The sequence below is a fragment of the Pinus tabuliformis genome, chromosome 2_1 (genome assembly GCF_031772625.1).
Source record: "Pinus tabuliformis cultivar Carrire ecotype Pingquan chromosome 2_1, CPIR1, whole genome shotgun sequence".
Lineage (NCBI taxonomy): Eukaryota > Viridiplantae > Streptophyta > Pinopsida > Pinales > Pinaceae > Pinus > Pinus tabuliformis.
Window position 1 is genome coordinate 435,051,086 of NC_142299.1, and position 72,089 is coordinate 435,123,174.

Here is a 72,089-nt window from a genome sequence, read left to right on the forward strand (position 1 = left end):
GCTTTGAATATTGTTGGGTATTTTTAAATGGAGAAAATACCAAAACCAATCACATTACACACCACAGAGACAATGCTCTGTTTCTTCTGTCCAAGATCTTTTGAAAGGGATCCTTTCAAAAACAGAATAACTCATAAGACAACATTACACAGTCACAAAGCATTTCTATTAATTAAAAACAAACATTCTGTTACATATTTCTTCCTCTGTGCAAAGAGGGAATCTCAAAAAAAACTCTGCTGCTCTCACAGATTTTCCACTGCTGTGGAGATTACATAAACAGTCCTCTGTTCTTCAATGAAAAAAAGCAAAACATTACAGCCCCTGTTTCTTTTGGAAATCTCGCACTGTTGTGCACCAAAAAAAATTACACGCACTGCTATGCGCACCCACTATACATACCACACACACAAAAAAAAACTTACACCAAACTTCTACGGCACACTCATCTTACATAACACATATATGAAAACATATATAAAAAAATATAACGTATGCATGCCCATAACTATATTAAAGGGCCTCACCTAAATCTACATAAAACATATATAAAAAATATATGGGACGTATGCCCATCACCAAAATTAAAGCCTCCACCTAAAAACTACGTAAAACATTAAAGACACTGAATTCCCTTCTCGACGGTCAATGTAAAAGTCTTTCACTCCACGCAAAAACTTGATTTGACACGGGCGGAGGGAAACTTCGGAAATCGACGGCTGAGATCGGGCGCCCTGATCACTTGGCTGATCCAATGAGGTTCGCACACCAACCTCGGGAAAACAAAACGGACTTTAACATCCGGGGAAAGTGGTTTCATTGTTCATACTGGGGACGCGTGGCGGAGTGGGATTGCGACGGCTCCCTTCATACGGAAACAACCATTTGCAAATGGCGGTGCGGGGAAGACCGGGCGGTTTTCCAAAACTGCCACGCTATTTTAAAATTACAAATTCACTCCCCTTTAATTTTAACAGCCGCGCGTTCGGTCATTCCCAAACACTTTCTCAAAAATTCGAAACTCTTCTGAACCAGTGGCTTTGTCAAAATGTCTGCAACCTGTTCCTGGGTCTTGCAATGTTCTAGGACGATTTCGCCATTGTTCACTAATTCTCTGATGTAGTGAAACCTTGTATCGATGTGTTTCATTCTCTTATGAAACACTGAATTCTTTGACAAAGCAATAGCTGAGCTATTGTCACAAAAAACCACTGTCGCTTTTGCCTGCTCTTGGCCTAAGCTTCTCAACATCCTTCTCATCCAAACTGCCTGACATGCTGCTGCTGTCGCTGCCACATATTCCGCCTCTGCTGTAGACAATGCTACTATGGACTGCTTCTTAGAAGCCCATGAAATGGCTCCTGAACCCATATTAAAAACATAACCGGAAGTGCTCTTCCGATCATCTACACTTCCAGCCCAATCGCTATCTGTGTACCCAACCAAATCTGAATTTTCTGAGACACTATATAATATGCCAAACATTTTGGTGCCTTTGACATACCTCAAAATTCTCTTTGCTGCCTGCCAATGTGCCTCCTTTGGCCTCTCCATGAATCTGGAAATTAAACTAATAGCATACATTAAATCAGGCCTAGTTGCTGTTAAATACATAAGGCTGCCCACAATGCTTTTATACAAGCTAGGATCAAAATCCTTGCTGCTGTCCTCTCTGCCGAGTTTTAATCCCATCACTGTGGGAGTGATTTCTGCCTTGCATTCTTCCATCTTAAATCTGCCCAAAACTTGATTTACATATCTTGCTTGAGATATAAAAATTCCTTTTTCATTTTGATCTACTTCTATGCCTAAGAAGTATCTCAACAAACCCATGTCAGTCATTTCAAATTCATCCTTCATGACTGATTTAAAATTCTCAATAAGATAAATATCATTTCCAGTGAAAATAACATCATCTACATACAAGACAACAATTAAAATTTTACCATCCTTTTCCTTGATGTAGACTGTGGGTTCTCCTTCACATTTGTCAAATTCATTAACCAATAGATATGAATCTATTCTGCTGTACCATGCTCTTGGCGCTTGCTTCAGCCCATAAAGAGCTTTCTTCAACTTGCACACTTTGTGCTCTTCACCTTTCTTCTCATATCTGAGAGGCTGTTCCACATAGACCTCTTCCATTAACACTCCATTTAGGAATGCTGATTTCACATCCATTTGGTAGACTTTCCATTTGTTTTGTGCTGCTATGGACAGCACTGCTCTCACGGTTTCCATTCTTGCAACCGGGGCGAAAGTCTCCTCATAATCTCTTCCATACTGCTGCTTGTAGCCTTTGACAACCAGCCTTGCTTTATGCCTTTCAATCTTGCCTTCAGCATTGCTCTTGGTCTTATAGACCCATTTCACACCAATGACTTCTTTGCCTTTTGGTAACTCAACCAAATCCCATGTTTTGTTTCTCTTTATGGCATTGATCTCCTCATCCATAGCTTCTATCCATTTCCTATCTTTGATTGCTTCCTCGAAATGAATAGGATCATCAACATGACAATACAAGGCAAATAAGGAATTCATTCCTTCATCATAAATGTCACTTAGATTTCTAAATTTCTTACCTCTTTCACTTGGTGTGCAAGTGCTTGAAGATGCACTTGAATTTCCTCCTTGTGGTGTGCTTGGAGAAGCACTTTCATTTATCCTCAATGGTGTACCTTACTGTTCTTGTGTTGGTGCTGCTGTTTGGGGATTCATTTCAGCCACCTCCTCTTCATCTTCATCATGAGGCAAACAACTTTTAATGTTCACTGTTTTCTCTATGCTTCCATCCCAAGCTTCTTCCTCAATGAATTGAACATATCTGCTAACAAAGAACTTCTTGGTAGATGGGATGTACAGCCTGTAGGCTTTGGATTCATCACTGTATCCAATGAAGATGCATTTCTCCCCTTTGTTGTCCAACTTCCTCCTTAGCTGATCTGGTATGTGTGGATAGGCCACACACCCAAAAACTCTCATGTGGGTGACTCCTTGCTTTCTCCCACTCCATGCCTCTTCTGGCACTTTGTTCATGACTGCTTTTGTAGGACACCTGTTCAGTATATAAACTGCACTATGTACAGCTTCAGCCCAATACTCATTTGGCAAATGCTTTGCCTTCAACATGCTCCTTGCCATCTCCATGATGGTTCTGTTCTTCCTTTCAGCAACTCCATTTTGCTGTGGGGTGTACCGAGTTGTAAACTGTTTATGAATTCCATTTTCTCTACAAAACTTTAGAATTCATTGGAGATATACTCACCTCCTCTATCAGTTCTCAATACTTTTATGTGCAGCCCGCTTTGGTTCTCCACAAGTGCTTTGAAGTTTTGGAATTTTTCAAAGACTTCACTTTTGTTCTTGAGGAAATATATCCAAGTCTTTCTTGTAAAATCATCAATGAATGTCAAGAAATATAGGCTGCCAGCTAATGATGGAGCTTGCATTGGTCCACACAAATCTGAGTGGATAATCTCTAAGGGTGTCTTTGCCCTTATGCTTTTCCCTGATGGAAAACTTTCTCTATGTTGTTTGCCCAATATACAACCTTCACAAAGGCTGTTCGACTTCTCTATTAATGGTAATCCCTTTACCATTCCTTTTCTACTCAATAAGTTTAGGCCTCCAAAATTTAGATGCCCGAATCTCAAGTGCCATAACCAGTTCTCATCCTTTGGCACGCTTTGGAAGGCCTCTTGGGTGACTGCTGCCATTTCCCTTTTGTTCTTCATGTCTGCCCTGATCCGGAGAGGGAACATCCTGTTCCTTGTCATCTTCACTTCAACAATGCATCTTTTGCTGGGTGGTATGTCCATGATGGTGCACACATCATTTACAAAGTAAACATTGTAACCCTTTTGGACAAGCTGTCCAACACTCAAGAGATTACATCTCATTCCGGGGACATAGTAGACATCTGCTATGGTTTTCCTTTCTCCTTGCTTTGTAAATATTTTTACCTCCCCTTTTCCCATAACAGACACTTTACTATCAGTTCCTAGTGTGACCTCTGATTTCAAATTCTGATTTAAGGCTGAAAAGAGGGCTATATTCCCTGTCATATGGTTGCTGCAACTTGAGTCTAAAAACCATATGTCCTCACTATGTGTTTCAGCCATGTTACAAGCTAACAGGGCATTTTCTTAACTGTTGTTTTCTCTTGTAACATTTGCATTTTGTCTGTTGTTCATATCATGCTCTTTCTTTCTACAATCACTAGCATAATGTCCATAATTTTTGCAATAATAGCATTGAACATTAGATTTATCATACCTTTGTCCTTGAGCCTGATACTGATCTCTTTGTTGGCTGCTTCCTTGACCTTGGTTCTGATTTGGATTGTTGCCTCTTCCTTGAGCATTTGCTGGGCTGTTCCTTCCACCTCTGTTCTGGCTTCTGCCTCTTCCTCTCTTGTTTCCTCTGCCTTGACCTTTTCCTCTTCCAAAGGACATCTGGGTCTTGAAGGCTTGCTCAAGAGATGAGTTTTCATTCCTACTCAACCTCTGCTCATGAGTTATCAGTGATGCATGTAGCTCATCAACTGAATAGTTTGAGAGATCCTTTGTCTCTTCAATGGTGGTAACTATGGCATCAAATCTTGAGGGTAAGACCCTCAATATTTTCTCCACAATCCTTCTATGTTCAATGGTTTCTCCATGAGTTCTCATTTGTGTGATTACACCAATCACATGAGTGAAGAATGATTCAATGTTGTCTGACTCCTTCATGTTCAAGTTTTCAAAATCCTTTCTCAGCATTTGCAATTTTGCTGTCTTCACTCTCTCCATGCCTTGATAGGCAGTTTTTAGGGTTTGCCATGCATCGTGTGATGTTGTAGCTGCTGCTATCCTTGGGAATATACTATGGTCCACTGCTTGATACAACAAGACAATGGCCTTTGCATCCTTCTTCCTATTGAGCTTCAATAGGTCCTTCTCTCCCTAAGTTAGGTTATTAAATGTTGTTTCATCTGCTGGTTCCTCAAACCCATATTCTACTAGTTCCCATATATCTTGAGAGATGAACAAAGCTCTCATGGTTATAGACCAGTAGTCATAGTTCTTCCCATTAAAGTGTGGGAGCTGGGTGTTGAACATACCCATACCAGTGCTTGTGCTGGCCATTCCTTGCATTCTTATCTATGCCACTAAATCCTTGACTGTGTGTGTTTAAGAAAAACAACTGACTGTCTTCAGCAATAACAAGAGAAATGCTTTTGGGGAATACCTGAATCCTTTGCTGTCTGAGTCTTCTGTCTGCCTGAGAAGTTTTGCTGCAGCAACAACCTTCTCCCTTCAGCTTCTTTAACTTCTTTAAAGAGCCTGATCCTGCTCTGATACCACTGTTGGGTATTTTTAAATGGAGAAAATACCAAAACCAATCACATTACACACCACATAGACAATGCTCTGTTTCTTCTGTCCAAGATCTTTTGACAGGGATCCTTTCAAAAACAAAATAACTCATAAGACAGCATTACACAGTCACAAAGCATTTCTATTAATTAAAAACAAACATTCTGTTACATATTTCTTCCTCTGTGCAAAGAGGGAATCTCAAAAAAAACTCTGATGCTCTCACAAATTTTCCACTGCTGTGGATATTACATAAACAGTCCTCTGTTCTTCAATGAAAAAAAAATAAAACATTACAGCCCCAGTTTCTTTTGGAAATCTCGCACTGCTGTGCACCAAAAAAAATTACACGCACTGCTGTGCGCACCCACTATACATACCACACACACACAAAAAAACTTACACCAAACTTCTACGGCACACTCATCTTACATAACACATATATGAAAACATATATAAAAAAATATAACGTATGCATGCCCATAACTATATTAAAGGGCCTCACCTAAATCTACATAAAACATATATAAAAAATATATGGGACGTATGCCCATCACCAAAATTAAAGCCTCCACCTAAAAACTACGTAAAACATTAAAGACACTGAATTCCCTTCTCGGCGGTCAATGCAAAAGTCTTTCACTCCACGCAAAAACTTGATTTGACCCGGGCGGAGGGCAACTTTGGAAATCGACGGCTGAGATTGGGCGCCCTGATCACTTGGCTGATCCAACGAGGTTCGCACACCAACCTCGGGAAAACAAAACGGACTTTAACGTCCGGGGAAAGTGGTTTCGTTGTTCGTACTGGGGACGCGTGGCGGAGTGGGATTGCCACGGCTCCCTTCATACGGAAACAACCATTTGCAAATCATTTGGAAACAACCATTTGCGGAGTGGGTTTGAGGATCTATTGTTGTCTTCTTTTCCAATATGCACAGGGCTCGAGCATACGCTCCATTTTCGTCCTCTTTACACAGAAGGATACACCGGAGTATGCTCAGGGCTCGAGCATAAACTCCATCTTGGCTCCGCGTCCACCGAAGCTCCCGTGGATTGACATGATAAAAGACCGGAATAATTGTTGAGCCCGACTCCAGCATCAACACTAATTCCTTGAGACACCAACTAGATTCAGTATATCTTGGAGAAAAAATTGCAACATGGACCGTGGCAGTTCGAATCGCCTCTTCGATTTGAGAAGTCACGCTATCTCCCTTCTCCAATTCTGGCTGGTCCAAAAGTACTCTTAATCCATGTTCTTTCAGGCGATGGTAGATATGCTTGGCGAGGCCTTCCTTCACGTCAGGACCACGGTGATTTATGAATACATCAAAAACATAGCTGCAGCTATTGCCCTGTGATATGGATGTGGTGGAGGATGCCGAGCAAGTAGCGTCACCAACTGTTGTCAAGTTAATCATATCTGCCATTGGATATAGAATAACAGAGAAGCAATAACCAAAATGTGTTACAGATATTGGGGAATGTGAGCTCAACCTCTGTATTTTCGACTGAATGATCTCGCAACTCCAATGAAGTTACCAGCTGCACCTTTGCTACTCTGTCTGTGTATCAATACCTAGTTATTTAAAATATTGAATACTAGTGTATAGGGTTGCTTTCTGTAATTTTCAAGTCGCCATATTATCCTCTTCTTTCCTTTATTATTAAATTATTTTTGAATGAACAGGATGGAAAGAATCAATACCGCAATTGGAACCGTGGAAACATGAACTTCCAACCACAGTTTATATTATTGGTTTTTTATATAGCCTAACTATTCATTTGCTTATTGCATCGTGTTTATTTTTTTTACCAGATGTTACCTATCCTTGTACATTAAAATAGGTCTTATTTACACTTTTCTTTTCAGTAGCCTTATCTTTAGTAGCTAAGAGGAAGTAGACGTACATGCACAATAATGTCACAGTTATGGATTTATTAAATTTTAGTTATTAAGTTGGAATTTGGATTTTAATAAATTTAATTTTATCAGAATAGATGAATACATATCGCTATATATTTTTAGTTTTTTTGGTGGAATCTGATTTAAAAAAGAAATTAAAAAATCAGAATGTTGGAGTATTTGAATTTTTTTATAATAAAATGGATTCAATATTATCAAAAATCTTGAAGACCCAAAATCTTAAATCCTAAAATTTAACAGCTATAATTCAAATTTTCAAAAATTTCTACTAAATTTTATCATAATCTTACCAAAATTATTTTCTATTATTTTCAAACTAATTTCTGAATTTTTTTAACTAATTTGTAGATTTTTTTCCAACATTTATCAGATTCAATGATACTAGTGATGTACGTACAGATCAAACAATTACACGTGCGTTGATGGTTGTTGATTTCTCAAAGTTGTTGATATTTCAATTTGTGTAGTTGTTGAATTAAAAAGAGGCACATACGATCATCCAAATAATCTTTTACCGTCAATCAAATCTGATAGGGTTGATAATTGTTGACTGGACCTTTTGTTGTGGCAGCTTGCGCCGGGTGTGTGGCCGAATTTTGCTCTCAGATAAGCCATCGGAGGTCGTAGATCTGTTGCGAAATCGTTGGGTGGAGGTTGTTGTGAAATCTGTTTGCACGTGGAGTCAGTTGAGAAAGCAACGTGAGAAGGGCAGAATTGGCGTAGGGGGTCTGATTTGTCAACTGCGGCGGAAGCCAGGTAGTGGATCGACATCTGCTGCGATTTTGTTTCGAGGAGCAGAGATGTTGAGTGCACGGGTCATGGTGTTAATCGACTATGGAGACCTTTTGGAGGCGCAATCAAAAGAAATGAGATCTATCGTTTGAAATCGTCTTTTCTCCTTTTGAATACTTTTTTTTAGGGGTTATAATATTTTTAAGCGGAAAGTGTTTGGGGTGCATTTTAAAAGGGGGTCATTTTTTTAAAAGAAGGTTTCTATATCCTTAAAAATGATTTGTTTTGTGCACCCATGTGAAAGGCGCTGTATTAAGAGCAAGAGCACTATTTTTTAAGATCTGGAGATAGATCCATTTTATTTCTATTGTTAGAGGTTGAATTTTTTTTTTGAGATAGATCTGTCAATATGAACAATCAGAGGGTAGAAGCATACTTGAATGAGAGCAATAAGCTTAATAGATCTAATTATTTTAATTGGAAATTTAAGTTGCAGACCCTATTGGAGGGGTAAAACGCATGAGCGATTGCAAGCGGTGATGAGCTGAAGCCGACCATAGCTACAGGTGGAACAACAACAACAATTCAGTACTGGGAAAAGAGGGAGAATAAAGAAAAAGTGCTCTTAAAATTGTTAATGAAAGATTGTATTATTCCTCACATCCGAGGGTACCAAATCAAAGGGTATGGTAATGTTCTTATCGTATTTCCTGATGGAAATGTTAAGCATATTCAAAATGTAATGTATGTAACAAGAATAAAAAAGAATCTGATCTCTATTTCTATGATAACATATCAGAAACTTAAGGTAGAGGTTTTTAAGTCTTATTGTGTTATTAAAGATCTTCTAGATTGTATGAAGCCAATTGCATCAAGTATTCAAGTGGGAGGAATGTATAAGCTTAATGTAAGAAGTGTACCACACCAAGCCTTCACTTCATCAGTTATCACTGCAGAAGACTTATGGCATCAAAGATTTGGTCATATCAATTTTAATGACCTACTGCTACTTCAGAAACGAGCTATGGTCAATAGTCTTCCATTTTTAACATGGTATTAGGAAGCATTTAGTCAGTAGATTGAGGAAAGCATGGTATGGACTAAAACAGACACCCAAGTCGTGGTATGATAAAATTGATTCATTTTTCGTACAACATAGTTATAAAAGAAGTAAAAATGACCCTAATCTGTATATTGTGTTTGATTTTTAACATAAGGGTAAATCGAGTATGTTCCAATATCCGTTTTTTCAACGAACTAGTTACTATTACACTAAGGGCACTTTTAAGATGTTTTTTCAAGACAAGAAATATTTTTTCTTAAAAGGTCATTTTTTATTTTAATTATTTTACATTAAAATTTAATATAAATTAAATTGTCTTGAATATAAAATTTAAGAGAAAAATAATTTGAGACAAAAACAATTTAAGAAAAAACTTTATATTTGGACAAAAATATATTAAGACAAAACTAAGACAAAAACAATTTGAGACAAAAATATTTTAAGACAAAACTTTATATTTAAGACAAAAACAGTTTAAGACACAAAATTTTTAAGACAAAAGCAGTTTGTGATAAAAATATTTTAAGACAAAACTTTACATTTAAGACAATGGCCACTTAAGACAATAACAATTAAGACGAACCTATTTAAGACAATTAAAAATTAAGGGAAAACCATATCAATTTAAAACAATATTATCTAACAATTGCAAAATTAACTCTGACAGTGCACCCTAAGTCCACCAATGTGCAGGCTACTATTGTCTCGCGCATATACCCATGTTGCTATTTCACTTACCATTCACGTGCTTATATAAAGACAATGACCTTTTGTGCTCTTCATTTTGTGGGGGTAGCCAACTTTGGAGAATGCGACAACTTTCCCCGGCAAGATTTCCCGAACATCAATTCCTCTTATGTCCCTTCGATCTCTATTGATATGATTAGAGACAACTTGTTTGTCGTTGGATTCGACACTACTACACAGAGGGGGATTTTAAGATAATTTTTTAATATAAAAGAAATCATTTGTCTTAAAATTTTCAATACGAGGCACTTGTAAAAAAGGTAAAGGTAAAGGATTAGGGGTTTGTCTTTACATTATTGATGGGTTATTCAGGAAGTGGAGCGATGGAGTCTGACAACAACTGATGGGATTTAGGGCAATGGAGATCACAACAGATGTGTGCTTAGTGAGCGGAGAAATGGAGGCATTTTCATTGAATATGAATATGCAGTAACATAGTTGGAGTATTTTTCAGGGTCTCCATTAATTGTGTTGTAATTTGTGGTTTTGATCGTTTCATTTATTTTGAATGCTACTTCTATCCACTTGTTGTTGTTATCAACACATTGTTATGTTGGAACTCTTGACTTTCATCGATAACATGGATTAGATTCACCTGAAGGATTGTTGAAAAATGCAGCAAGAAATTCTCAATTTGATTTTGCCTTGATTAAATTGAGAATATTTGAATTTCCAATTCAGCAGACAATTTGGATGCAGTTAAGTTGTGTGACATGACTTGTGTCACCAGCTTACTCAATAAATATGAGTTGGAAGAGTTAGAGTTCAGTTAAGCATGTGTGATTGCTAATTTGTAGCAATTAAAGTCAATTATCTCAAGTTGCTTTTAGTTAAACTAGTTCCAATTGTTGGAAGAACTAGTGGAAGGTCAATTGTACAGTGAGACTTTAGTCAAACTTAATGATCATTTAGTTAATTGATAAATCAACCCAAAATAACTAGTGCATGAAGAGAATTTGAGTTCCCCAGCTATGGTGGAGATTCCAAGGGAGTGTAACATCAGTTGTAGACTAGTCTTGAGTGTACAGGTCTTGCATGCAGTTAGATGATCAACCTTGGGTATTGCGGAACCCATTTTGGAAAAATTCCTAAATAATAGGGGCAAATTTCTCAAGGAATTTTGCAAGGAAATAGGGGCTCAAGTAGAGGCATAAATTGACTAAGTCTAGGTCATAGCTTCTCAGTGAGAAGACGGATAGGTTATTCACTTGCAGTTTGTGCTCAATTGAGCAAATAAATTGTAATACACCTCTATTCATCATATTAATCCAAGCAGGAATTGGGGTTTTTAGTAGATTGCTTTCCCCAGGAAAAATATTGTGTGCATGTGTGTTATTTCTTATTGCATGTTTGAAATTTTTGTTCTAAATTGTGAATTAACTTCCGCAGAGCAGTAGAGTAGCTTTGTGTCTTGTGATTTTGATTAAAACTTCATGAGCAGTTGCAAATCTACACCATAATTTCTACAAGGACGGTGGAGGAAAATTACAAAATATACGTTGGCAGACAATATGCCTACTTCAAAATCTCTACGACAACTTTTATGAGAAGCAGACGTTAAGGATAAAAGATTGGATTGTGGAATCATTAATCACAAAATTCACAAGGACGGTAATTTTGGCTACATGTGTGGAGGTAAATTGATTAAATGTAGCCTTCATTAGTGCAGTTGCTGGTGTTGTTGGGTGCAATATGTCTAAGCACAATTATCTGAGCTAGATTCAGTTTTTATCATGATTCTAGATGATATCAGAGATCTCTATTGGTTTTTTTGTTTCAAGGTACACTAATAACAATTTTTTTTACACTCTAGTTGTTGTTCTACTATGTGGTCTATCAGAGACGCACTAGTTGGTTGTTTTCGTGGTCTTTCTTCTAAACCTTTGCTCCTGTGTATCTTCCTTCTCCTTCTATAGTTTGGGATTGGTCGATCATGGGATTTTTTGGGATCTTAGCTGCAACCTATTGGTCTTCTCTATGGTCTATCTTAGACGAACTAGCTGGTCATTTTACGTGGTCTTTCTTCTAAACCTTTTCTCTTATGGATATTCCTACTCCTCTTTGGTTTTGAATTGGTTGATCGGGGGATTTCAGATGATAGAGTTCAGGCTTCTGTGATCCATATCAAGTTAAGAAAGATTATTCAGCGAAAATCACATGGAATATCATTTGTCGACGCGTTTCGAACCAACTAGTGTGGTTCATCGTCAGGACAAGTTGAAGAAACAGATCCAGCTTAGCATGATAAATAGTTTGAGCAGAGACTCCAACGGCTAAATTAACGGCTAATTTTGACCTTAGGACCCAGGTCAAATTCTTATTTACTATTTAATGATATTATTATAATTATAATTATTATTATCTTTCTTAAGGAAATAAGTTGAATTAGGTAAAAAGGTTGGTTATAAAAAGGGAATCTATTTATTTAATTTAAATTTATATATATATATATATATATATAGATAATAGGTTATAAAGGTAGGATTAATAATTTTAATGGTTGGTTTGATAATTTATTTATTTCTTTATTTTATTTAATTTATTAAATAATTATTATAGGTATTCTACATATATATATTTTGATTAAAATCATAAGAAGACTAGTATTTTTATTCAATAATAATTCAATGGTTAGTTTATTTTTATGGAAGTTAGTTAAAATAATTTTAAGGTTAAAGATGTACTTATTTATGTATCTAACTTATTTATTAACAAATATATAAATATATATATTCTATGATTAAAGTTAAAATATTCTATTATTAAGGTGAAAGTTAGGGTTAATGGTTAGATTAAAAGGATAATTTATTTAAATTATTTAATAATTATTATATATATATACATACCTATATATATATATAATTAATCATAGGTTGAGAAAGTAATTAAATAATTAGTTTATAATAATATTTAGGACCAATCCCTTAGAATATATATACAAATAATTTTAAGGGGTATTAAGTTCAAAAAATATTATCAAAAATATAATTTAAAAGGAATTTTAGTTAAATAAAGGGCATTTTAGTTAAATGATTTCAGATGATATTTACAGCTACGTAAGTGCATTCGTTTTGGTTGGTGGAGTTGATAACATATTTGAATTTTGAATTCTATTAAGAAGGAGTCTCTTGGGGTCATTAATTGGTCCGGGGAAATATTTATTTTCCAAGTTGGCCATTAATTATGAGGGACAATCCCTTAATGGTTTGGGTTATCATTGAAGATATTTGTCGATTGTTTGCTTGATGAGATTTTCTTAATGACATTGGTTGGTGGTGATTGGTCAGCTTATTGTACTTGAAGGGGTGTCCTAGTGGATTAAGTTGGCGATCAAAACCACAAATTACAACACAATTAATGGAGACCCTGAAAAATACTCCAACTATGTTACTGCATATTCATATTCAACGAAAATGCCTCCATTTCTCTGCTCACTAAGCACACATCTGTTGTGATCTCCATTGCCCTAAATCCCATCAGTTGTTGTCAGACTCCATCGCTCCACTTCCTGAATAACCCATCAATAATGTAAAGACAAACCCCTAATCCTTTACCTTTACCTTTTTTACAAGTGCCTCGTATTGAAAATTTTAAGACAAATGATTTCTTTTATATTAAAAAATTATCTTAAAACCCCCCTCTGTGTAGTAGTGTCGAATCCAACGACAAACAAGTTGTCTCTAATCATATCAATAGAGATCGAAGGGACATAAGAGGAATTGATGTTCGGGAAATCTTGCCGGGGAAAGTTGTCGCATTCTCCAAAGTTGGCTACCCCCACAAAATGAAGAGCACAAAAGGTCATTGTCTTTATATAAGCACGTGAATGGTAAGTGAAATAGCAACATCGGTATATGCGCGAGACAATAGTAGCCTGCACATTGGTGGACTTAGGGTGCACTGTCAGAGTTAATTTTGCAATTGTTAGATAATATTGTTTTAAATTGATATGGTTTTCCCTTAATTTTTAATCGTCTTAAATAGGTTCGTCTTAATTGTTATTGTCTTAAGTGGCCATTGTCTTAAATGTAAAGTTTTGTCTTAAAATATTTTTATCACAAACTGCTTTTGTCTTAAAAATTTTGTGTCTTAAACTGTTTTTGTCTTAAAATATTTTTGTCTCAAATTGTTTTTGTCTTAGTTTTGTCTTAATATATTTTTGTCCAAATATAAAGGTTTTTCTTAAATTGTTTTTGTCTCAAATTGTTTTTCTCTTAAATTTTATATTCAAGACAATTTAATTTATATTAAATTTTAATGGAAAATAATTAAAATAAAAAATGACATTTTAAGAAAAAATATTTCTTGTCTTGAAAAAACATCTTAAAAGTGCCCTTAGTGTAATAGTAACTAGTTCGTTGAAAAAACGGATATTGGAACATACTCGATTTACCCTTATGTTAAAAATCAAACACAATATACAGATTAGGGTCATTTTTACTTCTTTTATAACTATGTTGTACGAAAAATGAATCAATTTTATCATACCACGACTTCGGTGCCTGTTTTAGTCCATACCATGCTTTCCTCAATCTACTGACTAAATGCTTCCTAATACCATGTTAAAAATGGAAGACCATTGACCATAGCTCGTTTCTGAAGTAGCAGTAGGTCATTAAAATTGATATGACCAAATCTTTGATGCCAAAAGTCTTCTGCAGTGATAACTGATGAAGTGAAGGCTTGGTGTGGTACACTTCTTACATTAAGCTTATACATTCCTCCCACTTGAATACTTGATGCAATTGGCTTCATACAATCTAGAAGATCTTTAATAACACAATAAGACTTAAAAAACTCTACCTTAAGTTTCTGATATGTTATCATAGAAATAGAGATCAGATTCTTTTTTATTCTTGGTACATACATTACATTTTGAATATTCTTAACATTTCCATCGGGAAATACGATAAGAACATTACCATACCCTTTGATTTGGTACCCTCTATCATCACCAAATGATTGTTGGAATCTGGTTTAAAAATTGTTAATGAAAGATTGTATTATCCCTCTATCATTGTGTCTAGCTCAAATGGTTGAAAAGATAAATTGTTATGATCTCTATCCAAGCTCATATCTCATTTATCACATGATTAATCTTCATGATGACCTCATAAATTAAAAATTTAATAGATTGAGAATTGAAAACATTAAAAGAAAAAGAATTATTGGAATTGCAAATAACAATTATTGAGATACCTTGTAGCTGAAAGGATAAATTATTATAATCTTTATCCAAGTTCAAATCTTAATTATGGCATGATTACTTTTCATGATGACGACCTAAATTAATAATTTAAAAGATTGAAAATTAAAAATATTAAAAGAAAATGAATTATTAGAATTGCATATATCAATTGTCCAAATACATTCAATTGCAAATTTCACCAAAAATTATATAATTAGATGTTGATAATAATTTGTTAGAAAAACTAAAACTTTAAATATTCATTAAATTAAATACTTAATTTTTAATTTCCCCTTTTGTAAATGATTAAATTTTAATATTCTTTTATATATATATATATATATGAGAGATGAAATATATAACAAATAAAATGTTATTTTAATTTTTCATATTTTGAACACTTCTTATATTTTTAGTTTTAAAGTTATTTGTTCTTTCTTTTTATATTTTTATACAAATTTAGATGTCATTACAATAATATTTATCAATGTTATTTGTAAAAATTGATATAGGTGAGAAAAATGACAATCATTCCTCACAATAATTTGATAAACTTAAATATATTAAATAAATTTACATTCCTTAAAAATAAAAATAACTCAATTTAAACTTGATTGAATATTTTTTTAGTTTCTTTTATTTAAAATTCAATTAAGTTTTTAAAACTTTATTGAAATTGTAAAATTATTGATTGAAATTGTACAATCTAAAACGGTGATTTTTTCTAAAATATTCAATATATTTGTACTTTCAAAAATACAATTTCATTCCAATTATATAACAAAACTCTAATCATAATTCTTTGGAAAAAATTCCAAATCATATAATAATTGAATTTTATCTAATTATAATTTTTTGAAAAACATCCAAATTATATAATAATTACATTTTTATTTTAATAAATTTGTAAAAAATTCATATATGAATTTTTTTACCAAATTTAATAAATATTAAATATAAAAAACATGATAAACAATTTTTCATTTAACTATTTAGACTTATGAAACCAACTTAAAACTTTTTATTAGGAAGGAGACTGCTTTTTTGCCCGGAAATTTATGGAAATTCTGGTCATATTTTGAGAAGATCCAACAAGGATTTTTATAAATCTAAGTTACAATGGTTAAACTTCAAAATCTTAAGTGTCTTAGATAAGATTTTTTGAAATTTTCCAGATTCGGAGTTTTGACCATCGACGCAATTCCTCCACATCGGTAGATGACTCTCTTCTTATTTAAACAAATCTTTATATTATTATAAAAAAATTAAAAATTTAAAAATATTAAAATTTCATTAAAATAATTTTTTAAATACATTTTATATTCATATAAAAAACAATTTTACACAAAAGTGGGCTAATATAATACTTTTAAATACATTTATTGATATAACCAAAAAAAATAAAAAAACTCATGCAAACATATACATTTAAGAATATATATATATATATATATACAAACATTTACGTAAGAGTGGCAACAAATTATTGGAGTCGTCGAATTGTTTGGAAGGCCAAAAGTGGTCGGAATTTGGGCAAAAACAATTCAAAAAATCTTTTAGAGACTGTTTGAATCGTGTTTTTGATGGTCGAAATAGATTCAGCACCATCAACACGGAGGAATTTGCCCGGACTGCCAAAAGTGGTCGGAAGCTGAGCAAAAAAAATTCAAAAAATCTTGTAGAGACTGTTTGAATCGCGTTTTTTATGGTGGAAATAGATTCAGCAGTATCAAAAATGTTTAAGACACCTAAAATTTTGAAGTTTAATAACTATAACTTGGATTTACAAAAATCTTTCCTCATTTTTTCTAAATATACCCTGAATTTCCATAACTTTTCAGTGAAAAACCCATAACTTTCCAATGAAAAAACCCAAAACTATTGGATACATTAAACAATCCAATATTATGGCGCCATGATCAATTTGCGCACCATAAAGTCAAATACAAAAATAAATCCATTCATTCGGGGGAGATCAATGGGGTGCAATATCGGGGCGTGCGACTGATCGATTTAATACCTACTACATTGCAGTTTAAGACATTAAGACACCTCTCAAGCATTTCCAACGACCTCAAAATGCTAAAAAGAATCCATTCATTACAAGGGAGATCATTGGGGTGCAACAACTTGGTGCGGCTGATTGATTTAATACCTACGACATTATCGTTTAAGACATTAAGACACCTCAAGCATTTCCAACGACGTCAAATTTGCAACATCTGTAGATTGCAATACCCTTCCAATGTTCCAAGTGAAAACGTTAGAACCCATCAAATTTCCGAAGGAGCATGGGAGACTCTGCATAGTGTTGCCCCTGCGCCAACCCGTCAAGTTCCCAACCGACCCTGAGAGCTTTGTATAGTTTGCAGAACACCCGCCACAGTAAAGACTTTGGAGCAGGCCTGGAATCCTGGAATTTCAAATCTTCTTTGCCTATCAAATGGAAGTTTGATAACGTTTTTTAATTTTTCATGTTTTTCATTTTAAATTCCATGTAAATTTGTGAATGTGAACTTCTCTTTATCTTGAAACTTTCCTTCAACTATTTTTACATCTCAAATTTCATTAATCTTCTTCTATTAGTACCTTGATTTTCCTAAGAATTGTTGCAATTTTATTCTGTAGTAATATCTTTGGTTTAATTCTCTCTTTTTAATCATATAGTCTCTTATTTTCAAATTAAAAGAATAAGTTATTTCATTCTCAAATTTATTTTATGTTATAAAATATTCGACATTAAAAACTATTTCAATTTACAAAATGGATTTAAGTATATAGATTTTGTTATTCATATAATAACTTTCTATGAAAAATAATTAGACCTTAATTCCATTAATTTTTATATCTTTAAATTTTATATGATTTTAATTTAGTATAGGAAAAAACTACTGAGACTCATACAAAGCTTTTGGCTAAAAGATTTATAATAATGAGATATCCATAATTTATTTTTATTCTTACTCATACAAAGCATTGTAAATTCTTCAGAGTTTTGAAAATATAAGTAAAACAACTAATCCTTACTTCTTATTTAAGAGTTATGTGTTATAATTATATTAAATTGAACTTAAATTTCATTTAATCATTAAAACAATTAATTTATAAAACAACCCAAAATATATTATAACTAATTAAATCAACATTAAACCTAAAAAAACAATTAAATTATTTTTTAAAACCCACCCAAAAATACAATTAAATTATTTTAAAAAATACACAATAGTATTTTGAATTTTTTTTTTTAAATAAGAAAAGCTTCCAATATCAAGTGCATACCACTCCCGAAACAACTAAATTTTTATTAACCTCAAACCATGTACATTCATAAAACTCATAAAACTAACCGCCTCAATCAAATGTACAACCTCCACAATCACATTGGGAGTAAGTCCTAGCATTTCTTTAGCAAGTCAAAAACACCTCAAAATACTTTTGTGCTTTATTGGACTGATAGCAACGATGTAAACTATAGACATTTTAAACCCTGGTTGGGCATGCGAGTGGGATCAAGATGGCCTCTCAACTCTTGAGGAAGTGTGAAGTTTTAAACCCTGGTTGGGCATGCGAGTGGGATCAAGATGGCCTCTCAACTCTTGAGGAAGTGTGAAGTGCATAAGTACGCTTATGTCAATAAATTTAAAGTTTTGGGTGCATTCAATGTTATTAGTATGAATGCTATCTCAATCCATTTAAATTTGAATATGTGAAGTTTCAAAATGCATATGACAAGTTCACACAAATGAATAACATATCAAATTTGGAATTTGATATATGCAACCAACCATATTATTATATAATAACTATTTTAAAAACTTATAATCATATGGTGTCTTCTTAAAAGATTATCCCAGAAAGTTTTTAGTTGAGATAACAATTTGGTTATTAGGATTGTACAAAGTTTGAACAAGATCAATTGCATTAGGTTTTCAAAAATAAAAATATTTTACGAAAATTTTTATGAGTATTCCAAAAAAAATTGGTAAAATGTTAGACCACCTATTGTATTGAAAGAAAAAAAATTAACTTGAAAGATGATAAATTCAAAGAGAAAACAATAGAAAGAGATATGGTGCACTAAGAAAATCAGAAATCGAATTTGAAAACATAAGATTATGATAATAAACTAATGCTAACGTACTTAACAATATTTAAATATTTAAACAAAAATGATAACAATCTACTCACAAAACCATTTGAACCATTTATAATAAACCAAGCTCTTTAATTTTCAATTTGAATTAACAAAATAGATCATGTTTTACCATGGAGGAATACCGTAATTTTAAAAAATTGTGTCATATCCTCCTCTCCTTCCATTTCTGCACAATTCCAAAAGCATCTTAATCGAAAAGGTTATGGCAGCGGAGGGCAAGTCGTCCACGCTGTCCTCGACAATATTCGCCTCCATATGAATAGTAGGACTGCAATAGAAAGGCTTGTGAAACGATTCCTACAGCCAAAAGGAGTCGGTGTCGGAATCCTGTGGGAAATGGGAAAGGCCCAAGGGTGTGAGGCATAGTTGAAGATGGGGATGGGGGAACCCTGTTTTTGCAGCGCTGTTTTAGAAAGATTACATTGGCATTTGGAACACAATCTGAGTGCACTAAATGATTGTGATATGGCATTGTATTTTGATTAATAAGCTTTCACCGTATTTGAGCTACTATGGGCACGCCAGAGAGATTTAGGGTGCAGAATAGTGGTTGGAAACGTGAATTCTTAGACATAAATATTCAATGCAATTATGCTTTATCGTGAAGTTGTGGATTTAATACGAACACGCCCGAGAGATTGAGAGTGCAACCAACTACTTGTATTTAAACTTACGCTGAGAGGAAAATCCCTTCAATGTTATAGGTATTATAATTTTTGACAATTTAAATTTGAAATCAGACGTCATTCTGACAGGTTGCAGATATCAAAGAGACGTCATATGTGACAGGTTAAATTTTCCGGTTGTCATCAAATACGTCTTGAAACCCAAAATACGTCTTAAAAGACGTCAAATTCCAGGCGTGCTTTGGAGGCCTATCAAGTTCCCTATCGATTTTGGGAGCACCTGCAAAGAAGAACACCCACTCAAGTGAAGACGTTGGAGGCTCGTCAAGTTTCCAACCCACTCTGGGAGCGTTGACAAAGCGAAGAACTGGCCTAGGTGAAGCCGTTGGAGGCCCGTTACATTCCCAATCCAATCTAGGAGTGTCTGCAACGTTTGCGTAAAGGCGCATCGGCGAAAGTGAAGACGTTGGAGGTTGGTCAAGTTTCCAACCCACTTTACAAGCATTTGCAGAGCAAAGCACTGGCCCAAGTGAAGATGTTGGAGGCCAGTTAAATTCCCAATCCAATCTGGGAGTGTCTACAACGTTTGCATAGCGATGCATTAGCCAAAGTGAAGACGTTGGAGACCCGTCAAATCCCCAATTGAGTCTGGTAGCGTTTGCATAATCGAACACCCTCCCAAGTAAGCCGTTGGAGAACTGTCAAGCTCCCAACCGAATCCGGGAGCATCTGCAGAGCAGATCATCTGCCCAAGTCAAGATATTGGAGGCCCATCAAATTCCCAATAAAGTTTGGGAGTGTTTGTAGCGGGCAGCACCGACTCAAATGAAAACGTTGTAGGATTATCAAGTTCCCAACTGAGTCTGGAAGCATATACAAAGAGAAGCACCCGCCTAAGTGAAAACGTTGGAGGCCCATCAAGTTTCAAATCGAATCTGGGAGCTTTTACAGACTAGAACATCCCCCCAAGTCAAGACATTGGAGACCCGTCAAGTTCCCAATCGAGTCAGGCAGCCTCTGCAGAGAGAAGCACCCACCTAAATCAAGACTTTGAAGTGACAGAAAGTTACCAACCGAGTTTGGGAGCATCTGGAGAGTAGAGCACCCCTCCAAGTTAAGACTTTGGAGTCTCGTTAAATTCCCTACCGAGTCTAGGAGCGTCTGAAGAGTAAAACAGCTGCATAGGTCCAAACTTTGAAGACTCGGTTAAGTTCCCCAGTGAGTTTGGGAGCGTCTGCAGACTAAGAAATACTTTAATCCAACGTGTCTTAAGGAATCCATATGACAGAATTCATTTGGGAAAATTTCAAGGTGACTCTCGTACAAGAAATTTTTTTGGAGGTGCTTCAACGTTCTAATGGACTTTGGAACTTTTGAAAGGGGAGCACGAATATACAATTCCCTCAATTTGAGAGGTGCATGCAATGTACATTAATTAAGTGTGGTTGACACTGTAAATGTGAACATTTTGGCATTGTGGTATGCAAGACGATTCTCAAGAGCAAGCGATATTTATAATTTGGAGAAAAACAAAACAAAATCTGCTTCAAAGAAAAAAGAAAAGATTACCTGAGATTCATGTTGCCACAGTGTTTGCAGGTGGCTCACCTTCTGTATATATAAAACTCGTAAAGTTTTAAGTGAAATCGAGGAAGGTAAGGATGAGTATGGGAAATTCTCCCAACAGAGATATATTAGTTGTGGTAACTGCCAAACCCGGAATAGGCGTTCAACAAAATAACCTTCAGCCCTAAGCAGTTGTAAGCATGTTAGGTTGAAGCTGTCCGCAAGGGTTTCCAAAGATTGTTCAGAGACATTTCCGTGAACCATGCTAATTCCACGCACCTGAATCGATCACCTTGAACTTTTAGAAACAAGATGGTCAATCTTGAAAAGTTGTAATACTTCAAAACTTCAAAATATTAACACAACTTTATTTTGAAGCCCGTTGAAATCTACAAAATACTTATAGGATATTGCGTCAAAAGATTATGAAGAAGGTTTTCAGTCATCCACCAAAGCCGAAGCTCACATCTAGGAGTTTCCTGTGCGAGATCTCTGCTAAGGTCTCTAACATGGTCATGCATTCTTATACAATTTTCACTGTCGACCTCGACAAGGCATATGTTCTCTAGGTTACGAAGACCCAGCCATCCTTCCCAATCAGATCTGTGTTGGAAATAATAATCACAACCACCGCAATAAACACCCTAATAGCAACCATACTTGTCAGAAGTATTTTTTCAGGTTGCGTCATTGTTTGAATATGGAAGGACTGAAGCCAGAACAGAAGTACCACGCGAACCATTATGTAGCACATCACATGAAGTTTAGCAAATATGGACAAGAATTTACAACGCGACTATTCTCCATACTCCATAAACACCTGTACGATCACTGTCCACACTCAACAATAACATCGTATTAATTATTTTTCTTTGTCATGTATTAATGTCAAATTCTATGTTGAGATAAATATAGATGTAAAAGTCATTTTGTAAGTGAGGGAAAGAGAGGTTGGGTAAGTTAGACACCTAGAGTCTGTGAGGAGAAAATCGTAGAGCAAATTTTGGTGGGCGTGTGGAAACAACATTTACTATGTTTTATTGTGTGTTATTCTGCAACCCCTCGTGAAGTGTAAATCACTGTAAACCTTTGTTTTACTTGGTGAATGAGCCGAAGTCTCATATAAATGTATTTTCATGAATTAGAATTTAATCTTAAGTTTTTATTGTGTTGCTCCAAGCTTACTCTGTTTTACTTTGTTTTTTTTGTCGTGAGTGAATTCTGTGTTTTTTAAGCCTCAGGATAGCTACGTGAAATCCTTGTATAGTTGCGCCAAAATCCTTAACGCATGTGAACTCTCTGCGAAACTACTTTCCTATGCTTCTTCTCCCCTCTGTCTCTCCGCCTAAATCCTATTTTCTAACATGGTATTAGATCAGGTTAAACTCTGTTAATGTAAAAACAAGCGTTTTCAGGTTAAACTCTGTTAATGTAAAAACAAACATTCTCGGGTTAAACTCTGTTAATGTAAAAACAAGTGTTTAAATTTACTGGAAGTTAAAATTGATTTGACGGTAGATTGTTTTTAGCATATTTACGAACAGGCAGAAAGTTTTTTTCTTACACTTAGAAATGGAAACATCAAGCACAAGATTGACTAATCCTCAAATACCTCAGTTTAAAGGTAAAAATTATGATTATTGGGCTATTATAATGAAGGCCATGTTTTCTTCTCAAGACATTTGGGATTTGGTGGAGAATGGTTTTCAAGAACCAGCAGATGCAGCAGCATGCAATGTCCTATCTCAATAAGAAAGAGAGTTGTTAAGAGATAATAGTAAGAAGCATGCAAAAACCCTCTTCTACACTTTTCAAGCAGTTCATGAAAGTGTTTTCCCAAGGGTTGCAGTAGCAATGAAGTCCAAGAAAGCATGGGACACCCTCCAGACAGCCTACCAAGGCATGGTAAAAGTCAAGACAACAAAGCTGCAAATGTTGAGAAGAGACTTTGAAACACTTTGTATGAAAGAGTCTAAGAATGTAGACTCATTTTTTTCACATGTAATTGGGCTAGTTACTCAAATCAAGTCTTATGGTGAGACACTTGAGGAAAGAAGAATAGTTGAGAAAGTTTTGAGAAGATTTCCAGCAAGATTTGATGTCATTATTGTGGCCATAGAAGAGACAAATGATCTCTCACAGTTCTTAGTGGATGAGCTTAATGCATCAATGGTTTCTCATGAACATAGACTGAATAGAGAAACAAGCTCCTTATTGGAGCATGCCTTCAAAACACAAGTATCATTTGGTCAAGGTCGAGGCAGAGGAAGATCATATGCTAAGGAAGAGGAAGAAGACCACACAAAGGTGGAAGAAGCAACCCTTCAAGCTCAAATGGAATAGGCAGCAATCAAAATCCAAGTCAAGTCCCAAGCCAAAATCAAGCACAAGGTTAGAGGTATGATAATCTCAAGTTCAATGTCATTACTGTAAGAAGTATGGTCATTATGCAAATGAATGTAGAAAGAAGCAATATGAAAAACCAAGTGTAAATTTCACAAAAGAAAGTCAGAACCATGATAACATGTTTTTAGCTTGTAATGTAGCACAAGAAAAACAAAGTGATCTGATATATGGTATCAAGATTCAAGGTGTAGCAACCACATGTCAGGAAACATAGAAACGTTTTCCAATATAGATGAAAGTGTGAAATCTGAAGTGACATTACAGACTGATATCAAAGTCTCTGTCATGGGCAAAGGAAGCGTTAATATCCTAACAAAGAAGGGGGAGAATAAGTACATATCAGATGTTTACTTTGTCCCTGGTCTGAAGCATAAACCTCATGAGCATTTGACAGCTCATACAAAAGGGCTACAATGTCTTTTTCAAAAATGATGTGTGCACAATTTTGGATAGACCTCCATTCAGACAGTTGATTGCAAAGGTTCAGATGATAAACAATAGAATGTTTCCCCTAAAAATAAGATCAGATTTGCAGAGAGAAGGTGCACAAGCACAACTTTCAATGAACCCACAAGAGGATGCAAGAAAAGATGCGGCTACCATACAAGTAAACTTTCAAGCAGAGGTCAAAGATGAAAATTGGTTATGGCATTTGATAATTGGACATCTCAACTTTGGAGGTTTGAATTTTCTGCATAGGAAAGGCATGGTGAAGGGACTACCACTCATAGAAAAATCGGACAGCCTATGTGAAGGATGTATCTTGGGCAAGCAATATAGAGAGAAATTTCCAGCTGGAAAGTCAGTAAGGGCAAAGGCACCTTTGGAGATTGTCCACTTAGATTTATGTGGACCAATGCAAAAACCATCAATTGGTGGCAACCACTATTTATTGACCTTCATAGATGACTACACAAGGAAGACATGGGTTTATTTCTTAAAACAGAAAAGTGAAGTGTTTGAGCGCTTTCACCAATACAAATCTCTTGTTGAGAAGCAAAGTGGACACTACATCAAAGTCCTCAGGACTGACAGAGGTGGAGAATACATCTCAAATGATTTCCTTCGTTTTTGTAGGGATCATGGAATTCACAAGCAATTTACAACAAGGTATACACCTCAGCAAAATGGTGTTGTAGAAAGGAAGAACACCTGACCATTATGGAAATGGCGAGTATGATGAAGGCAAAGCATTTACCAAATGATTATTGGGTTGAATCTGTCGCTTGTGCAGCATATATCTTGAATAGATGTCCAACCAAAAGCGTCCAGAACATAGTTCCTGAAGAGGCATGGAGTGGAAGAAAGCATAGTGTCACTCACATGAGATTTTTTGGATGTGTGGCGCATGCACATGTCCCGGATGAGTTGAGGAAGAAGTTGGATAGCAAGGGGGAGAAATGTATATTTGTTGGATACAGTGATGAATCCAAGCATACAAACTCTACAATCCATTAACCAAGAAGGTCATAATCAGTAGAGATGTGCAGTTTTTAGAAGAGGAAGCATGGGATGGAAGTTTAGAGAAGATAGTCAATGTCAAAGCATGTATACCACATGAGGACAAAGAGGAATTAACAGCAACAAGTAATTCCTCAACATTGACTCCCACTACTCCTATTAAAGCGCAACAAAGCAGGCAACAAACAACACCATCAACAAATAATAGGACAGTTTTGCGCAACCAAGCAAGTGCTTCTCCAAGCACGCCGCAAAGCGCAACACCAAGTGACATGTCAAGCCCATCTTCAACAAGTGTAGACCAAAATTCAGAAATTTAAATGGAATTTATGAGCAAGATGAAGTTGATAGTAACATTGGTCTGAATTCCTTATTTGCCTTGTTTTGTCATGTGGATGACCTAATCCATTTTGAGGATGAAGTAAAAGAAGAAAAATGGGTTGCGGCAATGGAGGAAGAAATAGAAGTAATAGAAAGGAATGACACATGGGAGTTAGTGAACCTTCCGAAAGGAAAACATGTCATTAGAGTGAAGTGGGTCTATAAGACCAAAAGAAACATTGAGGGAAAGATTGAAAGCCACAAAGCAAGCCTAGTCATCAAATGATACAAGCAGTAGCATGGAAGATATTTCGTGAAGAAATTTGCGCCAGTCGCAAGGATGGAGACAATGCGCACAGTTGTGGCGATTGTCGCGCAGCATAAATGGAAAGTGTATCAAATGGACTTAGCATTCTTGAATGGAGTGTTGAAAGAGGAAGTGTATGTTGCGCAACCGCCTATTTATGAGGTAGAAGGCCAAGAAGGCAAAGTGTATCGGTTGAGGAAATCTCTTTATGGGTTGAAGCAAGCACCGCACACATGGTATAGCAGGATAGATGCCTACTTGTTGGACAACGGTTTCGACAAATGTGATAGTGAGCCTACTTTCTACATCAAAGAGAGCAATGGTAAGATTCTTATTGTTGTCTTATATGTAGATGATTTGATTTTTACAGGCAGTGATGGTTTCCTCATCGCTGATTTCAAACAATTCATGAAGAGTGAATTTGAAATGACTGACTTGGGACTGTTAAGGTATTTTTTGGGCATAGAAGTGAAGCAAACAGAAAATAGCATTTTTATCTCTCAAGTGAAGAATGTGGCAGACATATTGGAGAGGTTTAAAATGCAGAACAACAAGCCCACACCAACTCCAACTGTCATGGGGTTGAAGTTGAGCAAAGAAGATTGCAACAGCAATGCCAATCCAACATTATACAAAAGCATGACATGTAGCTTGATGTATTTGACTGCCACTAGGCCGAATATAATGTATGCAGTAAGTTTGGTGTCGAGGTTAATGGAGACACCCAAGGAGACACATTGGCAAGCAACGAAAAGGATTCTAAGGCATGCTAATGGGAATAAAGCAGTATGGCATTTTGTACACAACAACAAGTGATTTCAGGTTGGTTGGTTACGCTGACAGTGATTGGGCAGGAAGTGTCGATGACAGAAAGAGCATGTCAAGGTATGTTTTCCATTTTGGTTCTGAAGCCATTTCATGGGCCTCCAACAAGTAGCCAATAGTGTCATTGTCAACAACATAAGTTGAATATGTTGCAGCAACAACAACAATGTGTCAGGCAGTTTGGATGAGGAAGATGTTGAGGGATCTTCATCATGACCAAGAGGGAACGACAACTATTTTCTGCAACAACACCTCAGCAATTGCATTGTCAAAGAATTTTTTCTTTCACAAGAGGACCAACCATATTGATGCTAAATATTATTTTATCAGAGATTTGATTAACAATGATGAAATTGTGTTGTAACACTACAGGTCACAGGAACAATTTGTTGATATCTTCACAAAGTCATTGGCACGTGAAAGTTTTGTTTATCTCGGAAACTGTTTGGGAATTTTCAATAGGGACAATTATGATTAAGGGGGACTGTTGGAAATAATAGTCCCAACCACCACAATAAACACTCTGATAGCAGCCATACTTGTCAAAAGTATTTTGCAGTTTGTGTCTTTGTTTGAAGATGGAAGGACTGAAGCCAAAACAGAAGTATTGTGTGAACCATTCCGCAACACATCACAGAAGTTAAGGAATTTAATGAACTTTATCAAATACGAGCAAGAATTTCCCCAGCGGTCAAAATTTAATGAAGTTTGTGCTATGTACAGAAGGTCAGATTGGTTGTGTTGTGTCAGTGCCACTTCCTTAACTGTATATGGCACTACAAAAAAACCCTGTGATTGGCGTCCCTTTTTTCTTCCTTTTTTGCATCTAGAGCCCATTTTTGGTGCTATTTGTGTCCATTTATCAAATATGGTGCAAAAATTGATGCAAAGTTTGCACCAATTTTTTCATCAAGTCTTACACCAAGTTTAGCACTAGGTATTGTAATAGGTTTTGCATCAGGTTTTACACCAGGTTTTACGCCAGGTTTTATGCCAAGTTTTGTGCCATCCTTTGCACCATGTTTTGCATCAAGTTTGGCACCTAATTTTGTTTCACCAACTTTTGTATCATTTATTGCATCCACTTTTTGCGCCTACACTTGCATCAACTTTTTCATCATCTCTTGCATCATTTTTCAAATCATTTTTTGCATCCATTTTTACAACATTTTTTGCATCTCCTTTGCGTCAATATTTGCATTAACTTTTGTGTCTCATATTGCATCTACTTTTGCATCGAATTTTGTTGCATTAACTTTTGCATTATATTTTTCATCCATTGTTGCACCCATGTTTACGTCTACTTTTGCATCCCTTTTTGCATCTTATTTTTCATCTTCATTTGCTTCTTTTTTTGCATCTATCATTACATCCACTTTTTTTGTGACACTATTTGTACCATGTTTTGTACTTACTGTTGTACCCACATTTGCTTCCAATTTTGCATCCATCTTCGCATCCACTTTTGCATCAAAATATTGCATCTATTTTTGCATCCACTTTTGTGTTGGGTTTTGCATCTCATTTTGTATCATCTTTTGCATCTACTTCCATTGCATCCATATTTTTCATCCAATTTTGTTTCTGCTATTGCACCCATGTTTGCATCCACTTTTGCATCCCTTATTGCATATTGTCTTGCATCCAAGTTTGCATCTTTTTTTGTGTTTTTTATTACATCCACTTTATCATCCACTTTTGTTGTGTCATATCTTGTGCCTATCATTGAAACCCACATTTTCTTCCAATTTTGCATCCACATTTGCATCCTCTTTTGTGTCCAAGTTTGCATCAAATAATTTTTGTGTTTTTTGCATCCCATTTTGCATCTACTTTTACATCCACTTCTGATGCTATCAATTTTGAATCTAATTTTGTGTCCACTATTGCACCCATGTTTGATCCCTGTTTACATCCATTTTTTAATCCAATTTTGCCTCCTTTTTGCATCCAAGTTTGTGTCTTTTTTTTCGTTCATTGTTGTATCCACATTTATTTCACAACAATTCATGCTAAGTTTTATGCCTACTATTACACCCATGTTTTCTTCCACTTTTTCATCCATGTTTGCATCCTATTTTGTGTCTAATTTTGCATCTACTTTTTCATCCACTTTTGTGTCAATTTTTCTGTCTTGTTTTGCATCTACTTATTTGTGTCCACTCTTCATCCAATTTTACGTCTATTGTTGCCCCCATTTTTTTTTTTACTTTTGCATCCATTTTCAAACACTCATATATTTTTTGCATTGATGATATTTCTTATGACATTAAAAATTATGAACAACTGATGACAATGTCAATAATTATGACGATGATGATAATGAAGATAATAACGATGACATGAATTGTGATTATTATGATAATGAAAATTATGATAAAGATGATGGGGGTTGGGGGTTATAATGACAATGATGATGGCAATGCTAATGATCTTGGACATTCTTCCCAATTTTTAAATTTTGTCATAATCATAATCATTATCTTTAGAGTCATCTTCCAAGTCATCATCATTTGATCATCATTATCATTATTCTCATCTTTGTCATCATCAACAACAATAATAGCATGAATGATGATTATGATGTTCATGACGAAGTTGACAACAATGATGATAGAAATTACATTAATTATGATGATGGGGATGATGAAAATTATATTAACGATGATAATGGTAGTGATGCTGATGATCATCGATCATCTCTAAAAAATAAAGTTGTCATTTCTCTTGCATATATCATGTGTCCTAACAACCCTTTTTGAGCACTCATAATATTTTTTGGGTTGATGATATTTCTTATGACACTTATAATTATGAACAATTGATGACAATGTCCATAATCATGATGATGATGATGACGACATGAATGGTGATTATGACGATAATGCAATGATGAGATTGATGGTGGTGATGGTGATGATAATGAAGATGATGACACTCCCTCTAAACTAGGGAGATACTCATACTGAGACAAAAAAGTACTCTCAAGTTGAAATATTCATATAAGAAGGGATCTGGATTGATAAGCATCAACGATCATTTACATCATTGTCAAAATAGAAAGGCCTTGACTAACAAGTTATATCTCTCCATTAGATCATAGCACAATGTTGGGAGGCATAAATTTGGACACCACTGCCTCTTTAGGCACTTACCGCACTAGGATGTTCATCAGGCATGTCCTCGCATGATCATTTCCTAATCCACTATTATAATATTTGACACCAGGAAATGTTGATCCTCATGACTATTCTTATCTTGGATTAATGTACTTGACTTATGGCGGTTAGTCCTAGTCAAAGCACAAATTCTCAAAGAATATTGGTCCCAAATGTTTATCTAATCCACCATTCTCCCTACTAGTGTCTTTAGTAGGCTTACAATTGTTAGTCTCGGCCATAGTACATGACAAATGGATAATATGGTGTCAATGCTCACTCCCTCTCAACTAGGCAGGAGACATCCACAAGCATAAACGTTTCTCAAAAATACCCATCATTTTCATAGGGAATAACATCATTAATTTGTTTTCATCGCATGATGCCTTTATGATTAAGAATTCATAGATTTGTGGCAAAATATTTCCCCTTTTGTCATTTGTGATGAAATAAAATCAAAAGTGAAAGCCAAAAACATTAGAGATACACTATAATGATTTATTTAAGTCTAAAGTCTAAGGTTAAAGTGAAAATTTATGTAAATATTATATCTATGAGCTGTTCAAAACTTATGAAAACCTTATTCCCTAAGTCTTATATATAAGAAAAATCAAAAGAAAGAAAAATAAGGCCCAATGAATGGTAACTCATGTATTCACACCCTCTTTGGAAAACATATGAATATATACACTCCTAGTCACACTTGATCACATGTTTGTGATGGTTAAATCATGAAGTCCTCTTTTCCCCTTTCATTTTAACTTCATCATTTAAACACCTAATTGAGGATCTAGGGAATTTTTCTTGCCTAAGGGTTTCATGTCTACTCTTGGTTTACTTATGTCACACTACGGTCAATAATGTGACAGAGTGAAATACTTAAGTTTGTGAGTTATTAGAACAGTGTATTAAGTTAGTCACCACACACACATGTATTACATGTCATTGATCCACATGTGTGGGTTGGAGACTCATTGCTTGAGAACTTTAATGGATACTACTTTAGGGCCCTGATGGTATATCTTACAAAATCTCTTGGTAAACATTGCGATTCATCCTTTCTTTTCCTTGAGACACTTGATAATATTGAAGTCACTCCCAATAATCCACAGAGATGGGGAGTATAAATTACTTGTGCTGGAAATAGAATTGAGAAATAGAGGTTTTTCATTTGCAATATTGGAGTCATAGACATTGGATACATGGTAGTAGTCCTTGATGTCAATTAACTAAAATTATATTGTCATAATGCGAAAAGAGGTAAACATATTGGTAACCTTGATGTCCTGATCATTCCAAATAATAGCCATTCCACCCAAGTATATCTAATCATCAATCACTACTACTTGGAAATTCCTCCCCCATTTTCTAATTATATGAGGTAGAACCTCACTTAATATTTGTATTTCTTATATCAACATTATTGATGGGTGCTTTGCGTACCATTTTTCTTTTAGGAGTATTTGTTTTCCTATACTATTGAGGTCCCTCATGTTCCATGAGACTATTTTCATGGAGAATTTACACAGAAAGGAAGTATAATGTGACTAAAAAAAATGTTCCAAGATTTAAGTTATTGGACAATGCCACTTCATGACTCCTATATTTCCTTAACCTGGGACTGAATGGTGAACTTGATAGCCTTAAGGGAAATATACCAATGAAAATCTCAAAAAGAGGTGACTTTTGACTTTATCACATACAAGTTAATATACTAAAAAAAATATCCATAAAAATTTCATCAATCAATGAATCTTTAAAAAAAATATCCAAAACAATTTCATCAAGCAATGAAGCTTTACATTATAAATTACAATCTATAAAACTTTTGGGAACTTTTTGCTAAACCATGTTCAAAGCCAACATATTTAATATTAATAGTTAACAATAATATGGAAAATAACACATTTTCATAAATTAAATAACATGTTATCAATCCTAAGAAATGTCACTAACATAAAACTAAAAAGCATGCAACTAATGGGAGTGACCACTCAAGGCCATCGTAAGACAATTAATCTATTAAGACAAGGATTAATGGAGAAAGAAATCTACAAAGGACAAAGGAAAACCTATTTTAACTTTATTGTTTTATTAGGTGCAAGTTGAACATCTCAAGATATAATGAAGAGAAGAATTAATTTTATTTCATTAAGAAAACCCAAGCACATTCTATAACTTAGCAAGGAAGAGATGTATAATACCCATCTTAGCGACACAATGCATGGCATTAAGTTACTTTTTTATATATAGTTTAAACTTATATCATAAAATCACAAATTTAGAATGAATGGATGTTTAAAATCCATTTTTATAAAAACAAAATATAATTTTTGTTATAAAAAAAACCCAGAAAATAAATATATATTTTTTAGAAAGTAAAAAATTACTAAACTGAATATATATTAAAAAAAAACTAAACTTAAGAAAATAATTTTGTTTGTTTTTTTTTTTTTTTTTTTTAATTTAAAATATTTTTTAGAATTTTTTTAAATACTTCCCTCCATTCTAAGAAGCAAAAATAATAATAGAAATAAGGACGGACCAAAAATATTCCTTTCCTTGGTAAGTGTTTCCCACCATTCATTCCACTCACTCGAGCTATTCCATAAAACGGAGATAAGTGTTATTTCACACTCTTTTGGCAAAGCCTATTGAGCTTCTCTTATGATATATCTATTCCTTGTTGGAGTCCATGATATATTGATCAAGTTTTGATTCCTTGGAGATTAATTAAAGCAAAGAAAACATGAGTACTCTTAATTCCAAGTTCAATGCCTCTAATGGTGGACATATGGCAAGGAAGGGGTTGTTATCATGGTCATAACTCCAATTTCATTGTCTCTGATGGTGGACGAGGCAAGGGAGGGGATTGCAGTGATGGTCGTGGTCGTGGATTTTTCTCTTTTACATTATATTTAGGGAGTTCAAAGCAATTTAAATGGAATCATTGTCGTCACTAGGTATAATGGATTAAGTGTGATAATGGATAAAATGAAGTAATTATTTGTGAGCATTTGTTCTTGAACGAACATTAGGATCCATCTTATTATAGATAAAAGTACATGCATTAAAAACAACTCAATATTTCATGTGACATTCATATTGTATGCGACTTATTTTTCATTAAAAACAATTTACTTTTTCATGTGACATTCTTTTTTTGTTAAAATTTCTTCTATTTATAATATGAATTACAATTGTAATTTGAAATAAAGCTTCCAGTAAATATTAATTTACCAATTCTGCATGGAAATCATAAGAAACATTCACAATATAATATGAAGAACAAATGGGTACCTACTTCATATGGATTAAAAAATGCTTCTACTACTTAATGTGAATTACAAGTGTAACCTTAGTCAGATCTCCAGTATATCTTAAGCCATATTTTCATTTTATTTTTAGTACTATTAAATGTTATTATGTCCTACCTCATTTTATTGTTAGCACTGTAATAAAAATATGCATTTTTCTATAGAATTAGTGCTAACATGTAATATTGATTTTTTTTCCAGAATGCTATATGTAATGACCACGAAGATGATGATATAGACTATGTTTAGATTATATCGTATATCAGAGATGATGATGATGAGGATGGTGATGGCATTGGTGATGATTATGTGGATGATATTATCAGGATGGTAATGATGATGATCATGGAAATGATCATGAGGATGAGCTTGACTATGATTTTCGTGGTGCTAGCTAGCCATGCGTTATTTTTTATATTTAGTTGAATGTCTTAATATGGTAATCATACATTTGAATTTTAGTTTATTTGAATAATGATGATGATACTATCGGTACTATCTTGTTACCTTATTAATATGTTGAAAATTGTTTACAATTTTTTTATGAAGAATTATTGTGTATGATGAGATTCCTATTTTTTATGGATGTTGTGAATTTACCTTAGCATAATGATATCTATGAAACATTTTGATTTGGTAATCTTACATTGACTTTTAGTTGATTTGATTAAATATGATGATGATATTATCATTTTTATCTTGTTATTTTATGTATATATTGAAGATTATCAACATTATTTTGATGGAGAATTATTATGTATGATGATATTACTATCTTTTGATGGATGTTGTGAATTTACCTTAGAATAATGGTGTTCATGAAATATTTTGATATGATAATCACACATTTGAAACTTAGGTGATTTGATTAAAGATGATGAGGATATTATTAGTATTATCTTGTTACTTTATATATGTGTTGAAACCTATCAATGCTTTTTTATGGAGAATGATTATGTATGGTGATATTACTATTTTTGGATGTAATGTTGTGAATTTACCTTGGAATAATGATATTTGCGATAAATGTTGATTTAGTAGTAATATATGTATATCGAAAATTGTCAATGAATTTTTGATGGAGAATTGTTATATATGAGGATACTGCTATATTTTTTATGAATGTTGTCAATTACCCTTAAATTTGTTTACAAATACTAAGTTATGAATTTGAATTATGATATATTCTTAAATGTGTTATACATGAAAATACCTCCTCATCATCTTGGAGGAGAATACTATGTTGTTGGTTGAAATACCCCTTTCTCCTAAACTATATAATTCTATAATACAAGTTATGTACCATGAGGACCACAGTATCCTAGTCTATAACAAGTTGTCCCCTTCATCTAACGTTTGTTACCAAAATTCTCACATTAGAGGAATTTTCAACTCAAAAAATAACCACCTAAGAAAAAATTAAAAAACTAATAAAATAATGCCATCTAGACAATTTTTTAATATATATTTTTATTATTCTTTTACCAAAATTACCCAAATAAATATCACATTTATCAAAATAACTGTATATGTATTTTATATTTAAATTAATATATTAGCACAAGATTTAATAAAATTTAAATTAAAAAAAAAAAAATTAAATTAAAAAAACAAATTCAAAATTTAAAGGAAATTTAAATTTAAATTTAAATTACCCAAATAAATGTCACTTTTATAAAAAATAACTGTCTACATATATTTTATATTGAAATTAATTTATTAACACAAGATTTAAGAAAATTTAAATTTAAAAGGAAATTTTAAAATATGGATTTAAGTTAAATTTAAATTTAAGTTACTCAAATAAATGCACTTTTATCAAAATAACGATATATTTATATTTTATATTTAAATTAATTTATCAATACAACATTTAATAAAATTTAAATTAAGAAAGTAAATTTAAAATTTAAATTAAATTTAGGATTTAGGATTTTATATTTAAATCTATTTATTTAACACGCCATGATTTACCCTTCATTAAAAATATTCTCGATATTCTAACTTTTATAGATTAAGATATTAATTTTTTTTTTAATATTTAATATAGTTTTGGGTCACTTAGGCACCATTCATAGTTAAATTAGGTAAGTTATATTATTAAAAAAAATCCACTGCCTAGTCACACCTGTATGTCTTTTAAATTTTAAAGGATTTTGATTGGCTTACACATTATGACATGGAAATTCAATGTTAACATTTTAAAATGAAAATTCCTCTAATGCGAGGAAAAAAGCTCGAGTTAACTAGAATTTGACACTCTTGTTCACTTTCGGAAACTCATATGGTGGAATGTGATCTCTTTATCCTCATCTTTAGATTTTTGGTAAAAAAATAAAAGCATAGAAAAGTGGGAAAGAACCTTAAATCATGGGAAGCTTTTTCCTAAGCACAAAAGCATATAAAAATTAGAAAATGCCATTTTTATATGAGGAAACATTATTCACCCAAACGATTTTGCCAAAATTGAACTAATGAGGAATTTGGGAAATCTTCATAGCCTTCACTTTCCTATATATTGGAGGCTTGGCCATTGAGGAAATGATGGGAATTCGTGTATTGTCGCGCTGCTGAGATCTATCTTGAGAGAGAAAGAGTTTTGGAGCTAAGAGTTGGGGGAGGTGTTGTTACAACTGCATCTGATGGTTGTAACTTTCCTCCAACTCCTTTATTAATATAGATTAGTTATTCTTCCTTCCATATGTTACTATTCATTCTTTACTTATCCTATTTAACTAATGAATGTATGGGATTTTGATTTTGATTTATTTATTCAGTAATATTTATATGTTTATAATAATTTCAATTATCAAGATATTATGTTGTGAAGTTTTCTTTGTTCTCTCTCTTGTGTGTAGGACCAAGATTTGGAGCTATCTAGGAGCGCTTCCCAACTACACTTAAAACTCCAACAAGACCTGCATGCAAGGACTCACATGAATTCATTCTTATTTTCTTAATCTATACTCTACATCTTGATCTACTAAGAATCCTGAGCCTTAGAACAACCTATCTATTAACCAGTCTATCTTAGATTTTTGGGATAAACTGAGAGGATTTTATGTTCATCAAATTGTGCATTAAATCCTACAGCAAAATGATATTTATAAACTATAATATATTTCACTATGTAATAAAATTAGTAAAATGGAAGTAAAAGTAAAACTCTAAAGAAGAAGCCAAAAGTGGATGTAACCATCAATGGAAAATTGGAAGTAGAATTGGATGTTGAACTAGCCATCAAAACAAGGCAAACAATGAGACAAAAAGGGTTTTAAAGTAGAATTAAAAAGGGTGCAAAACTAGACACAAAGAAGGGAACAAAATAGGGCATACAAAAAGATACCAAATTGGGCGCAAACAAGGATGCAAAAATGGACACTAAAATGAGGATGCAAAGAATGGTGTAAAATTAGGATGCAAAATTGGGTGCAAAAAGGATGTAAGAAAAGACACAAAACAAGAAGAAAATTGGGATTAAAAAATGGTGAAACTAAGGATGCCAAAAATGATGCATAACTAGATGAAAATTCAAACTAAAATCTAGGTGCAAAATGAGATGCAAATGTGAACAAAAAATATGGTAGAAAAAATGATGCAAATTTGGATTCCAAAAAGGATTCAAAATTAGACACCAAAAGGATGCAAAATTGGACATAAAAAATGGTGAAAAATTGGACACAAAAGTAGAAAAAATGGTGCGAAAATGGGCATAAAAATGGCTCAAATTTGGATGCAAAATGAGGTGCAACAAATGATTCAAAACTTGGTGCAAAAACAAATGCAAAAGTAGACGAAAAAAAATAGCTCAAAATTGAACGTAACATTAGACACAGAATGGGATTCAAAGGTGGACGCAACACATAGTCCAACATAGGGTGAAAATTTAGATACTCAAAAGGATGCAAAATTGGATGCAAAGAATGTTGTTAAAAATGACGCTAAATTGAATGCAACAAATGATGCAAAATCAGGTGCAAAATAGGATGCAATGAAATGAAAAAGTGGATGAAAAAAAATGGTGCAAAAATGGATGAAAAATTTGGCACTAAATCAGATTCAACATATGGTGCAAAATTAGATGCAAAAAATGGTGTAAAAAAAGGCAGAAAAATTGGTGCAAAAATAGATGTAAAAATAAGTACAAAATTAGAAGCAAAAAATGGCATAAGACTAGATGCAAAAACTAGCACAAACTCGACGCAAAAAAGGCACTAAATCAGATGCAAACGATGGTGTAAAACTCAATGCAAATTACGACACAAAAATAGAAGCAAAGAATGGCACAAAATAGGAAGCAAAAAATGATGCAAAAATATATGCAAAAAATGGCACAAAACTAGAAGCAAAACCTGTTGTAAAACCAAATCCAAATCTTGGTGCAAAATATGATGCAAAAAATGATGCAAAATTTGGTGTAAAAAAAGATGCAAAATTTGGTGTAAAAAAGGACGCTTTAAAAATTGTACAATAGAGCCAGATTTAGTGCTAGGATGCTCATCCCAATGGAGAGAAAAATACACTAAAATCTGGTGCTAAATCTGGCATAAATTGCCTGTTTTGTTGTAGTGTGGGGAGTTGAATCAGATTGTAGTAGAATCTCATCACATGTTTACCCCGGTGGGTCAGTTAAGTTGGGTAAATGTGGGAGGACGGTGTTACAACATCAATTCTTCTTCACGAGTCTGAGATAAGTATGAGATATCTATGCTCATATATATTGTTATGAACTATAGATTACATATTTGTGACATGTTTGACGAAATTCCTGTCATGGATAGTAGGGTTTAAATCAATTTCTTGTACCAATGATTGCATTAGTAGCCTTATTCCGTTGCTATTTATCATTTCTAAAAATTTCATGAAGTTCTGGGCAGTGGCCTGAGTCTTGGCCCTAAAAAAGTGGCATAATATTTGGGGTCACTAGCTGAGAATTGTTTGAAAAAGTCCACAATCGTTGGCATGCCTTGTTGTGGGAGTGACTAGAAGACCTCAGTCGCATGCATGGCTTGTCATGGGAGCATCTGGGGGCCCAGATCAGTGAAATGTCAAGTTATCTCAACGCTTGGTCACCTAGAAGGGTTAGTTAGCTCTTGAAGGTTATGTAGCATGTGTGGAACATCATATTGGTTTGGTTTTATCGGTTCCACTTCCTTAATTGTACATGGGGAGTTGAATCACATCATAGTAGCCTCTCATCACATGTTTACCCTAGCAGACTGGTTAACATGGGTAAATGTGGGAGAATGGTTTTACATTACCAATGCAATAATTAACTATCAAACTTATTGTTGGGTTGTGTTATATTCTTTCCATGACTAGCTCCCCTAGTTAACTAGGGGGTTATAGGGGGTTTGAGGGGATCGGGTATCCCCCCTTTACAAGGTCCGAGGCAGCGGCCCGAGGAATTTTTTTTTGGACCCTATATTAGGTGAGCGAACCTACTTATGGTTTTGTGCATGGTTTTCACACATGGTTTTGGGCACGATGGTTTTCGATCCATGGTATTGGATGCTTCGGCATGTGTGTATATATATATATATATATATATATATATATATATATATATATATATATATATATATGTATGTATATATGTATGTATGTATTATAACATATGAAAGGAAAATAATGAAAAATTAATCTGGTCGTCCCGGTTTTGGACCCAGGGGAAAATATCTGTGTATATGTGTTTTATGTGTTATGCTATCACATTGTTTATTTTACGTGTTTTAGAATTCGTATGCAGGTAATTTTTGTATGGGGTTAAAACCTACATTTGGTATCATAGTTGTTTTGGCTTCAAGGGGGCACCTTAGTTGCTGAAGGGTTTCCCTGGAGCCTATGGTAGACCCTGTTAAGTGGGAGATCTGCAGGATCAATTCTGTTGGTGAAAGAAGATGGCGAGCAGGGGAAAGATAGAGATCAAGAAATTTAATGATTAGAGTTTTAAGTTATGGAAACTCAAGATGGAGGATCTATTGGTAGATAAAGATCAGTGAATCGTGGTAGATATGGGTACTAAACCAACAGGGGTGTTCGATGAAGAATGGAAGAAGTTGGTTCGGAAGGCAAACAGCACAATATGATTGTGTGTCTCAGATTCAGTATTGTTGAATGTATCAGGGGAAGCTATGAATAAAGCTTTGTGGGTCAAATTAGGGACTTTGTACCAATCTAAGTCTCTGGTGAATAAATTGTTCCTACGAAAAAAGTTGTATAACCTGAGGATGAAAGATAGAGACTTGGTGACAGAGCATCTAAATGCATTTAATACTGTGGTAAATCAGTTATTATATGTTGATATTAAAATTTCATATGAAGATAAGTGCATCAGTTTGTTGTGTTCTCTACTAGATTCGTGGGATAGTCTGGTTATTGCAATAGGTAGAAATGCAACTTCCTTGCAATTTGATGAAATAATCTCATCCTTACTAATGGAGGAGATGAGATGGAAAAATATGGAGAGCTAGAATGGTGATGCCTTGTCTGTACGGGCACGGTCCCTGAACATAAACAAAAATAAGTCATCCAGTGGGAGATCTAATTCTAGAGGGAGATCTAAGTCTCCAACAAAACATGTAAAGGTGGTGTGCTGGAAATGTGGAAAGGAAGGGCACTACAAAATGGAATGTAAATATAAAGCTCTTGACAAAGGAAAGGGATCTGATGATGCTCCTCCTGCAAAGGCGAAAACCAACTCAGATGAAGGAGGGGATGCGTACTTGGCTTCTTCAAGTACACATGTAGATCATGAGGCATGGTTGATTGAATTAGGTGCATCCTTTCACTTCACTCCCCATAGAGAGTGGTTCTACGAGTGTGAGAAATATGATGGTGGTGATGTCTTCTTGGGGAATGACAGGAAGGCTAGAATCATTGGTCACTGAAAAGTCAAGTTGAAGTTGCAAGGTGGAAGGATTAGAACACTTCTGGGTGTTCTGCATATTCCTACATTAGCCATAAATCTAATTTATGTAAGCAAGCTAGATGATGCAGGTGTAAAAACAGTGTTCGAGAAAGACACCTGCAAGATGGTTCGGGGAGCACTAGTATTGATGCGAGGAGTTCATATTGGAACTCTGTACAAGCTGCAAGGTAGAACTGTTATTGATGGGTGCAATAATTATGTGGTTCCTGAAAGTGGAGTAGAAAATATAGTGGTCTCTGGAGAAAAGACCATGCTATGGCATCAAAGGCTTGGACATATTGGAGAGAAGGGCCTTCGAATACTTCATGATAAAGGTATGGTAGAAGGTATGACTAATAGCTCTCTGGATTTTGATTTCTATGAAAATTGTGTATATGGGTAGCAGAATCGGGTGAGTTTCCCCTATAGTGGTAAGAAGGCGAAACAAATATTAGAGATTTTGCATAGTTATGTGTTTGGACTTGTGAAGGTTCCATCACTGGGTAAGCCTGTGTACTATGTATCATTTATAGATGACTTCTCAAGGAATACATAGATATATTTCCTCAAGAAGAAATATGAAGTCTTTGATAGGTTTAAAGAATTTAAGTCTCTGGTGGAAAACCAAACAGAGAAGAAGATAAAGGTGCTGATGACAGATAACGATGGAGAGTTTTGCAGCAAGGAATTTGAAGAATTCTGTAAGAAGTGTGGTGTAGCACGACAAAAGACTACTCCATACATACCTGAGCAAAATGGAGTTGCAGAAAGAATGAACAAGACGTTGATGGAAAGGGCAAGAATCATGCTCAATGGTGTCGAGTTAGGACATGAGTTATGGGCAGAGGCAGTGGAGACTGCATGTTACCTAGTCAACAGATCACCTTCATCAACGTTGGAGGATAAGACTCCATAAGAGGTATGGACTGGTAAGAAACCCTCTTTTTCACATCTGGGGGTGTTTGGATGTGATGCATATGTACATGTTCCAAAGAAGAAAAGAACAAATTTGGATAGTAAATATGAAAATTGCGTATTTATTTGGTATAAGGATTAAAGGGTTATAAGCTTTGGAACCCAGTAACAAGGAAGGTTGTGTACAACCGAGATGTGGTGTTAAGAGAGGTGAAATATATTATTAAACATGAACTTCCATAAAAGGTACCTGAGAAGATAGAGTTTGAGCTAAAGGAGGAAGAATCAGAATCTATAGCAGAAGGGGAATCAGAAGATGAAGAGCCACAAACTCTGGTTGTGAGAAGATCAGTTCAAGAAAGAATGCAACCAGAAAGGTATAGTCCATCTGCTTTTTGTTCAAAATTTTGCTTTATCTATTACTAATGATGATTCCAGAACTGTGAAGGAAGCAGTAGATTCAGAGGATGGCAAAATCTGGAAAGAGGCCATGGTTGATGAAATGGCATCTTTGCACAAGAATGAAGCATGGGATCTAGTGGAGTTGTCAGCTAGAAGGAAACCCATTGGCAGCAAATGGGTGTTCAAGAAGAAGACGAATGCAAAAGGAAAGGTGGAGAAATACAAACCTCAGTTGGTAGCAAAAGGTTATTCCCAAGTGTCGGGAATTGATTTTGGTGGTATTTTTTCTCCTATTACCAAAGTAGGTTCTATTAGATTACTTTTATCTGTTTCTACTACTTTTGATTTTGAGGTATAACAGGTGGATGTGAAGACAACATTTCTTCACAAGGATCTAGAAGAGGAGATCTACAAGAAGCATCCTGAAGGCTTTGTGGTGAAGAGTAAGAAATAACTAGTACGCAAGTTAAAAAAGTCTTTGTATGGGTTAAAACTACCACCAAGGATCTGGTATTAGAAATTTGATACATTTATACAGGGACTTGGCTTCACCAAAAGAAAATCATATCACTGTGTGTATTTTAAATTAATTGGTGATCGTGTTATTTATCTGGTCTTGTATGTGGATGATATGTTGTTAGTTGGAAATGAGAAAGAAATTATCCAGGATTTGAAGACTCAATTGTCCTCCAAATTCGACATGAAAGATCTTGGTGCTGCAAACTATATTTTGGGCATGGAAATTAAAAGAGATCGGGCAAAGAGGAAGCTCTGGTTAAACCAGAGGGAGTATGTTGAGACAATAATGCATAAGTTTAATATGCAAGATAGTAAACCGGTAAAGGTTCCTATTCTTGTAGGTGTGAAGTTATCTGCTGAAAAGTGTCCCAAGACACAAGAAGAGGAAGATGACATGTCTCGTGTTCCATATGCAAGTGCAGTCAATAGCCTAATGTATGCAATGGTTTATACTAGACCAGACATTGCACATGCAGTGGGAGTATTGAGCAGGTTTATGTCAAAACTAGGGAAGGAGCATTGGACAACAGTGAAACAGGTTTTCAGGTATTTGTGTGGCACTAGTGATTATTATTTGTGCTACCAAGGAAGACCATGATTGGAAAGAATATTGGATATTCATGGCTTTGTTAATGCAGACTACGTTGGAGATCTGGATCAAAGAAGACCTACAAGTGGGTATTTGTTTAACCTATTTGGAGGTGCAATCATTTGGATGAGTAAGAAACAATCTATAGTGGCACTATCAACTACGGAGGCAGAATACATGGAAGCCACTCATGCAAGCAAGGAAGTAGTCTAGTTGCAGAGATTGTGTTGAAGTATGGGGTTAGTGCAAGGATCTTTAAGGATACATTGTGACAGCCAAAGTGCAATTCTCTTGGCAAAGAACCTTGCTTACCATTTAGAGACAAAGCACATTGATGTTCAGTATCACTTTGTGAGGGATATGATAGAAGACAAAAAGGTGTTGCTGGTAAAGGTGGACACTTTGAAGAATTCTGCAGATGCATTGACAAAATTTGTGAGCTCTGAGAATTTCTCTTGGTGTAGAGAAACAATGAGCATTGCAAGGATGGATAAATAACTAAGCTCTCTCGTGGAAAGAAAACAACAAGTGGGAGAATGTTGGGTTGTGTTATATTCTTTCTATGACTAACTCCCCTAGTTAATCGGGGGGTTATGGGGGGGAGCAGAAGCCCACCCTATCCAAGAGGTTTGAGGGGGGTGGGTAGCCCCCCTCTACGGGGTCTGAGGCAGCACCCCGAGGAAAATATTTTTGGACCCTATATTAGGTGGGTGAACCTACCTATGGTTTTGTGCATTGTTTTCGTACATGGCTTTGGTCGCGATGGTTTTCGGTCCATGGTATTGGATGCTTCAGCATGTATATATATGTATTGTAACATATAAAAGGAAAATAATGAAAAATCAATTTGGTAGTCTTGGTTTTGGGATCCAGGGGAAAATCTTTGTGTATATGTGTTTTATGTGTTATTCTCTCGCATTGTTTATTTTTTGTTTTACAATTCATGTGCAGGTAATTTCTGTTGGCATTATGATACAGGTATGACATAAGTGTTGTCCTTGATGGCAACTCTCTCAGATGGAAGATCATAGTATAACATGTAAACAACAAGAATGAAGAAAGTAAGGTATACGCAGGTTCACTATAGACCAAGCCACATGTACACGCAGGTTAGCAGACCAAAAGGCACATATAGCATAGACATGCACTTTCATGGAAGGAAAGGCGCGTACATGTTGGAAAACTAATTTTTGGTCCGTGGTATTGACCCCAGGTCCAAGGTATTGCTCCTATGTGGTTTTGGACCATGGTATTGAGAGAGGCCTAAACCTATATAAGGAGAAGAAGATCATTAGGCCATAGTGCAAGCGTGCAAGTGATGAATATCTGATGAAGGGTGAGATCTAGTATGCAGGTTATGGGTATGTGATGCTTTGTTAAGGATGCACCTATGTGGCGAATGAAGGTTGATGAACTAGGACTATGAAGAATAAAATGCATTATCATTATATGGTATGATCATGAATAGATATGAATACTGATGCATGTCTTATCCTTTATATGTTATGGTCTGGGTATATCTAAAGTTGAAAATTGCAGCGTAGGTATAAGTAATTATTTTCATATCTGTACGCGATTTCCCTTTGGTGAAAGAGTGTATACACACTGGTTCGACATAGCCAAGTAGCGTATACATTATGAGATTTGATATTTGAGGTTGCTGTTGGTTCTAGTGGTCGTTGCAGAGTTCTGGGTTCTACTCTATGTTCTCATGACTGTGTTTTGATGACAGGGTTTTAGTGATTCAGTTGTTGGGTGATTCAGAGATTGATGATGCAAATATAGTTGATGGTTGTATTGCAGAGGTGATTGTGTAGTATTGATGGATGCATTTTGAAAATTTATGAAACATGGTCCTTGGAAGAAAAGAGAAGGTCGTAGCCTTCTGTAGGCCGGTGCCTATGTACTAGTAAATATATATTGGCTAGTACAAGAGCTAGGGGGTTATAGCTCCCTTCTAGTAGAAGCTAGAGAACAAGAGAAGGTTGTAGCCTTCTACAGGGGGTGCCTGCGTACTGGTATGAGTCTGCGCTAGTACAAGATTGTAAACAGGTTTTTCTTATCTTAAAGAAAACAACAACAGGTGGTTTTTGTCTCGCATTGGGTTTCCACCTTATATCATGGTGTTCATGTGTGCTTCTTATGTGTGATGATCTATTCTGTTTTACTGCACCTGTTTACTGTTTATATGGTTAATAATGTTCTGATGCACTCATATGATGAATTAACTGAATCATAAGTTTGTTGGATATACGCTAGTTGCATTAAACATAGTTGTGTATACACGTGGGTTGCCATAACTGAAGTAGCGTATATGAATCTGATAATGGAAATGAAAAGGTTATAGATTTGCTAATACTGATTCATCCCCCCACCCCCTTCTCATTATTATTTCCAACGATTTTTGTATGGGGTTAAAACCTACACTTATGATAAAGATTTGTTTGCCTTGGTACAAAGCATGAAGAAATGGAAGCATTGTTTGATGGGTAAGGAAACAACTATTCATACTGACCATAAACCTATGCAATATTTACAATTTCAAACCAAGCTACAACAAGATAGCCATTTCAAGTGGATTGTGGATGGGATTTATACAACAGCTCCATTTGGTAATTAGGTACAAGAAAGGTATATACAACAAAGTTGTTGATATGTAGTCAAGCCCTATTGTTAATGGATCTGTCATTCTTAAGCATAACTCAATCATGCATGAAATTTATATTGAACAATATGCTCAAGATGATGATTTTAAAGATGTTTATGCAACTTTGATTTAAGGCAATCATGTTGAAGAGTTGGATTATCATGTTCATAACAAGTTGTTGTATCATCTTGGCAATTCATGTGTTCCACAAGGTGAAGGAGTCAACATCATAAGGGAAGCTCATACTTCTCTTATTACTGGTCACCTTGGTGTAGGAAAAACAATTTCACAATTACATAGATATTGTTATTGGCCTCACATGAATGAAAATGTTTCAATATATGTAAGAGGAGGTTCTATGTGTGCTAATAGAAAGCCTAGCAGTAGGAAATTCGGTTTGTATCCTCTAGTTTCTTTCTCGTCCTTTGGTAAGTATTTCTATGGATTTTGTAGGAGGACTAACAATTTCAAAGAAAGGTCATGATTATTTGTATGTTGTTGTGGATCATTTCAGCAAAATGTGTGTGTTGATGCCATGTAAGAAACATGAACTAAAAAAACCACAAAGATGTTCTTCCAAAATGTATGGGTACACTTTGGGTTTCCCACTTCTATTATTTCTGATCAAGATTCTTGACTTTTTAGGAAATTTTGATCAAGTTTATGGGAATTGATGGACACCAAGTTGAAGAAGAGCACAACATTTCATCCAAAAATCGATGGCCAGTCAGATGTAGTGAACAGAACAATAGTACATATCCTTCGTGGATACTGCAACAAACATTTTAAGATTTGAGATGAACACTTACATTACATTTAACATGCCTAAAATAGAGCTAAGCATTCTTCAACTAAGACATCTCCATTCGAAGCAAGTTTGGGATATTTACCAAATATCCCTTAGATTTTATCTTTGGGAAAGATGTTGCGGTGACAAAGCAAAGCGCTTCATTAAACAAATTCATTTGGTGCATCTGATGGTAAAAAACAGTTGGAGAAGAGTCAAGCCAAGTACAAGGTGAGAAATGACAAGCATCGTGTTGACCACATCTTCCAGGTGGGAGATCAAGTTTGGCTATATATCAGCAAGGAAAGACTTCAAGGTGAAGGTAAAAAGCTCAAGGAAATCAGATATGGTCTTTTTATAATCTTAGAGAAGATTGGTAATAATGCTTTTCGATTATATTTTTCACCATACATGAAAATTTATGTCGTCGTGAATGTGGAAAATTTGAGATTATATGAGACTCCTATGATTGAATATCAAGGAGAGAATGTTCAGATTCTGTCCATATAATACTTTTCCCCTGAATACTTAGAATAATTGTAGCAAGATACTATTCTTGACAGGAGGATAAGAACTTCGCGCAGAGGCAACATGGAGTATCTTCGTGTCAGGCTCAAAGGAACTAATCCAAGTAAATCCAATTGGATTGAGATAAGAAAAGCGAGGGAGTTGTACTTCACTTACTTGCTGACTGAAACAAGACTTTTGGTAGTTCAAAAGCTTCTAGTGGGGAGGAATGATCTAGGGGATAAGAAAAATGCTAAAAAATGGAAGTACTCAAAATCACTCAAAACAAATGCCAAATCATCGTGTTTGTTGTCTTGTTTCTAACATTGCTTGAATCGCCTCAATCTGAAGTTGTATGAGAAAGTTATGATGTTCTGAAGTTTTTTCCAAATAACTAAAAAGTCAAATAATAGAGTTGACTGGGTTTCTGACTTGGCAATCCATATGATGACATCATCAACTAACTATGTATGGTACGATTTCAGACGAGCCAATCCCATGCTGACATGTGGAAGGGTCATACAAGTTGGGTTGGCAAGATCTTATTGGTTGGTGTGTTTTGTTTATGACCAATCATAGGCTACCATGTGGTGGATTCTTATTCGAAATTAATTTTTCAACAGGGCCAAAGGGCGTCGACAGGTTTCGACCCCTAGACCTTTGGCAAGCCATCACAACACCTTACTAGCACACTAATGCAATGGTTCTTAACATAACATTGTGGGAATTTTTATTTCAAATCGAGTAATGGCACATTTAGGGAAGAGGGGTCAAGTAGTTATACCTAGCCCCTAGTCTTATATGCCACCACACAACTAGTTGGGAGGAGCCGAAGACAGAGGGGTAGTGACTAGGCCCAAACCTTGGTTCTATGTGGTGCCCACAAGACCATCAGCAGGAGGCTACAACAGAGGGGGTGGGAGGATAAGCATCGATCCTCGGTCAAAAACAAACCCCATGACCAATGTTTGGAGCAACATAACTAAAATGGTGGGGACATGCGGCTAGCCTAACCCCTTACCATATGGGCCATATGACTGGCTATTGGGGCTAAAAATTGGGTGCTTAAGGGGTTATTGCTGGAGTTAAAGAGGTGACATTTTGTGCATTTTTCGGCAAGAATCCCATCAGCACTAGGCAAATTTGTCTTTCGTCAGGCAGGGAAAAGGTAGAATACATAGAATGGCTAGCCATTTTTGTAAAATTGTAGAACATATAACAAATATTGGTTTCAGCAAGCATATCTTGCTCATTTTCAACCTTTTTGAGCTCAAGAAGAGCTAGATAGGGGTTTTTGAGCATTCTAAATCCATTGGAAACACTATTTTTCTATTTGAGCACTATAAACTGATATAATTTCATATTTGAGCATATAATTGAAGAGGCCCAACATTGGAAGCTGGACCCAGAGACGTAGCCCAGGAAGGGTCAACTCCGGTATCAAATTGTTGTGTTGTGTTTCTTTTATAGTTCATTTTTCTTTGTTTTATTTCTACAAACTAAGCTAAAAGCACTAAGTTTATGTGCTTTTGCAACTTGATCCATCTCCCATAAGACATAGACTTGCAATTTTTTTTTAAGAAACCTTCAAGTTTTTAATTTCAGATCAACTGGTCATTCTATGAGTTAGCGAGAGTGTTTTGGTTGTTGCATGGTATCACTATGTAACAACATATGAATTACAAGTACTTTGAGGACTCCAGTCTCTTAGATCTAAATTTCTTGTATGTAACATCACATTCTGAATGAATAGAAAATATTTGAAATCTATTTTGATTTCTCGTGTGTAGGCTTAAATTACTCTCTATTATGCTATGTGATTTAGTCATTTGAATTAATTTAATACAGTATCCAAAACCGAATGGTTGGGGTTGTGCACTCTATAACAACAATTATGGTTTTGTAATTCATGTTTGCTTGTTGCAAGACCTTGGATTGTGTCACATCACTTAGTATTCTAAGAATGGAAACTTTCCATGCATAAATACTAGATTAGTTATATAAAATTTTCAAAGAAATATCAACATTAGTGACATGTTTCGTATGATGTGTTTAACCTTAAAATGTATAGGAACTTCCTCTCGAAGCTAAAAATAACATACTTTTCATTTTCACTTCCTCTCACTTTGTATCTGATGAGGTGGAAATTGATAGTGAACTACCAGTTTCAAAGTCATATTAAGTGAGTTTGAGCCATAGTCAAAACCAAAGCTAGTACTCGAAGCCTAAAGCTATAGTCAACCAAAATCAGAGTCTAAGATGTAACTAGAGACAAACTCATGTTCCATGAACAAAATTTCGTTTATGGTCATCCCAAAACCAACATTTGGTTTGTGGTCCTCCTTAAACCACCACTTAGTAGAAGACTTATTGCTTTTGCTATATAACTTGTAGTCATCTTCAAACCACCATTTCAATAGTTTGTGATTATCTTTAAACTATTATAAAAATCACTTCCATTTAGTAGAAGACATAAACTTCTAGCAAGATTAGAAATTTCTCTAGGAATTGAATCAAGCCAAGTTCTATAGTTGGTGACTAGCCTTAAACTACTATTGATAGAAGACTTTGGCTTGTACTACCTTTTTGATTTGTGATCTTCTTTAAACCACCACTAGTAGAAGACTCCGATTTTTTCTACCCCATTTGATTTGTGATCTTCCTTAAACCACTAGAATTATAGATCACATCTAGCCATTGGTTGTTATTTACCTTCATATTTCAGCTCTCTTCTTGGACTCAAATACACCCTTTGGGTTAAGGTAGGACTAGGGTAGGGGTGAATGTTGGGAACATAATCCATAGGGAATTATGTAAATTGTAATATTCACTTGCGCGGAAATTGAAAAGCCACAAGTGAACATCAAGAGTCATGAGAATTCGAAGAGACCTCTTCGGATATGAAACCAAGAGTCATAATCTTATGTATTTATGTGTATCACATGACTAATATTTTAATTTCATGTTTATCTAAAATTTCAAAAGGGCCAAATGAAAACATGAGAATAGAACCATCCATTGTCTTTGGTCCACACAATGATGGATATTTCTAATGGAAATAAATTCATAACCCTGAAGGATAAAATTAATGAGAAAAGACAAAAATCATACCCCTCCTAAAATGTGATGATAAAGGGAGGGAGATGGTTACATGGAAATTTCAATGTATTCATTGTTATTATAGTGAAGATATACTAAATTGATTTAAATTTTATCATTATTTTTAAAATTGTATGTACTCCCCCGATGGGCATGTAAATGTAGATGGAACGGGGCCCTTGGAGGCTACACCCACCACCCTGAGTACACACTAAGCATTTAAAGAGGGAGGACGAAGCTTTCCCTTGCATGCATGTGCATGTAGTATCACAGTTGGTGGTGGTTTTATTTAAGGTCTTCGATGGGCGATGAGACATTATGTGGTGAGTAGAGAGGAACCAAGGTAAGGTCCTTGGCCTCCTGGTGTAATTCCTTTGTTCATTTTGAGTGTGTGAGAATCTTAGTGTTGTGGGTTGTAGTGGGTTTCAAAGGTTGGAAAGGAGGTCATGTTGGCCAGTGTAAATTTCATTTGAATGCTTGGTGTTCCCTAGACGCCTAGTCTTGTTCATGGATGTCGGGAGATTACTTTCTAGAAGAGTTATTGGGGGCTTCTAGTCTCAAGTGCAATGTGGAATCTAAGGTTATTTATTTTCTATTCTTGGTTTCCTTATGTAGGTGTTTCATCGGGTCTAGGTATGTGTGTATAGGGGACAAATCTTTGTGTATGTATTTTCATCTTTGGTCTATGGATTCTATCTGGAGAAATTTATTAATTTGGCGTTAGGTTTTGTTTTGGGGGGTGCATTTATAGCTTAAGTTGGGGCTTGTGAGTCCTATTCGAAGTGAATTATGAGGGTCCTAAAATGTTGGGTCATTTCCATGGAAGGATGAGCATTGGTTGTCGAATTCATTGTCTGGTTGCACACTCTTGGTTTGTGAAGTCATTTGGTATTGGTATTGTCTTTCTCTTGTTCAATGGTTAATGGGAAAAGGGTCTTGGTCGAGGAAGTTTCATCCCTTGTCTCAATCAGTGGGTCTTTTGTAAGGTTTGGGTCACATGTCTGGAGCTTTTGTGATGATTTGGTCTACTGGTATCATGGTCTTGTAGGAGGTGGGTCACATCCATTCTCTTGTTTTTTGCAGGTAGATGCATTCATAGAAGTTGCAATAAGTGTGCCCCCCGAGTCTCAGCTATGTCGCAAAGATAGAGAATGGGGTGCAAAATGGGGGGAGGTGGAAGAGCTCAGCTAGGGAAATGAGGCGTGAGACTTTGTGCCCATGACTTGGCTGCCACATATTTCAATTTTGTTTCACCAAATACTTGGAAGGAAATTTGTAAGCTTGAGACCCAAGTGAGGGGAAAAAGACAATACTTTTCGGATTCTGAGCTTTTGGAGGACATGTCGTCTTGGGTTCCTGACCTTGGGTATACTAGGGGAAGGAGGAAGAAATAACTAAACTATGTGGATCTTCGTTGGCAAATGAAGACCTTTTTGGGCCTGGTGTTAAAGGATAAGCAAGTGGAGAAGTACAATGCTTTTGCATCCCTGGAAGACATCAAGAGGCTGCTCAGAAATCAAATGTTTTTCTTGGATAGGATTGACTCCCACCTGGCGCATGTGGAGAGCCATATTTCTGTGATTCAGATGGTGGGGACCTAATGGATCCTCCTGGTTCTAGTGCAAGGACTTCGACAAATATTTCGTCCTCAGATATTGATCATTGAGCATAAATGGTAGGTAGTGCATTATGTTGGTCTTCTGGTAGTTATTGGTCTGTTTATGTAGGGAAATTGTTATCTCTTTTGGTCTCCTTTTTGTGTCGGCATAGGCCGGTTGCGACGTTGTGATCTTCGTGGTGGTTCTCGGCTCGTTTTGCAAAGAAATCGTTATTTATTTTGAAATCCTTTTTTATGGAAATGGTTGGATGCGACAATTTAGTCTCAATTTGGTTGTTTATGTACTGGTCATAGTAATTTTTTAAGGTATCTTATGTTTGAATTCTGGTGGGATCTTTTGTTGTTTGAAATTTGTAGGCGACATTTATACTTGGGTAGTCTATTTGTTATTTATGTATGGGATAGTTGGGTAGCAAGACACTCCAATTCTAGCTTTGGCCTCAATGTAACCTGGTTATGGGAGTCTTTTGGTCCTCTGGTTGTTAATGGCAACAAGATGAGGAGAGGTTTTATCCTCCATGGTCACTTTTGAAATCCATGTAAATTTGTTTTCTAAGTACTATCATTTAACATTAATTCACACACACACATAAACTTCTTAAAATGGAGAAGGAAAGAGTTTAAATTAATCTTAACAAAATTAATATAATCAATTCAACCTTGAAAATTCATTGTGTCTAGTTCAAATGGTTGAAAGGATAAATTGTTACAATCTCTATCCAAGCTCATATCTTATTTATGACATGATTAATCTTCACGATGACCTCATAAATTAAGAATGTAAAAGATTGAGAATTACAAACATTAAAAGAAAAAGAATTATTGGAATTGCAAATATCAATTTTTGAGATACCTTGTAGCTGAAAGGATAAATTATTATGATCTTTATCCAAGTTGAATCTTATTTATGACATAATTACTCTTCATGATGACCTTGTAAATTAATAATTTAAAAGATTGAGAATTAAAAATATTAATAGAAAATGAATTATTGGAATTGCATATATTAATTGTGGAGATACCTTATTAGGCTCACTTGCAAATTTCACCAAAGAATATATAATTAGATGTTAATAATAACTGGTTGGAAAAACTAAAATTTTAAATATTCATTAAATTAAATATTTAATTTTTAGTTTATCCTTTTGTAAATGATTAAATTCTAATATGTGTGTGTGTGTGAGAGAGAGATGAAATATATACAAAAATAAAATATTATTTTAATTCTTCATATTTTTAAACATTTGTTTTATTTCTATTTTTAAATTCATTTGTTCTTTCTTCTTCTTCTTCTTCTTATTATCTAATTTTAAGGTCACGGGCAGGCCAAATACCAAATTCGTGTATGAGACCCCTTGTTTGGCCACCTCAACCCAACCATTTGATTGCTAAGTCTACGAAGGCATACATACTCCTGCGACCTCTTAGGAGGAAACATACATACTTTTGATACAAAAAGGTTAGATATCAATGTTATCAATATTATTTGCAGAAATTGAATTTATGTGAGAAGAATAACAATCATTCCTCACAATCACTTGATAACTCAATTATATTAGATAAATTTGCATTCCTTAAAAATAAAAATAAAAGAACCAGCATAAATCCATCTTAAGTATGGATCTAACATGAGCCGAGAGGGATCAAATTTCTTCACGAGTGAACTTTTTTATAGTGCAAAATAAATTGTGTTGTTTTTCATCATATTTTTGAATGCTAAATAAATTATCTGTAGGAGAAACTAAAAATGTTAATCATAAAACTTAATTTCTTTCCTATACATAGATACCGCATAAATTAGTTAACATAGATCTTCAAATAGTTTATTTAAATCTCTTGTTAAAATATTTTTGAAAAATATAAGATTTAAACGTCTCATTCACACATCTTTTTTTACTTCTAATTACTTTACAACGTATTCATTTTTTTTAATTATAGCCAACATTATTTTTTTTTATTTAGAACATAATTTTTATTTTAACTAGGCATGGAGGGACAAACTTACACATCCCCTCACATTGGGTTGTAGAATGAGCCTTGCGGCTCAAAAATAACTTAATTTAAACCACATTAGTTGGTTCCAAAGGTCAACCAAATCCTAACAATGTGATTAATCCCAAAAACTAATATCTACATTTTGGATCACAAAAGTCTTAGATCTAACTTAATTTAAACTTATTATGATTTAAATATTTTTTAATTGTTTTTATTCAAAATTCAATTAATTTTTTTAAAATTTTGTTGGAATTGTAAAATTGTTGATTGAAATTGTATAATTTAAAATAGTAATTTTTTTTTCTAAAATATTCCATGTATTAATACTTTCAAAAATATAATTTCATTTTGACCATATAAAAAAAATCTAATTATAATCCTTTGAAAAAAAATCCAAATCCTATAATAATCAAATTTTCTCTAACCATATTTCCAAAAAAACAAAACCAAAAAACAAATCTTATAAAAATCCAAATCATATAACAAATTTTTTATTTTTATTTTAAAATATAAATTATATAATATATATTTTCTTTTTATTTTGTAAAAATTCAAAAAAAAATACCAAATTTAATAAATATTAAATTAAAAAACCTAATAAACAACTTTTCATTTAATTATTTAATTTTTTCAAACCAACCTAAAACTTTTTATTTAAGCCACTCTTGATATTCTTGTTAAAAAACCTTTAAAAAATCTTAAAAGTCTTAAAATTTTATTAATATAATTTTTTTAAATACATTTTATATTCATATAATAAAAAACTATAAAAAAAAAGACAGATTTGGAACCAACATGAAACATGATACAAATTCAAAACTGTACAAAATTTCGCTAATATAATATTTTCAAATGCATTTTATATTCATATAACCATAAATAATTAACAAAAAAAAAACATACAAACATGGGTAAGACTGCCAAACATTATCACCCAATCAGAAAAACCGGGCGTGCCGCTGATTGACTTAATACCACAACAGTGCCGTTTGGGACATTTCCAACGACCTCAAAATGCTCAACGTTGGAGTCCCATAAAGTTTCCAACCTAGCGTGGGAGACTCTGCATAGTAAAGACTTTGGAAACCCGTCAAGTTCCCAACTGACTCTGAGAGCTTTGGATGGTCTGCACAGTGGAGAATATACCCAAGTTCTTAACCGAGTCTGGTAACGTCTGCAGAGCAGAACACCGGCCCAAGTTAAGACTTTGGAGGCCCGTCAACTTCCCCAACGAGTCTGGCAGCGTCTGCAAAGAGGAACACCCGCCCAAGTAAAGACTTTGGAGGCCCGTCAACTTCCCAAACGAGTCTGGCAGCGTCTGCAAAGAGGAACACCCGCCCAAGTGAAGTTGTCGGAGGCTCGTCAAGTTGCCAAACCACTCTGGGAGCGTCTGCAGAGCGAAGCACTGGCCCAAGTTAAAAAATTGGAGGCCCTTCAAATTCCCAATCCAATCTGGAAGTGTCTGCAGCGTTTGCATAGCATAGCATCCGCCAAAGTGAAGACGTTGGAGACCCGTCAAATCCCCAATCGAGTCTGGGAGAGTTTGCATAGCAGAGCACCCTCCCAAGTGAAAACGTTGGAGACCTGTCAACCTCCCAACCGAGTCCGGGAGCATCTGCAGAGCGGAGCACCCGCCAAAGTCAAGATATTGGAGGCCGATCAAATTCCCAATTGAGTCTGGGAGTGTTTGCAGCGCGGAGCACCCACTCAAATGAAAACTTTGCAGGCTTATCAAGTTCCCAACCGAGTCTGGAAGCATCTGCAGAGAGAAGCACCCGCCTAAGTGAAAACGTCGGAGGCCCGTCAAGTTTCCAATCGAACCTGGGAGTCTCTGCAAACGAGAGCATCCGGCCAAGTCAAGGCTTTGGAGACCCGTCAAGTTCCCAACCGAGTCAGGCAGCCTCTGCAGAGAGAAGCACCCACCTAAGTCAAGCCTTTGGAGTGCCGTCAAGTTACCAACCGAGTTTGGGAGCGTCTGGAGAGTAGAGCACCCGTCCAAGTCAAGACTTTGGAGTCCTGTTAAATTCCCAACCGAGTCTGGGAGCGTATGCAGAGCAAAACAGCTGCCCAAGTCAAGACTTTGGAGAGCTGTTAAGTTCCCCAGTGAGTTTGGGAGCGCCTGCAGACTGCAGCAATACCTTAATGCAAGGTGTTTTAAGGAATCCATATGACATAATTCATTTGGCAAAATTTCTAGGTGACTCTCCCACAAGACAAATTTTTGGAGGTGCTTTAGCGTTCCAATAGACTTTGGAACTTTTGAAAGGGGAGCACGAATATACAACTCCCTCAATTCTAGAGGTGCCTGCAATGTACATTAATAAAATGGGTTCGACACTGTAAATGTGAACATTCTGGCATTGTGGTATGCGAAGACAATTCTCAAGTGCAAGCAATTTTTATAATTTGGAGAAAAACAAAACAAAAATCTGTTTCAAAGAAAAAAGAAAAGATTACCTGGGATTCATGTTGCCACAGTGTTTGCAGGTGGCTCACCTTCTGTATATATAAAACTCGTAAAGTTTTTAGTGAAATCCAGGAAGGTAAGGACGAGTACGGGCAATTCTCCCAGCGGAGATATATTAGTTGTGGTACCTGCCCAGCCCGGAATAGGCGTTCAACAAAATAACCTTCAGCCCTAAGCAGCTTTAAGCTGCTTAGGTTGAAGCTGTCCGCAAGGGTTTCCAAAGATTGTTCAGAGACATTTCCGTGAACCATGCTAATTCCACGCACCTGAATTGATCACCTCGAACTGTTAGAAACAAGATGGTCAATCTTGCAAAGTTGTAATACTTCAAAACTTCAAAGGATTAACGCAACTTTATTTTGAAGCCAGTTGAAATCTACAAAATACTTACAGGAGATCGCGTAGAAAGATTATGAAGAAAGCTGTCAGTCAACCACCAAAGCCGAAGCTCAGGAGTTTCCTTTGCGAGATCTCTGCCAAGGTCTCTAACCTGGTCGTGCATTCTTATACAGTTTTCACTGTCGAACTCGATAACGCATCTGTTCTCTAGGTTACGAAGACCCAGCCATCCTTCCCAACCGGATCCGTCCAATATTCTGATGATGGTATCCCTGTGTTCTCCAATGAAAAAACAGGAAATGTCTAAGAATATCTGCTTTTCCTCTTTATCCAGGGCGTCATAACTAATTTTTAGTGTGCTTTGAATATCGCTGGGAAGTATTTTGGAGATTTTGTGCAATTGCGCTCTCCAATATTCTAAATCATATTTTCCACAAAGAAGGGCTCCCAGCACTTTAAGAGATAAGGGCAACCCATTGCAGACATCCAAAAACTTTTCCACCACCTCCTCAAATCCCAACGCAGGACGGGGCTGACCAAAGGCATGGGAGCAAAAGAGTTCTTGCGAGTGCTCTCGATTTAGGCCTTTCAGCGTGTAAATAGAGGACTCTGCGATCCCTGAGCTTCTGAGCACGTCTTTATTGCGAGTTGTAATTAAAATTAAGCTTCCTGGATGAATAGTATCTTTAAGTGGGGAAAATAATGCATCTAGTTGATTAATATGATCAACATCGTCTACAACAATGAGAGCCCGCTTAGAAAAAGAGATATGCCTTTTGAAGGCCCCCATGCCTTCATCAATGTTGTTTATATGTACATTTGAGAGACTCAAACGGTTAAGAAGGTTACTCTGCAGGGAAAGCAAATTTCCTGATCTGACATCAGACAAGAAGCAAGATCGATCGTAATTTGACATCTCCCGATTGAATAATTCTTTGGCGATGGTCGTTTTTCCGATTCCGCCAAGACCCGCAATTCCCACAACACTGGGCTTCCCGCTTTGCCGTTGCAGTGACACTGTGATGTCCACATCCTTTAGTTTTTCAAACAGGCCAGTTGGATATTTAGCGACATTCAGAAGTGGTCTGCGAACTTTTTTCAGAACTTGTTCAACGATCTCATCAACGAGCAGTACTTCGTCACTGAATAATATCCACAATAAATGTGTGTCTGTAAGGAACGCCTAAAAGATATCGAAATCCTTATTAATCCACAAAATTAAAGCTAACAAGGGAGAAGCAGGGGCGCTCTTACCATTACACGCTTTCAGGTCAATGCCGCTTGTGTCTGCTACAGTAGAAAGGGCATTCCTCCATTTCTCAATAGTTTTCGAGTTATGCCGTGGCCTCTTTGTATTGGTTTGAGGATCTATCGTTGTCTTCTTTTCCAGCATGCACAGGGCTCGAGCATACGCTCCATTTTCGTCCTCTTTACACAGAAGGATACACCGGATTATGCTCAGGGCTCGAGCATAAACTCCATCTTGGCTCTGCGTCCACCGAAGTTCCCAAGGATTGACATGATAAAAGACGGGAATAATTGTTGAGCCCGACTCCAACATCAATACTAATTCGTTGAGACACCAACTAGATTCAGCATATCTTGGAGAAAAAATTGCAACATGGACCGTGGCAGTTCGAATCGCCTCTTCGATTTGAGAAGTTATGCTATCTCCCTTTTCCAATTCTGGTTGGTCCAAAAGTACTCTTAATCCATGTTCTTTCAGGCGATGGTAGATATGCTTGGCGAGGCCTTCCTTCACGTCAGGACCACGGTGATTTATGAATACATCAAAAACATAGCTGCGGCTATTGCCCTGTGATATGGATGTGGTGGAGGATGCCGAGCAAGTAGCGTCACCAACTGTTGTCGAGTTAATCATATCTGCCATTGGATATAGAATAACAGAGAAGCAATAACCAAAATGTGTTACAGATATTGGGGAATGTGAGCTCAACCTCTATATTTTCGACTGAACTCCAATGAAGTTACCAGCTGCACCTTTGCTACTCTGTCTGTGTATCAATACCTAGTTATTTAAAATATTGAATACTAGTGTATAGGGTTGCTTTCTGTAATTTTCAAGTCGCCATATTATCCTCTTCTTTCTTTTATTATTAAATTATTTTTGAATGAATTGGATGGAAATTGAACCGTGGAAACATGAACTTCCGACCACAGTTTATATTATTGCATCGTGTTTATTTTTTTCCACAGATGTTACCTATCCTTGTACATTAAAACCTTCAGCACACAAGAAACACCCGCCAACATAAAATATGTCTTATTTACACTTTTCTTTTCAAAAACCTTATTTAGCCTTATTTACACTTTACTCTGCAAAACCACCGGCATCCACCAGAAGAAGCTAAGAGGAAGTAGACGTACATGCACAACAATGTCACAGTTACAGATTTATTAAATTTTAGTTATTAAGTTTGGAATTTGGATTTTAAATTTAATTTTATCAGAATACATGAATACATATGGCTATATATTTCTAGATTTTTTTGGTTGGAATCTGATTTAAAAAGAAATTAAAAAATCAGAATGTTGGACTGTTTGAATTCTTTTTACAATAGAAATGGATTCAGTACTATCAAAAATCTTTCAACCCAAAATCTTAAATCCTAAAATTTAACAGCTATAATTCAAATTTTCAAAAAATTCTACTAAATTTTATCATAATCTTACCAAAATTTCTATTATATTTAGAACTAATTTCTATTAATTTCTAAACTAATTTGTAGGATTTTTTTCCACACTTATCAGATTCAATGATATTATTGCTGTTTCAATGATACTAGTGATGTACGTAAACATCAAACAATTATACGTGCGTTGATATTTCAATGTGTAGTTGTTGAATTAAAAAAACGCACGACCGATCATCCAAATAATCTTTTACCGTCAATCAAATCTGATAGTGTTGATTATCACAGAGCAGAGACTCAAACACATAAGCATAGTACATAATCTAGAACTTGGAATTTAGCAACTTGCAATTTTATTTGTTGATCAGGTATTTATACAGGACAAAGAAAGTTCTGGAGATTGATTGGGACAGTGGCTTTTTCAGGGAGTTTTACCCTGCATTAAATCATCTGTTGAATTCTGACTGCTGTAATAATAGTGGTAGGTGGAATTAGTTCCTTCCAAAGCTCCCCCTAATTGCCCATTGTCAATGAATTCTAGAACCTACATTAAATCATCTGTCGAATTCTGACCGGGTGGTAGTTGTAATAATGGTGGTAGTTGGAATTAGTTCCTTCCAACATTGATAATGGTTGATTTTTCAATTTCCCAAGAGTTGTAGATTTTTCTATTGGTGCCAGCTTGCCACGATCATTTTCCTGCACGATCACACTTTTTCGCCACAACTTTCTCGAGAGGGCGTTCCTCCTGGTCGACGTGGAGGTTGGCTGATCTTTGAAATCGTTTTTTCTCCTTTTGAATACTTTTTTCTTAAGGGGTTATAATATTTTTAAGCGGAAAGGTTTGGGGCGCATTTTAAAAGGGGGTCATTTTTTTTAAGAAGGTTTCTATATCTTTAAAAAGGATTTGTTTTGTACCCCCATCTGAAAGGGGATGTATTAAGAGCACCATTTTTTTAAGATCGGGAGATAGATCCATTTTATTTCAATTGTTAGAGATTGAATATTTTTTTTAGATAGACTTGTTAATATGAACAATTAGATGGCAGAAGCATACTTGAATGAGAGCAATAAGCTTGACAGATCAAATTATTTTAATTGGAAATTTAAGTTGCAGACCCTGTTAGAGGGGCAAAACGCATGGGCGATTGCAAGCAATGATGAGTTGAAGCCGACCATAGCTACAGATGGAACAACAACAACAATCCAGGACTGGGAAAAGAGGGAGAATAAAGAAAAAGTGCTCTTAAAATTGTTAGTGAAATATTGTATTATCCCTCACATCCGAGAATGTAAATCAACAAATGATATTTGGACAACTCTCAAGGACCTGTACGAGATCAAAAACACAAATCACCTGTTGTTTCTGAAAAGCAAGATTCTCTCCATTAAAATGGAGGAGAATGAATCAATGGTTGCATTCATTTCTCAAATCAAGAAGCCCGGAGATAACCCGGGTGACATAGGGGAGACAATGCCAAACACTGATCTCGTCACAATTACCATGAATGGTATGACTGATGACTATCAAATGTTTATCACGAGATTAAATGCGAGAGAGAAAACCCCCAAATTTGAAGAATCGACAGGGATCCTGATGCAAGAGGAAGAAAGGTGGATGACTCTGAAACCCCAGAGTTCAGATCTTGCTTTAATGTCAAAGAAAAAGCCCTTCAGAGGGAAGGCAAGTGCAGGACAAAAAGGCAGAGGTACACCACAAAGAAAACCACCTCAAGGTATGTCTTCAAACAGAAGTGATTCATGACCCAACTGTTTTTATTATGGTAGAGTTGATCACATTGCTAAGAATTGCCATTAAAAGAAGCTTGATGAAAGTCAACATATACATAAGAAGCATGCAGGGAACTTTGTTGATGACGATCAGAATCAGAATCTCAGATTGTTTGTATCTGATTATGCATACTCTACTGAGGATGATGAAGCAGAAAATTGGTTTGTGGACTTAGGAGCTTGCACTCACAGGGCAGGTAACAAACATTGGTTTGAGAATTTCAAAGAAATGAACAATGGTGCTAATATCTACTTTGGTGTGATAGAGGGTACCAAATCAAAGGGTATGGTAATGTTCTTGCCGTATTTCTTGATGGAAATGTTAGGCATATTCAAAATGTAATGTATGTACCAAGAATAAAAAAGAATCTGATCTATGTTTCTATGATAACATATCAGAAACTTAAGGTAGAGTTTTTTAAGTCTTATTGTGTTATTAAAGATCTTCTAGATTGTATGAAGCCAATTGCATCAGGTATTTGAGTGGGAGGAATGTATAAGCTTAATGTAAGAAGTGTACATCACCAAGCCTTGACTTCATCAGTTATCACTGCAAAAGACTTATGGCATCAAAGATTCGGTCATATCAATTTTAATGACCTACTGCTACTTCAAAAACGAGGTATGGTCAATGGTCTTCCATTTTTAACATGGTATTAGGAAGCATTTATTCAGTAGATTGAGGAAAGCATCGTATGGACTAAAACAGGCACCCAAGTCGTGGTATGATAAAATTGATTCATTTTTCCTACACCATAGTTATAAAAGAAGCAAAAATGACCCTAATCTGTATATTGTGTTTGATTTTTAACATAAGGGTAAATGGAGTATGTTCCAATATCCGTTTTTTCAATGAACTAGTTACTATTACACTAAGGGCACTTTTAAGATGTTTTCTTAAGACAAGAAATATTTTTTCTTAAAAGGTCATTTTTTATTTTAATTATTTTACATTAAAATTTAATATAAATTAAATTGTCTTAAATATAAAATTTAAGAGAAAAACAATTTGAGACAAAAACAATTTAAGAAAAAACTTTATATTTGGACAAAACTATCTTAAGACAAAAACAATTTGAGACAAAAATATTTTAAGACAAAACTTTATATTTAAGACAAAAACAGTTTAAGACACAAATATTTTAAGACAAAAGCAGTTTGAGATAAAAATATTTTAAGACAAAACTTTACATTTAAGACAAAGGCCACTTAAAACAATAACAATTAAGACGAAACCTATTTAAGACAATTAAAAATTAAGGAAAAACCATATCAATTTAAAACAATATTATCTAACAATTGCAAAATTAACTCTGACAGTGCGCCCTAAGTCCACTAGCTTGCAGGCTACTATTGTCTCACGCATATACCGATGCTGCTATTTCACTTACCATTCACGTTATCTTATATAAAGACAATGACCTTTTGTGCTCTTCGTTTTGTGGGGGTAGCCAACTCTGGAGAATGCGACAACTTTCCCCGGCAAGATTTCCCGAACATCAATTCCTCTTATGTCCCTTCGATCTCTATTGATACGATTAGAGACAACTTGTTTGTCGTTGGATTCGACACTACTACACAGAGGGGGATTTTAAGATAATTTTTTAATATAAAAGAAATCGTTTGTCTTAAAATTTTCAATACAAGGCACTCGTAAAAAAGGTAAAGGTAAAGGATTAGGGGTTTGTCTTTACACTATTGATGGGTTATTCAGGAAGTGGAGCGATGGAGGTTGACAACAACTGATGGGATTTAGGGCGATGGAGATCACAACAGATGTGTGCTTAGTGAGAGGAGAAATGGAGGCACTTTATTTGAATATGAATACACAGTAACATAGTTGGAGTATTTTTCAGGGTCTCCATTGATTGTGTTGTAATTTGTGTTTTTGATCGTTTCATTTATTTTGAATGCTACTTCTATCCACTCATTGTTGTTATCAACACATTGTTATGTTGGAACTCTTGACTGTCATCGATAACATGGATTAGATTCACCTGAAGGATTGTTGAAAAATGTAGCAAAAAATTCTCAATTTGATTTTGCCTTGATTAAATTGAGAAAATTTGAATTTCCACTTCAGCAGACAATTTGGATGCAGTTAAGTTGTGTGACATGACTTGTGTCACCAGCTTACTCAATAAATTTGAGTTGGAGGAGTTAGAGTTCAGTTAAGCATGTGTGATTATTAATTTGTAGCAATTAAAGTCAATTATCTCAAGTTGTTTTTAGTTAAACTAGTTCCAATTGTTGGAAGAACTAGTGGAAGGTCAATTGTGTAGTGAGACTTTAGTCAAACTCAGTGATCATTTAGTTAATTGATAAATCAACCCAAAATAACTAGTGCATGAAGAGAATTCGAGTTCCCCAGCTATGGTGGAGATTCCAAGGGAGTGTAACATTAGTTGTAGACTAGTCTTGAGTGTACAGGTCTTGCATGCAGTCAGATGATCAACCTTGGGAATTGCGGAATCCATTTTGGAAAAATTCCTAAATAATAAGGGCAAATTTCTCAAGGAATTTCGCAAGAAAATAGGGGCTCAAGTAGAGGCATAAATTGACTAAGTTTAGGTCATAGCTTCTCAGTGAGAAGACAGATAGGTTATTCACTTCTAGTTTGTGCTCAATTGAGCAAAGAAATTGTAATACACCTCTATTCATCATATTAATCCAAGTAGGAATTGGGGTTTTTAGTAGATTTCTTTCCCCAGGAAAAATATTGTGTGCATGTGTGTTATTTCTTATTGCATGTTTGAAATTTTTGTTCTAAATTGTGAATTAACTTCCGCAGAGCAGTAGAGTAGGTTTGTGTCTTGTGATTTTGATTAAAACTTCATGAGCAGTTGCAAATCTACACCATAATTTCTACAAGGACGGTAGAGGAAAATTACAAAATATCCGTTGGCAAACAATATGCCTACTTCAAAATCTCTACGACAACTTTTGCGAGAAGCAGACGTTCAGGATAAAAGATTGGATTGTGGAATCATTAGTCACAAAATTCACAAGAACGGTAATTTTGGCTACATGTGTGGAGGTAAATTGATTAATTGTAGCCTTCACTGGTGCAGTTGTTGGTGTTGTTGGATGCAATATGGATAAGCACAATTATCTGAGCTAGATTTAGTTTTTATCATGATTCTAGATGATATCAGAGATCTCTATTGGTTTTTTTGTTTCAAGGTACACTAATAACAAATTTTTTTACACTCTAGTTTTTGTTCTACTATGTGGTCTATCAGAGACGCACTAGTTGGTTGTTTTCGTGGTCTTTCTTCTAAACCTTTGCTCCTGTGTATCTTCCTTCTCCTTCTCTAGTTTGGGATTGGTCGATCATGGGATTTTTTGGGATCTTAGTTGCTACCTATTGGTCTTCTCTATGGTCTATCTTAGACGAACTAGCTGGTCGTTTTACGTGGTCTTTCTTCTAAACTTTTTCTCTTGTGGATATTCCTACTCCTCTTTGGTTTTGAATTGGTTGATCGGGGGATTTTAGATGATATTTATAGCTACGCAAGTGCATTCATTTTGGTTAGTGGAGTTGGTAACATGTTTGAATTTTGAATTCTATTAAGAAGGAGTCTCTTGGGGTCATTAATTGGTCCGGGGAAATATTTATTTTCCAAGTCGGCCATTAATTATGAGGGAGAATCCATTAATGGTTTGGGTCATCATTGAAGATATTTGTCGATTGTGTGCTTGATGAGATTTTCTTAACGACATTGGTTGGTGGTGATTGGTCAGCTTATTGTACTTGAAGGCAAGCCATAAATCCCATGCTATAGGGATTTTAATGCCTTATAGTACGCCCTCTTATGTATGACCATACCATTTCATGCCATGGTTACGGCATCTACACATCACTGATTTCACGTGTACAGTGGGACCTGTTACATAGATTGAATCTCGGAGGCATAGGTGAGTTGGCCAATCGCAAGTACGTGGTACTATTTTACATTTAATGCCATTTATCTTTGGGCGAACCAAAACCAAAACGTAGTTCAACGAAAACAAGGATCCTGATAATCTCTTGACTTCTATGCTCGTAGCAAGAGTTATTGTTATCCTCAAAATACCCCTGGAATAGTGTTCAATAACCTCCTTTACCACCTTACCATATTTCACCTTGCGGGAAATCTTCTTGACTAACTAATATATATTCTTAAAAATATAATTTTAATAATTTAATCGTAATTATATACATGAAATAGAATATTAAAGTCGAGTAGGTGCTACAGGTAGAATGCTAAAATCAAATATAATAGCGACATTGTTGAAAATGACGGTATCATTTTCTAATAAAAAATTAATAAAAGATTAATTTAATAAACTTTATATATATTTAGGTTATAAATTTAGTCATAGTTTGTGAGTGAGATTTGGTTATTTGTGATATGGAAACCAACAATAATATCATTGTCATTTGTATCTTTTTTCTCAAGTATTTTTTAAATTATATATAATTATAATTATAGATATATTATATTAAAATTAAAATATATATAAATTTTTTTAATATAATTAATACATTATTAATATATATACATATATAACACTAAGGTGTGAATGCATCATATATTATTAATTTCACATGATTTTATAAGCTTTGAAAACACCTTATTAAATACATAGTGTTACATAATTAAAATAAGTCTATACATGACTATGGGACAACCTACACTACTCATGACTCATTGATTGTTACCCCCGAGGGACTTTTTATAGAGACGTTTCTCCTACTAATTTGGTGGGGAGTTATGTCGAGTTTTTCTGCCTTCATCCTGCTATCCATCTAGAGACCTTGCTAATTCGTTCACCCTCCTCTCGTAAGATCTCTATCAGTCCCAATTCTCATCATAATGTGACCATTATGAAGGAATGTTTTTTGAAACCTTCGAATTGTTCGAATGGGGTTGATAGTGATCTTCACAATCTTTCTAGAACATTGTATCTTGGTACGTCATATTTTGTTTCTACTTTCTCTCTTATTCAGGCCCTTAGAGATTATTTTCCAGATTATGAGGGATTACCATAATAATCACGTCCTTAAATGTGAGGGGCTTTGGGAGTGTCAAAAAAATCATCATACTCCGGCACTTGATTGGGGTTAATCACCCCTCTATTATCCTTTTACAAGAGACGATGATGATTGGAGACAAAATTTGGCCCAATCTCCTATACATTTGTCTTAGGTGGTGGGTATGTGTTGTGGATTCTTTGAGTTTATCTGGCGGTCTTGCAAATTTTTTGGATCCTAAGGTCATGAATTTTCTTGCCTAAAAATCCTTTGCAGGTATCCTTCTATCTAGTTTCATCAGGGGCTTCAAGGACATATTTAATATTCTTAATACATATGCGCCTTATTCTTCCAAAAGATACTTTTGGGATAAATTGGAATCCTGCTACCTGTTAAAGATGGTATCCATTATTTTGGCGGGTTATTTGAACCTCACCATTGAAGATAATGAGGTATGGTGGGGTCACTACAGACTGGACCCATTGGCGGGGTACTTCATCGATTTTTTTGGCAAGATCCACTCGGTGGATATTTTTTCGGCTCCCTTTATTCTAACCTGGAGAAATGGTTGGGCTAGGTCCACAAGCATCGCTAAGAGACTTGACCATTTCATGCTTGACGATGTTAGAATTAAAATTTGTTTCATCTTCATCTCCTTCTCCAGGATAAACACTTTTCAAATATATAATAAAATCAGCTATATCATGTCACTCACCATTTATATAGGTCTTCAATGGAAGATAGGAAAATGGTTTTCTCTGATTCGTAGTATTTTACATCATTGTAGATTGCCGGAAGGACTGGTCGTTCATTTTCTATAGCAATAGGTCTCTCCCAAAGCCCATCGATGCTTATCAGTGTTAATTTTAGCTAGAAAACCAAATGAGTGAACGAAACAAAGAGGCAAGCAAAACATGTATCGAAAACGACCATATATCAAGAAAATGAAACAAAGAAAATAAGAGAAAAATATGCTACAACTCAAAAATAGTTAGTGATTCCAATATTCTTCCATCAAATTGGAAGCAAGGACCAAACTTGGAATATACGAAACTTCATGTCGACAAATCAAGGTTTACATACGTGAGAATTAGATTGAAGGTAAAATCACACACTATTGTGATATATGACCTAGTAAATGATGTTTTTCGGGTGACATAATCCTGGATGATGAGCAATCGGAGACTCCTAAACCCCACATGCATAACGTCATGATTGGCCCCCACATTTGAGTGGTCTCCAAAATGTCAACAATGGTTTCACGATAAAATTTGATGCAAATTAATTGGACAATAACTTTGATCTGCATATAATTGCAATTACGTTATTTGTGGAAAATTGAATACCTGAGAATTTTTGCAAACCTGGCTGTGCCGATAGCAATTTCCTCACCATCAATCAACGATCTTTCTATCAGCAATGCACATTTAATCACGTAACATACACTTTAGAATTTCTCCAATTCTCTTTCACTTATGAATCTCTACGCTTCTCTTTCTGATTAACAAATTAAATTTAACAGTTGTTGTTTTACACGATTGATGGAGCGTTGTGTTTTTTGGTTTATCTTATATCTGGTTCATGATCTTCACTCCAATTATGGATATGATGAACAATGGGAAAGAGGGGCCATGCCCTACATCTCTGTTTGTTGATTTTCATGATCATTTCAAGATGGACCAAAAGGAATACTTGGACATCTTCTATTGGCGTTGGAATCAAATATTACACAATATCTCAATTCTCATTTTTTTTTTTCTTCCAACTTTCTAATGTGGTGCCAATATTCCATTATGTTATTCTTGATTATGTTTTAGAAACGACCATTGACAGTAAAATTATTTGCATGCGGTCTTTGCCCTTACAGGCTTTTTTACTGAATCACGACTATGATTTTTTTCCATATTTGAGTGCTTTAATTCTCATTTTCTTATCAACTGCTTCCATTGACGAGCCATATGAGTGGTACCTCAGGGACGCTCGCAATCCCCTCCAATCGCAATGTTGTTATGGGATCACAGAAACCCACAGATGGACCAAACTGTTCCTCTACATAAAATTTTGGGATGAAGGAAACCATGTTTTGGGGCCCAATTGTAGTCTAGATTGTGGGGGCAGTGCCTCCCCAAGGTAACATCAAAACCCAAGTACATCATTCCCAATAATCAACTAAAGGAATCATGGAAGTTTATGAAGGACCATGCCTTGATTTATAAGTTGATGTACATTCAATTGAAGGAGCAAGATATAGTAAAATGGATCCAGAAGAAATAGAGGCTGGTGGGTCCAACAAAACTTCGAATGAGGGCCAAGGGTTTCTTCACATTGATCTTTGCATATCTGGAAGACCACAAGAGAATGTTTGAAAATGGCTCTTATTTCATGAACAAAGTTCTTATTCTTTTGCATGCTTTCACAATGTTTGAAATTGTTGAATTGGTTTTGAGTATCAACCACATCAATGACTTTTGCTCCAAATATTGCAATTGATGCTTTCATTGTCATCATGGAAGAGTAACAATTTAATGCTACTCTTTCCTATGCTACTGCTACTGCCAAGTTACAACTTTTCCTTTGCAACATGTGTGATGAAAACGAATTCTGGGGTCTCCGTTTTCCATATTTTTCTTACAAGTCCGACCTTGGGACCTGTGGGTTATGGGCCCACGAAGCTTGTTTGAACTTTCTCACAATCTTCTCAACATGGTTTGCGCAGCACTTCCCACTAATCCAACCACAAGGAAAGACATCTCTCGCCAGGCAGCTGCTTCCCGATTGTAGCAAGACCTGTAAGCTGTTCATCATCATCGCTTTCTTCTTCATTCTCTTCACTGCTCTCACCCTAAGATCAAAAACTGGCTGCTCCAATTCTTCATCTGATTCTTCTTCATCATCATTTATATCCGGTAAAGTCTTATCTCGTTGTTTGTGAAAAACGTCCACTTCATCATCCCAAGTCCTTTTTCGTGAGAGATTTTGACTTGATTTTGGCCGGGGCGCTTCTGTCTTTTTCCAATAGCCTCCTGGCCTGGGCGTTTCCATTTTTTTTTGCTGACAAACCCTCTTCCTTGCTTGCCTCGCCCTTTCACGTTCTATTCGCAAATCCTTCTCTCTTCATTCATACTCATGTCGAAGCAACGTTCTCTCATCATGATGATCATCAAAACAACTAGATCCCATACTTTGGCGATCTATCCGACTTCCAACACTGCCACCATAGCCTGCATTCCAAGACGCACCAGCAACAGCCTTTGCCAGAGCTATAGTCTCGTCCAGGTGGCAAGCTGACACCATATCCTGCACGAAGCTTCCACGCCTTCTGGCTTTTTTGAGTTCTCAACAACACGCCAATAACTCGTTTCCTTGTGTCACTGGCTACTCTGTTGTAGTCGATTGCTTTCTCTATTGCCCTCACCATAATCTGTTGCGTCACGTCCATGTTTCCTATCCTTAGCCCTTTGTTTGAGTGGAGTTGCTGCCTCCGCCTGCGAGTAACTTCAATTTTCGTATTCATCGAATCTTTTCGCTCACTGAAAAACTTAAAAACTCCAGTCATTAAACTGTTACATTGAATTTATTGCCAGAAGTCGATTTCAGAAAACTTATCACCACAATGGTGAAACCTCACTTGTAAGGCTAACAGAAAGTAATATCGAGAACAAAAAACTATTACAGAGCCACAGAAACATGAACTCAATTGACATCTTTTCCAAACAAACAAAAAGACACAATTTCACAAAGAAGAATTTTCTTTATTTACAAACTCAGATTACAGCTTTAAGGCATCTTAGCCTTAACCCAGATTTCTCGAGCAACTACATTTTTCCCTCTCTCGTATGCACAGGTTTTTCCTCTCTTTTCCTTTCTTGATTCTCTCATGAATCCTTCAGTTCTTTATTATCCATACATTCAGTTTTTAATTGATTTTTTAACTAAAATTAGTTCATTAACCGAATCTTGCTCAAGGTTGGCCTAGCTGTCCATGTGGTTGTCCACATGTCCTCTTTCTCTAATTTTCTTTCATTGAGGTGTCCGGATGCTCTTGCATCAGACTCCCAAGGTACAAAAATTATGACCTCCTGGTCATATGCTCCCGAGGTACAAAATTATGACCTCCTGGTCATATGCTTTTCCTGAGCAATTCTATCCACTGTTTCTCTTCTTCAGTGGAACTGCCTTCTGTGAGCTGCAATCAAACCTCTACAATAGCAAGTCCTCCCTGCTACCAGATGCCCTACCAAGCTTCTCTGCTGAGCTTAGTCCTCTCGGCATCTCTGCGGTTCTCTCCTCTCGAACCCATTGAGCACTCCTTCTCCAGGTTTGCTGCAATCTTCTCACCTTCACAAGCTTACAAATCTTCAACAAAATGTACCTCTTCTTTCTTCGTACCTCTTTTCTTCGCATGCATAAACTCCTTTCTGCAGGAAATCTTTCCTGCTCTGATACCACTTGATGAAAACGAATTCTGGGGTCTCCGTTTTCCATATTTTTCTTACAAGTCCGACCTTGGGACTTGTGGGTTATGGGCCCACGAAGCTTGTTTGAACTTTCTCACAATCTTCTCAACATGGTTTGCGCAGCACTTCCCACTGATCCAACCACAAGGAAAGACATCTCTCGCCAGGCAGCTGCTTCCCGATTGCAGCAAGACCTGTAAGCTGTTCATCATCATCGCTTTCTTCTTCATTCTCTTCACTGCTCTCACCCTTAAGATCAAAAACTGCTGGCTGCTCCAATTCTTCATCTGATTCTTCTTCATCATCATTTATATCCGTAAAGTCTTATCTCGTTGTTTGTGAAAAACGTCCACTTCATCATCCAAGTCCTTTTCTGTGAGGGATTTTGACTTGATTTTGGCCGGGTGCTTCTCTCTTTTTCCAATAGCCTCCTGGCCTGGGCGTTTCCATTTTTTTTTGCTGACAAACCCTCTTCCTTGCTTGCCTCGCCCCTTTCACGTTCTATTCGCAAATCCTCCTCTCTTCGTTCATACTCATGTCGAAGCAACGTTCTCTCATCATGATGATCATCAAAACAACTAGATCCCATACTTTGGCGATCTATCCGACTTCCAACACTGCCACCATAGCCTGCATTCCAAGACGCACCAGCAACAGGGCCTTTGCCAGAGCTATAGTCTCGTCCAGGTGGCAAGCTGACACCATATCCTGCACGAAGCTTCCACGCCTCCTGGCTTTTCTGAGTTCTCAGCAACAAGCCAATAACTCGTTTCCTTGTGTCACTGGCTACTCTGTTGTAGTCGACTGCTTTCTCTATTGCCCTCGCCATAATCTGCTGCGTCACGTCCATCTTTCCTCTCCTCAGCCCTTTGTTTGAGCCGAGTTGCTGCCTCCGCCTGCGAGTAACTTCAATTTCCGTACTCATTGAATCTTTTCGCTCACTGAAAAACTTAAAAACTCCAGTCATTAAAATGTTACATTGAATTTATTGCTAGAAGTCGATTTCAGAAAACTTATCACTGCAATGGTGAAACCTCACTTGTAAGGCAAACAGAAAGTAACTTCGAGAACAGAAAACTATTACAGAGCCACAGAAACATGAACTCAATTGACATCTTTTCCAAACAAACAAAAAGACACAATTTCACAAAGAAGAATTTTCTTTATTTACAAACTCAGATTAGAGCTTTAAGGCATCTCAGCCTTAACCTAGATTTCTCGAGCAACTACATTTTGCCTCTCTCGTACGCACAAGTTTTTCCTCTCTTTTCCTTTCTTGATTCTCTCATGAATCCTTCAGTTCTTTATTATCCATACATTCAGTTTTTAACTGATTTTTTAACTAAAATTAGTTCATTAACCGAATCTTGCTCAAGGTTGGCCTAGCTGTCCATGTGGTTGTCCACATGTCCTCTTTCTCTAATTTTCTTCATTGAGGTGTTCGGATGCTCCTACATCAATGTGGTGCAATTTTTAGTTAATAATCACAAATAATATGTCGTAACATATATTAACCAAACTTCATTACTTATAGTTGTGAATATAGGAGCAAGATTATTAATAATGTAGTATGTAGCATTATATACCTTTTACCTGCTGCAATGCAAAGTTGGGATATCTTCTTTGTCATTGGAATTGAGTGGGTGCTTCTTACAACACTTTAGAGCTATTCATTTGTCACCTTATTCCATTTGCACAGGAATTCTATAGTGAGATGTGCTTTTCATCCCCTAGAATAGTTGGCCTTGTGGACAAAAATATTTTAAAAACTGACCAACCTATTAATAGATTAATTTCTGTCAAATCCCTATTTTGTTCTTTACATTTTGTTTTGGCTTTTTCTTCTTGCATTGGATGCCTTTTTGGTACGTAAATGCAAGGTGAGTTGCCTCTCTAACAAAATTTGTTATTTAACAACATGAAACAATGTCTTCATATGTTAGGTAGTTTCATTTTTATTGAACCTAAATTCATTTTCATGTTTAACCTCTATTTGGCATCAAATAAAAATGCATAAGGGATCATTTTTTTCCTTACCATGATGTCTAGGCAGAAAAGGTGCAGAATTTCTAAACTAAAGGAGCATATCCGCTTCATTTCAAGGTATATAGGATGCATGAATTTAATTGTGGGTATGAATGGTAGAACACGGAAGAACCCTTGGAGGTATGGGCTCACTATGTGAAGTATGGTATGATTTATGCATACACAAGAGTT

The 72,089-nt window shown here is 35.5% G+C and overlaps 1 pseudogene; it reads right to left on the reverse strand.

The window, feature by feature from the left end:
• Window positions 1-19,301: 19,301 nt before the first annotated feature.
• Window positions 19,302-57,844, reverse strand: LOC149200768 (disease resistance protein Roq1-like; annotated as a pseudogene).
• Window positions 57,845-72,089: the final 14,245 nt, after the last annotated feature.